Source organism: Pinus tabuliformis, chromosome 9, assembly GCF_031772625.1.
Source record: "Pinus tabuliformis cultivar Carrire ecotype Pingquan chromosome 9, CPIR1, whole genome shotgun sequence".
NCBI classification, from domain to species: domain Eukaryota; kingdom Viridiplantae; phylum Streptophyta; class Pinopsida; order Pinales; family Pinaceae; genus Pinus; species Pinus tabuliformis.
In genome coordinates, this window is record NC_142307.1 from 281,413,469 (window position 1) to 281,485,557 (window position 72,089).

The window sequence follows — 72,089 nt, forward strand, 5'->3', positions numbered from 1 at the left end:
GCAAAACAGGCATAAAACAGGAAAATGAAACCATGAAAATGAAGAGCTAAGGTTTAGCTCCTACCTGGTCCAAACGGCGCCGAAAATCGTCCGCAGAATCCTCCGGAATCAGCTGGTGAAAATCGAGGGGAAAGAGGCTCCTCCAAAGCTCCAACAAGCAAAATGCAAATGAAATGGTAAAATGAGAGGTAAAACCCTTTTTTATTTGCTTTCTTACGTAATTCAAGGTAAATATTGTAAGTTAATCTCATTTTCAAGTAAATATTACCCATTTCTAACTAGTTTGTTGCAGCAAATTGAAAAATGCAGTGCTATCAATGAAAAAGAGAAGCTAATTATGGTAAAAATCAAAAGTAAACCATATAATCGAGCAGTTTTAGCAATGTTCATGCTCGTTAAAAAATAAACGCAAGTTTCGAACAGTTTTTTGTGTAGAGTTCATGCTCGTTAAAAAATAAACATAAATTGTGAGCAATCTTTCCCTAACAGTTCAAGCTCACCCAGAAAAAATGAACCGGTAAACAACCTCGAGAAATGTAACCTTTGAAAGCCATACTAAAAGCCCTTGGTTTATATGCCATCACCTCCATCCGTTCATTTGGCCAATCGTTCACCTCCATATGTTTGTTTACCCATTTTGAGGAACAGCTGCGAAGAGTGATTTCACTTAGCCATCCTTGTGACACTGCCGTGATTGGAGAATTCCAACCTGTACCTGGAATCTGCTGCTATCCCTGTTCATCACTCGTTCCTCAAAAGACGAGTCTTCTTTGAGCTCTTTTCACTGACTCGTAAAATATGAAAAGTTTGCCGAGTTTTGGCCTTCCAGCTCGTTAAAAGGACCGGAAGAGCTATCCCTCCTCTAGATTTTAATCTTTTTTCGACCTGAGGGATTATTACACAAAAAGATCGAGCGCTTGTTTTGTTCGGCTCGTTAAAGAAATCGAAAATTCATCCCTTCTGTATTGTTTTATACTTTTTCGGACTTAAGGGATTAGTGACGAAAAAGGAATTTTGGAGTTAACTTTTCGTACCTTTTCAGACTCTCTAAAAATGAAAAGGACCGAGTTTTCTTTGTCGTTAGACTCGTTAAAATGATTAAATAGTGACAAACTTGTCTTTAGACGAGAACGAGTTTCCCTATCGCTAGGCTCGTTAAAACATAGCGATGGGCTTGCCCGAAGGGCAGGTTATAGAACAAGCATATGTTATCCTCCTCAAGCTTGACAAAAATAAAGAGGTACTGGTCAGCAATGACTGGGGAAAAATTGGGAGAACCTCACAGCATTAATGGTAGCAAGTCGCTCTTGAACATGACACTTTGTCCTCCGTATCACATCGGGTTGGGTTGTTTCATTCATCGGTCTCATAACCATGGTCCTCGCCACACCATCCGCAATTGGGGTAATGCTACCAATCCATCACATCAGTGTCGTTATATGTTCAAGAGATGTGGTTCTGTAAAGAGTCAACCGTGTTCCACCCACTGCCATACATTATCCTTCATCCACTTCATGACCGCCACCCTGAATCATACATCACAGTTTGTTTTCACCTCATCACAATCACTAGCTCCGTTCTGTGTCACTGATGTGGGATTCATTAAGGCCCTCCTTTGATGGATCGCTCCTTGTCGACATCAGCTCATTATCCAAGGAGTTGATCTAGGAACACCCCCCTCAGTACTTTGAAGCTTGCATGCCTCAATGGCAAGTTTCTCACTTCCGGCGACAGGTATACATCAATGACCTTCGACCAGAAGATTTTGCATGGTGGTCGACGCCAAGTCCTTTATTCCCACCATGTGGATTGTACTGCCGTACCTTGAGGGTCATCATCCTTATCGGTGACTCCTCTCGCGCTTGTTAACGGTTTACATCATTGACCGGTAATCAAGCGATGTCTTTCCATGTTCGACTTCAAGAAATTCTCACATGGATCGACTTGTACATCGAGTGAAGATCGGAAGAGATTGAAGACCCCGGATCTAGTTTCATCCATCCGGGCTGCGATATATATTCAGGACATAAAGACATTTGATATGTACATCATTACAGCAGATGATCATCCTTCTCAAAGGATGATAATGTCGGCAGAGAATTATCAGTCTACAATCAGACGATCGTCTGTTCTATGTACCAAAATGTATTTATAAAGCTGAGCATGGGAATGCCCGCCTCAGCTAGATCATGAAAAATGTATGAAAAATAATGTATTGTATTGTATCTTATTACAGGACACTTCTCAGCAGATTGAATGAACTTCGGATCCTCTCAATAAAGCATTTCACCCGATAAACGACCTCATACTTTAGGGGGCATCTGTTATAGACAATTTTGTGCCTTACAGCAACAAGCATGAATTGTCAATAATCCAAGGGATCCAAAGTTCCCTAAACATGATGTTCCTACCCCTAGAGGAACAAGGTCAGCAAACCAACAGCTCTCAGATCAGTTCTCCACCTGAAAACACTCAAAAACAAGCAATCTTGAAATCAAAGCAGGTGCTCCACTAGGGTTCTGCGCTGAAACTCAGTTGCTCCATGGTGTACCTGCGTTGCAAAGCAAGTGGGACAAAGGCCACCTGCGCTGAGCGAGAAAGGACAAGTGGCACAGTGAGTCATTGCTTTGGAATCTTCCAAAAATGACACTTGGATCAGGTATTTCGCCTTGTGATGAGTCAGAGGCTTTGTTTCTCCAAGTGGAAGCAAGGTTCACCAAGTGGACTCAAGAACTGAAGATCAACTAAAGATTAACTGAAGAGAGAGAGGACACAAGGCAGCTACACATCAGTTGCAAGCTGACTCATCCTTTCTCAATTCATCTATATATTGAGCTCTCTCCTATGAGCTCAGGAGGCTGGAATTTTGTGCAAAGTAATGATATGCTGTTGGTTTCATCATTGAGTTATTGGGTGATTGTTTGAGAGAGGTGAAGAAGAGCAATTCTTTCTGCTGGGAGGTGTTGCTGGGTTGGAGCCTTCAATGGTTGTAATACTCTCAGAACCTTTATTTCTTCATTAATAAAAGCTATTGAGGTTCTTCTATGTGCTCTTGTTTCAATTATATATTGTGATGATTGCATGTTTGGTTTACACTAATCCATGAACCAGTTATGATTGCATGCCTCTTGTAGTTTCCTTCTTTGTTATTTTGCAGGATCTCCTTGTAGCTGGGCGAGCAGAAGAACAAAGAGCTAGGAGCAAGCGGCCAAAGAGAAGAGTTGGATTCGACATTAAGCGCAAGGCAACGGTTAGTGCTTTCTCCATTCTCTTTTGCTTTCATAAAGAAGGAAACCTTAAGTAGTTTGTTTTACAGTTGTTGCTAAGGAACTGTCACCCTTAGAGTGGGATAGGGTCATCCGAGTCGGATACTTTTCCCTACAACAAGTAGGTAGGATCTTATGATGATATTATGAGGCAACCATATGCCTTACTGAAGTACGAGGAACATTTTCATAAAATTCTATAAAATGACTATACTAGTAAAGCCATGAGAGCCAAAGAATAGGTCATTGATTTGGAATAGCATTTACATATTCATGGATTTGAAAAAGAACTAGAAGATATGTGTGGTTGGTTATATGTGGTAGCAATCTATGGGCCGAAGGAAATTTTTAAGCAATATGTTGGCAAGTTAGTTAGTTGGAAAATGAAGTTACGTGCCTTAAAATTTTGTGATGAAGGGTATAGAGAAAGAGATTTTGTAACCCTTCCACGTCTAGATTTCACTAAGGTGATGTCAACTATGCATGGACAAAGATATGTTTTGGTAAGTGGAGATCAGTATCGTCAAGGATATGAGGACAATGGAAGCTATGATAGAGAATTCTTTTTGGAAATGAATATGGAGAAGAAATGGTACGAACCATAAAAAAAATTGTAAGTAGAAATAAAGCAAGATATGAGTGAGCATGATATGCACCAACAAAGGACAGAGCTAGATATTGAGATTGACAAGTTATGGAAACTTATGAAGAAGGTGCCTAAGGAGAGGTATAATTGAATAAAGTAAGGAATCAACAACAAAGTAAAGTTAGCTGAAAATGATTTTGTAGACAAGGTAATTGGATAGTAAAGAAAAGTGTGGGATCTTGGAAGACTACAAATAGTAATGGAACAACAAGACATAAAAACAACTGGAAAACAATAGAATCAAGAGTGGGATCCAGGTGGAAGAAGAAAGTTGAAGAATTATGACTATGAGGCCATACAATTTTCTACCTCAGGAGTCTAATGTAGAATCAAACCCCTTAGCAACCATTTTTCCCAGACCCATGGGGGTCACGAAATTTTCCCAAGGGGAGAAATTCTCTCAAATAAAATTTATGTATAAATTTAAAAATAGGCAATTTTCATGTAGTTACAAGTGTCCAAATTCAAGGAAGAATCTAGTTTGTTATGAAGTTTTGCTGAATTGGCATTCTTGGGCATGTGACACATTGTAAAATAGTCAAACAACTAGGTTAAGATATTTTGTTTCTCTTCTAGAATTAAACACTTGTATGTGTAACCCCATAAGCTAATAAATATTTTTTTATTTATGTTGGTAGAACTATGGTGTAGGGAAGAGGATAGCATAGAAAGGAAAAAAGAGCTAGAAGGCCAGAGGTAGAGAAGAGAAAGGGCCAGGGCTGAGTATGACCATATTAGATACCAAACCAAGAATTTCTATGTAATTGAAGTTGATTTATTAAAAGAAATTTTATATGCATATGTTATTGTGAATATGTTTTTTTGTTGTTATGAATTTCTTGGTTGAATATAAATGGTAAACTAATTGAGTATGTGATTATATAATCTAGAAATTTTATGAAATTCCTGTAATGGAATATGAGTGCACATGTTCGATAATTGAGTGATCTCTAGCAGTCAACAATTACAAAAATATGTGATTCATGTCAAAAGGTTTTAAAACAGTCTTGAGGGAATCGAATTATGGATTCAATTTGGGTAAAAATTGTCAAAGATTGCGTTGAATTACTAGAAGGGTGTGATGTAAGAGGTGCAACACCAATGTGTACACCCAGAAAATGATTGTGAACAAGGTATGATCAAACAATACTGAGAAATCACCATCAATGTGTAGTTTAAACAACCCATGTTGATTAAGCTCATATTGACAGAGTATATGTCCACGCTAGAGAACAAAGATGAATGAGTCCTCGTAACTGGTGTGAAACATTGTTTAGTGATTTTTATAGTCAGTGTGGGAATATATTTATCATTATAGAAAGTTATGCATTGTTAATTGAAGATCTGATTAAAGATTTGGAGGAAATATGATAAAAAAATGTTATTACATATGAGTATGAACAAGTTGCAATAGAGACTAGGAAGAGAAGGGGATTTTGGAATTAAATATTGTTAAAAATAGGTAATTACTCCCTCATGTTGATTAATCTAGAGAAAGAGTGTGAGTTAGTTTGATTTCAATCTAGATTTAGAGAAGCCAAGTTAATGTGAGTTTGTGTGGTTTAATTAGTCCAAGTGAGCTTCAGTTAAGTTTCTAGTTAGATAGAATAAATAAATCATATTGGGTTCAATTGTAATGGAATCAAGTTTCTGGTTAATAGAGTAATCGACCAACAACTCACTATTTTTGTGTGTGAATTTTGTGTTTTCCTCCTCTATCTTTCCAACATATTGGTATCAAAGGCAAGGAAAGGTTATAAGATATGAGGAGTTAGAAAGAGGTGAGAAACCTACATATACGCCACCGTACTAAGAGAAGAGAGCCAAGAGGAGTAGTAAGAAAAAGACAACTATATTTTTTTTAGGAGTAGTAAGAAAAAGACAACTGTATTTTTTTTAAAGTCGTGCGAAACGATCATAAGATCATAAGCCAAAGATAGTGTGTCGATCTGCCTTATCATCACACTTCATAAGCGCAAGCAGGTGCATCCAAGTGTTGGAAACTTACTCCACAATTTTCTTTGAAAACCAACGCAGGCACCTTCAATGAAAAGTGCGTCGACCCTAACTTAAAAATAACAACCGTTCAAAAAAGTCAATGAAAGCTCACGTGAACATGTATAAACTTTTTCTTATGTATTCAAAAGAGATTCATAAGTATGAGAACTTATAGTAATTTGAGGAGACAATTTTTTAAAGCTTGTTATGGTATATTGAAAAGTGCTCTAAAATATATTTTGGGAGAGCTTTGTAAAGTGACTTTTGTTCTATACAAAAAATAATAATTCAAGAATTTTTTTTAAGGAAATTCAAAAAAAGGAATGGATTCAACGAGATTCCATTCGTAACCTCCATCATTCACAAGGAAGAACTATGATATGTGGGCTATTAAGATGGAGACTATGTTACATGCTCAAGACTTTTGGGATTACATTAAGACTGAATATGCTAAACATGCAGATCATGTAGTAGAACAAACCCTAAAAAATGCACAAAATGACCAATTGAGTTTAAACAAAAAGAAGAATGTGTATGCATTACAACTTATCCAACAAGCAGTGGATGAATCTATATTTTAGAAAATCATGACCACGACTTCGAGAAAGACAACGTGGGAGATATTGGCGACGAGCTATCAAGGTATGGCCAAAGTAAATAGTGTTAAGTTGTGGAATATTAGGAGAGAATTTGAAAGCCTGCAAATGAAAGAAACAAAGAATATCAATTCATCCATGAATCAAGTTTAGACCATTGTAAACCAGTTAAAAATATACGGTGATGAGATTCAAATAGTGATTGAAAAGGTCTTCAATTTTTTGTCTACTAAATTTGATGTTGTAGTAGCAGCTATTGAAGAAGCCAAGGATTTGGTAATGTTGTTAGTTGATGAATTGATGAGATCACTTCTATCCCATGAGGCAAGGATAAACATAAAAAAGGATTCCTCGATATAAACTTCTTTTAAAATCCAGGTTTTTATCTCAAGAGATAGAGGTCGAGGTAGAGGTAGATCGAGAGGCAAAGGTCGAGACAAAAGGAATGGTGGTCAGAGAGATGGCAAAGAAGATCAAGAACAAGAAAGTGGAACTAATAGAAAAATATTCCATAGCAATCAAAGGTGAGGTGTTATTATTGTAATAAATTTGGTCACTCTGCACGTGATTGCAAGAAAATGATAGTTGATCAAGGAAAGCAGAGAGAAAATTTAACTACATAAAATAATGACTCCATGTTCCTAGATTGTAATACAATGCATGAACCCTTTGATAATGTTTGGTTATTAGACAATGGTTTCACTAACCAAATGATTGACAACGAAAAATGGTTGCAAATATGGATGAGTTGGTTAATCCAGAGGTAAAATTAGGGACTGGAAAGACTGTGGATGTAGATGGAAAGGAGTGGTCAACATATTGACGAAGTGAGGGGAGCCGAAGACAAATTTAGAGGTATACTATGTTCCAAGTCTAAAACATAATTTGATAAATGTTGGTCAATTAAAGAAAAAAGAATACAAAGTTATTTTTGAGGGGCAATATATGTTGAATTTTGTAGCTTGGGAGGTACTCCAAGCCCTAGAGTTCAGGGTTTGGAGGACAAAGTGCCACAAGGGCAGCTTGTGGGCTTAGAACTCAAGTGTGGGGTTTTGGCACCCATCGTGTTTTTGGGGAAAAACCATGATGGATTCACGGCATGTGATGGATGAGGATGATAGTGCTCGGAAATATGATTCCAACGCATTGAAAATCGTCTAAATCCAAGTTGTCGTTAAAGAGATATGAATTTTTGAAGTTGACATAATAAATATTGGTTGTCAAGTAGGCTAATTTGATGTAAAAGACAGCCAATGGACGTGTGACTTCAAGGTTAGACGTTGATCCTTCATATTTGTATAAATATGAAGTGATATGGAGTCATTTACGCATCCATATTGTGGCAATACATCTCTAAGAGAGCTCTGAAATTTGGAGAGACCTAGCCACAGTAGAAGAGGACTTGGGACATCATGTAAGGAGGCAAAGGAACAACGTGTAAGGAGGAAAAGGAACATCGTGAAGGGCCTGTGTTTTAGTCTGAGTTGCAAGGCATAATTTCAGACTATTTGCTGGATTGTTTTATGGGCTAAAGCATATCCGAAAGGGTTGTTTCAAGTGTGGTCTAAATACAGAAAGGCTAGACAGTGAAGGCCGCAGGGCTAAGAGGCAAAACATAGTTGTGTTAAGGGCTCTTTGGGGTGATTTGAGGGAGGCCATAAGCCTACAACAACTCTTGTGCTAGGCCGCAAGCCATAGCCATCATCCAGGTTGTTTCTAAGGGAAACGTTGAAGGGTTAAGCCTAGATTTGGGGCAACGTAGGTGTGAAGAGTCTCTCCTTGGAAAACCACAACCTTAACAGACTTATATTGCTGACTGTGTGTGGGTGGAGGACAACATTGTGTGCCCTAACCAGTGGTACAATGACAACAAGAGCAAGAAGTGGACAACAACGTTTTGAAGAGGTGTATTGGGTCAAGAAGTGACCAGTTTGGATTAGATTATAGTGCAGCCTGTTCGAGCCAATTGGAGGACATTATGAGGTGATGTAATGTCTTCCTAGGTGCAGATCCAACAATGACGAGATTGGGTGTCATAGAGCTAGTTGGAGGGCAGTGTGTTGGTTACCCAAAGTATCCCTAGACGAGCTATCCTGAAGGACAAAGAGCAGTTGAAGGTTAGGTGAAGGATAGTGCCGAAGTGCAACACTTTGATGGACTAAATTTGTTGCTAGCGTGGAAGGATGGAGCTCTAGAATTAGGCCTACCCAGAGAGAAATTGATGAGCTTGTGTTATTGTAGCAGACGTGACTTTCAGCAATGCTAGGAGGCAACCCTCTTGGAGTCTTGATGTGTAGATGCCTTGATGGACTAAGGCACTACTAGCGAACATTACGGGAGCAAAGGACCAACATGACAAGATACGGCATAGAAGTTGCGCAACGAAGTTTGTCATTGTATCTTGTGTACCATAGGTTGTTGTATTATTCAAAATTTGGTTTAATATAACGAAGATTGGGATTGTACATATTGTACAATTTTGTTTAAATATGTGTATATTGTGCATATGTGATTTATTGCTTTATATTTCCACTGTGCAAAGTAGTTTTATGGTTGAGATTCTTGGTTTGGTAGCATTAGTGATTTTAAGACTCTACCTTAGACCCAAGGTCATGGAAATTCAACATGGTATCAAAGCGTGTTTGAGCTACTTTGGAAGTAAGTAAATCAGAGTTGTGCACAACGAAGTATAGTGTGAGAGGGAGTTGGTCACATTGTGAGTGAAGGGTTCACTACAATGTTGAAGTTGAAGGCAGGTATCTGATATGAGGACAGGTTGGAGGGGTTGTCCAACTATAGTCCATGGAAGGAAAGGATCAAGTTGATATTATAGGTCAACAAGATCTGGGATTTTGCCGAGAAAGAGATCAAGAAGCCAACCGACCCTAAGGAGCTGGAAATATGGGAAGATTTGGATGCGAGGGCGATATTGATCATTCTTGATGGTGTGAGGGATGCCCTAATACCTCATTTTTCTGGAAAGAACACCGCACATGAGATATGGATGTCTCTTCAGAATTTGTTCTAGAATAAGAACAAGAATCGGGCATTGGTATTGGAGGATAAGTTGAAGTCCACCAAGATGTTAAAAAGTGAAAGCGTGACCTCGTATTTGACGAGATTGTCTCAGGTCAAAGATGAGCTTGCTGCCATCGATGTGACTATCTCATATGGAGATATGGTAAGGATTGCCTTGAAAGGGTTCACTGAGGAATGGAAACCCTTCATCAAAGGGATCGTTTCCAGGGAGAAGCTGCCAGACTGTGATATACTGTGGGATGACTTCATTCAGGAAGAGTAATGAGACGAGGATCTTCAGTTGAAGTAGAAAGCTTCAGATGATGACGTGGCACTTGCATCACGAATGAAGGGTAAGAAAAAGAAGGACTTGAGTAAAATCAAGTGTTTCAACTGTGGCGAGATGGGTCATTTTTTGTCGAGATGTCCGAATAAGAAGAAGGTAGATGATGAGAAAAGGAAAGGGAAGCAGGCTGCCCTTATTGCCAAAAAGCAAAGATGGATGATCTCGCTAGAAGATTGGAAGACGAAGAGGAGGATTTTTCTATGATTTCTCATTTCTCGCAGAGTACTATCAAAGAGGATGGATGTTACATGGACAGTGGTGCGATGAAGCATATGACAAGGTCACAAGATATTTTTGAGACTCTAGTTGGATGGGACTCGAAGTTGCACATGGTGTTGGGCGACAAGAGTCAATTGGAGATCCGAGGATCGGGTGTTATGCCATTCAGAATGGAGACATGATGTATGATGTGGGTCCAGGATATACTCTTTGTACTATGACTCAGACATAATGTGCTCTCCATCTCGATGATGGAGAAGAAGGGGTTTTAGGTCTTGTTCCAGGATGGAAAGGCAAGGCTCAGGCTCAGAGGCCCTAAGTCCGATGGGATTGTACTCAGAGTTAGAGAGCATGGTCTCTACAAGTTGATTGCCAAGCCTAAGGATCACGGAAAGAAGCAGGGACAAGTGCAGGTTCCAAAGAAGCAGGAGCAAGTGCAAGTGCAGGTGCAGGCTTTAGAGGAGAAGGCACAAGTTCTCAAGAAGAAGGTACACTTTTCTTAGAAGGTCCACGCTCCAGAGACTCAAAAGGAGTCTAGTTCGAGAGGGAGCTTGCAGATTTAGAGGGAGACTCTTGAACCCAAGAAGAGCACATGGTTAGTGGTGAGCAAGGGTGCTCCAACAACTGCCAAGAAGGAATCATGGAAAGAATGGAAGACATTATAGTATAAGAAGAAGAAGCAGGTTTCTTCTGGAAGTGACAACGACACTTCCGAGAAGGGCGTAGTTCACCGTACAGGGATTGTTGCGATTGTGAGTGCCAAGAGTTGGGCAAGTGTTGCGAGAAGTGATGATGATAACGAGATACTTCCTAGTCTTGGAAGTAACTCCCTCGCTAAGAGCGAGTGTTGAATTGTGTAGCTTGGGAGGTACTCCAAGCCCTAGGGTTTAGGGTTTGGAGAACAAAGCGCCACAAGGGCAACTTGTGGGCTTGGAATCCAAGTGTAGAGTTTTGGCACCCATCGTGTTTTTGGTGCAAACCCATGATGGATTCATGGCATGTGATGGATGAGGATGATAGTGCTTGGAAAAACGATTCCAACGCATAGAAAACGTTCGAATCCAAGTTGTCGTTAGAGAGATATGAATTTTTGAAGTTGACATAATAAATATTGGTTGTGAAGTAGGCCGACTTGATGTAAAAGAGAGCCAATGGATGTGTCACTTCAAGGTTAGACGTTGAGCCTTCATATGTGTATAAATATGAAGTCATATGGAGTCATTTAGGCATCCATCTTGTGGCAATACATCTCTAAGAGAGCTCTAAAATTTGGAGAGATCTAGCCGTAGTAGAAGAGGACTTGGGACAACATGTAAGGAGGCAAAGGAACATCGTGAAGGGCCTATGTTTGAGGCTGAGTTGCTGGACATAATTTCGGACTGTTTGTTGGATTGTTTTAGGGGCTAAAGCAGATCTGAAAGGGTTGTTTCAAGTGTAGCCTAAGTACAGAAAGGCTAGGCAGTGAAGGCCGCAGGGTTAAGAGGAAAAATAGAGCTATGTTAAGGGCTATTTGGGGTGATTTGACGGAGGTCGTAAGCCTACAGCAGTTGTTGTGTTAGGATGCAAGCCATAGCCAATAGCTAGGTTGTTTCTAAGGGCAACATTGAAGGGTTAAGCCTAGATTTGGGGCAGCGTAGGTGTGAAGAGTCTCTCCTTGGAGGACAACAACCTTAACAAACTTATATTGTTGATTGTGTGTGGGTGGAGGACAACATTGTGTGCCCTAACCTGTGGTACAATGATAGCAAGTGCAAGAAGTGGACAACAATGTTTTGAAGAGGTGTATTAGGTCAAGAAGTGACCAATTTAGATCAGATTATAGTGCAACTTATTGGAGCCAATTGGAGGACATTCTGAGGTGATGTAATGACTTCCTAGGTGCATATCCGATAATGACAAGATTGGGTGTCATAGAGTTGGTTGGAGGGTAGTGTTGGCTACCCAAAGTAGCCCTAGACAAGTTATCTTGAAGGACAAAGAGCAGTTGAAGGTTGGGTGAAGGATAGTGCCGAAGTGAAACACTTTGATGGACTAAAGTTGTTTCTAGCGTGGCAGATTGGAGCTCGGGAATTAGGCCTAACCAAAGATGAATTGATGAGCCTGTGTTCATTGTAGCAAATGTGACTTGTAGCTGTAATAGGAGGCAGCCCTCTTGGAGTCTCGATGTGTATATGCCTTGATGGACTAAGGCACTACTAGTGAGCAGTACGAGAGCAAAGGACCGACAGGACAAGATACAACATAGAAGTTGCGCAACGAAGTTTGTCATTGTATCTTGTATACCATAGACTGTTGTATTATTCAAAATTTGGTTTAATATAACGAATATTGGGATTGTACATATTGTACAATTTCGTTTAAAACTGTGTAATTGTGCATATGTGATTTACTGCTTTATATTTTCGCTTATGCAAAGTAGTTTTATGGTTGAGATTATTTGTTTGGTAGTGTCAGTGATTTTAAGACTCTAACCTAGACCCAAGGTCATGGAAATTCAACAGTATACAAAGCAAAGAAGCTACTAGAGTTGGTTCATATAGACTTGTGTGGACCCATGCAGACATAGTCGATTGGTGGAAGTTACTACTTCCTCACATTTATTGATGATTTTAGCAGAAATATGTGGATTTATTATTTGAAATAGAATTCTGAGACATTTGAAAAGTTCCAAGAATTCAAATCCCTAGTAGAAAATCAAAGTGATCATCAGATCAAAGTATTAAGATCAGATCGTGGTGGAGAGAAAGAATAAAATGATTATGAACATGGAAAGGAGCAGGCTAAAATGAATAAATTTGTCAAATGAGTACTCGGAAGAAGTAGTTACATGCGTTGTTTATGTGATAAATATATCTCCTACAAAAAGCGTGATGAATAAAGTTCCGTAAGAAGTATGGTCAGCTATGCCTTGTAGTGTATATTATTTTAAAATGTTTGGATGCATATCATATGCACATGTACCTAAAGATATAAGAGGTAAGTTAGATGACAAAAGTGAAAAGTGTATATTTACTAGGTATAGTGAGCATTCAAAAGCATATAAATTATATAACCATGTCACCAAAAAGACTATAATCAACAAATATGTGGTTTTCAAAGAACAAGAGTCATGGAATGGGAGTGTAGACAGAACTATTGATGCAACAATACCACTCAAAGAAGATGTAGCGAAAATGAGTAGCAAGGATGAAAATAAATGACACCAATCAGAGACACGCCAACAAGGGCTCCATGATATTCTGGACCATCGAGCACATCAATAGATCAAAATACTCCCAGCTATCAATCAAGTAATGATAAGAGAAAAATGAGAAGTTTGCAGGATCTTTATGATGATTAAGATATCAATTTGAATTTCACATTACTGTCATTTCAACCCTCATCATTTGAAGAAGCTATCAAAGACAAGAATTGGGTGAAAGATATGGATGAAAAAATAGATTCTATAGAGAAAAATGATACTTGGGATTTGGTAAGTTACGTAAAGATAAAAATCCGATTGGTGTGAAATGGGTCTACAAGACGAAGTTGAATGAAAAAGGAGGGATTAACATATTTAAAGCAAGGCTTGTAGCAAAAGGGTTCTCGCAACAACTAAGAATAGAAACTTTTGCTCCTATAACCCAACTTGGATGTGATCAGACCAGTCTTGGCAATAACAACTCAGAATAAGTGGAAAGTGTATTAGATGGATGTCAAATCAACCTTCTTAAATGGAATTCTAGAAAGAGGAAATCTATGTGTAGCAACGCCCAAGTTATGAAGTTGAAGGTCATGAATACAAAGTTTATAGATTAAAAAAACGCTTTATGGTCAAACAAGCTCCAAGAGCCTGGTATAGTAGGATTAACAATTATATGAACAAGAATGGATTTGGTAGAAGTAGCAGTGAACCAACCTTATACACAAAGGTAAACCAACATGGGAAATTTTTGATTGTCTATTTGTATGGAGATGATATGATTTATACAAGCAATCTTCAGCTAGAGCAATTTAGAGTAGAAATGAAGAGATATTTTGAAATAACACATCTTAGTCTTATGCAGTATTTTCTTGTCATAGAAGTTGAGAAATTAGAGAAAGGGATTTTTATTTTTCAAGATAAATAAGCAAAAGAATTGTTGAAATGATTTAGAATGGAAAGTTGTAAACCTGCATACAAAGTTAAGAATGATGAGGGACCATATGTAAATCCAACTCTATTCAAAAAATCGGTTGGCGGTCTTATATATCACATAGCTACAAGACCAAATATTATGCATGGAGTTAGTTTGATTTCTAGATTTATGAGTCACCAAAAGACTCACATTGGAATGTCGGCAAAATGATTTTGAGATACATAGAAGGAACTACAAATTGTGGGATAATGTGTGCAAGCACAAAAAATAAAAGTTTGGTTGGACGTACTGACAATGATTTTGCAAGAAGTTTGGATGTAGGAAAAGCACTTTCGGTTATGTGTTTCATCTTTGGTTCAGGAGTAATCTCATGGGAATCTAAGAAGCAACCTATTGTGACATTTTCATCAACAAAAGCAGAATATGTACCAACGACAACAATAACCTATCAAGCAATATGGTTACAAAGAGTTTTGGATGGAATTTAGCATAAATATGAAGGATCAACAACAATCTATTGTGCAACACCTCAAACATTGCACTATCAAAGCATACACCTCAAACATTGCACTATCAAAGCATAATGTCTTCGATGAAAAGATAAAACATATAGATACAAGCTACCATTTTATAAGAGAACTTGTCACCAATTGAGAAGTTTATTTAGAACTTTGTAAATTAAGCGCTCTGTTGGCTGATATATTTAATAAGCCATTAGCAAAAGATGTATTGAGTTTCATAGAGGAAACTTAGGTGTTGTAAGCTTAGTTGAGACTTAGACCAACATGTATGTGTAAGTTAAGATGAGTTATGTCTTAGTTTAGCGGTCATAATCAAGGAGGAGTTTAAAAAATAGGGAATTACTCCTGCATGTAGATTAATCTAGAGAAAGAGTCTGAGTTAGTTTGGGTTCAGTTTAGATTTAGAGAAGTCAAGTAAGTGTGAGTTTGCATGATGTAGTTAGTCCAAGTGAGATTCAGTGAAGTCGCTAGTTAGATAAAATAAATACATCACATTGGGTTCGATTGTAATTGAATCAAGTTTTTGGTTAATAGAGTAATTAAGTACCAGCTGCGAATTTTATGTTTTGTTCCTTTGCCTTTCCAACAAATCCTAAGTTCATATGGCTAGTTCGAGATTGAGGTGGAGCGTTAAAAAAAGTTGAAGGTGTTTACTACTAGTTGAACCCATAGTTACCAAATTGGACCAAAATGTGCTAAAGAATTTGAAAATTTGCCTATTTAGTCAATAATACGTTAAATTCGATTCGTACGGTTGAAATATATTAAGAGGTTGCATTCCATTTTCCCGAAATATTAGCGGTCCATCCATTATCGATAGATAAATCTAAATATATTAAGAGGTCACATTCCATTTTCCCGAAATGTTAGCGGTGCATCCATTACCGATAGATAAATCTAAATATATTAAGAGGTCGCATTCCATTTCCCGAAATGTTAGCGGTCCATCCATCACCAATAGGTAGATCTAAATATACTAAAATCGGTTGACGATTTGAAATGGGAACAAAATTTCAAACAACAATAGAATTGATCTAATTATAGGAAAAAGTGAGGATAATTTAACTAATATTATTGGAGCGAAAATTGTTTGCATGCAATCCCCAACACCAGACATCGTAATTGTTTGCATGCAATCCCCAACACCAGACATCATAATTGTCCATTAGTGTGCTTCACAAAACAAACAAGTTCAATATATATTTGACAACGTACTTTTCTGCAATATTACTGGGCTTTTAATTTTTGAACTTTTTTATTTTATCAAGTTTTCATAGACATCAAATGTATTATTAATATATATATATATATATATAGATATAAATTTAATTTAATTAATGTTATTATTAATATATATATAAAGATATTATATGTGCCCTAAAACTGTTTTTGCTTAGCTAAGAGCTCGTTTTCCTTGGACGTAAGGAAACAAGTTAACAGCCCAAGACCCAGAGGCATCTGGCAGGAGTGTAACCCTGCTCCCTTACGGATCACCAGCGGGTTATTCCAGGTGACGTGGTTTTCCTTGATAACAGTGATGCGTCAACCAACATTTGAGGATAGTAGCCAGAGATGACTGTCCTCACTGTTGGTTTGACAACTGAGTTTGATAAATTTTTCCACCTTTTGAAAAAAAAAAGGAAGATATTATATATAAAAATAATTTAATTAATTTATTATATATTTGTAGAAAAAGCAAAACATTTAATATTTTATTTAAAAAATAAATAAAAAATTTATTTGTTAATTATTAATTAATTAAAATTAGTGGTACGGTTACGAATAATAGGTAGGTTTGATTAACGTTGAGGCTGCTTATTTCCCTGAAAAGATATAACTTTAAACAGATTTATACTTATTAAAAACAAGTACAGTTCTATCCCGTTAACAAATGAACAACAATTCTATCCAATTAACTATAGCAAATGTTTCAAGTTGCACGATAAGGGGAAAAAATATCATTTTATTCCCAGGATTAAAACGAATCAAAATTTTCTAATATTTTGACTCAAAATAACATATTTCAATATTTATATCGTGTGTATTCCCCAAAATTTTCCCTATTGAATTTTAGAGTCTAATTTTTTCAATATTGAATCGATTCCGAATTTGAATTTTAACTTGAACTTGGTTTACTCTGCTTGGTAACTATAGTTGAAGCGGGAAACTAGAGCAATCAAAGTTGCAGTTGCCTTGGAAGCGGATTGGGGGGACGCGGCAGCTGAGCGGTGGAGTGCAGGGACGTGTAGCCAAAGGAGAAAGTCTGATGAAGCTGCAGCCAACCAGAGCGCAAGAAGGAGGGAGACTAGTGGAGCTGTAGCCAATGCATGCTAGCCTTTTGCGGAGTTTACATGCGACTCTCAAGACTCGTAGATTAGGTCGTTTCGACACTTGGCTTTCGGAAATGCATGCTATCTTGCTCTAAATTCTCAAGGGTGGCATGAGGAATGTTATGCATGCTAGCCTTTTGCGGAGTTTACATGCGACTCTCAAGACTCGTAGATTAGGTCGTTTCGACACTTGGCTTTCGGAAATGCATGCTATCTTGCTCTAAATTCTCAAGGGTGGCATGAGGAATTTTTTTTCGATGGTCGGAATCTCTGTAAGCTTTAGGCGTTTTAGCTCTCCTTGTCATGGGTAGATTAACTCTTCAGAGCCTGAGGACCCTCAGCTCCTCTGAAGTCCGCCATTTTTAGACTTTTCAACTTCCCCTGTCATATTCCAAGTCCGTTTCAAACAAAAGGATGGTATGATTATCGTTGTTCTTATCTGCGCGGCAAGGCATACTCTGTCCTGTCCCTTAGGTGTCTCTGTTTCCTGAACATCTTCAGTTCGTTTTTCTATAGCCTTCGTTGTCTCCTTCCAAAATCTCTTTTACGGCTCTGTGTGGGAGAAGTTTCTTTGGTTATGGCTCACTATCAAGAATGGTAGGACGATTATCATTCTCAATCTCTTTTTCGGCTCTGTACGGGAGAAGTTTCTTGGGTTATGGCTCAAGCCTGTAGCTTGCTCCTACACTTTCCGCTCAGCTAGCCTGCGGCTCCAGGTCAGTACCTAATGCTATGATGTTCATATGCGTTTTTAGTTAAAAAGGAATTTCTAAAGAATGGTAATTAGCAGCTGAATTTCGTTAAGATTTTAGGTAAGTTTCTATGGGTCTATGAAAGCTTGGAGTTGTTATTCTGATTTTAGAAGAAAGGAAGTTAAAGAATGGATGTAGAGTAGTTTGTCCTGTTTTTGCCTCAAGGATTACAGAAAGTCTGTAGTTTTTTCCCATGTCTGTGGAAGCGAGACGATCATGGGTATCGTTACAAAAGCCTCAGAAATATTTCGTCATCTCAAAACCTTGCTCAGACTTTCGGTTTAAGATTGGCCACTGGTGGTGTGTCTGTCAATTAGTCTGTTGTTGTATTGTCTGCCCAGAGGAATCATCCTGAAAGTCTTAGCTAGCTGAATCCTTCTGATCCCTGCAACTTAGGCCCATTCGCACTCTTGCCTGAATCCCCATGGAATTTTCCGGGACGGTTTTTTTTTCGGGTTGCTGGCTTTTGCCTTCAAAAGTACAAGCCTTAAATCCTTCTCTGACTAAGAATTTCGGGCAAAGGAAAGATTAGTACTTTCTCTGGTTTCTCAAAATTTCTGCGGGGACAGATCAGATATCTGATTTAAGCCAAGCCGTCATAATTCAAAAAATCCTTATGGTTGTCAGAATCCTGTCAATGACATAGACCATCCTCTTAATAGGAAATCCGATCGAGGGTCTTATAATTAATTTCCTTAAAGTTCAAATTAGGGGTATCTTGATCCCGAGGCTTCACGGGTCAGTACTGTAGCCAGAATTTCGAAGACCAAGGTTTTCTCTCTCTGGGCTTTTTGTTCAACCCCATCTGTCACTTCCTGTCAGTCCACCCTGGGCCATATCTTCCCTGGATTTTTCGTGATCCCCTCGTTTTCAGAAGTAGGTGGAGGAATTAAGAATGACTGACACTTCTAATCTGGAGACGATGATTCAAGCAACTATACAGGCGAAATCAGCACATAAGTTTGCCAAAGTGGATAGTGAGTGGCAATCCACGCTGGAGGAGATGCTGATTCACCCCTCGGTCCCACAAAATGAGAAGAAAGGTCTGTTAAAAGATAACCCTTATAGACCTATCCATTAGCCCGGAAATGACTTCTCCCAAAAGACCTCGCAAGAGGACTGTCTTAAGGGAAATAATAAACCTGTTAAGACTATTCGCTCTCCCACTGCTATTAGAATAGAAAATAGTCATTTGACAGATCGTATTGAAAGTCTCCAAACTAAGGCCTTAGTCGGTAGATGGCATTTCCCGGAACTAGAAGACTCGAAGATGAGGTGCTGGCTTGAGCAGCAATGGAAGCCGTTAATTGGATATGTTCCAATTATAGCCAGGTTACTGAAAGAATGGTACTGCTTTCACTTTCTAAACTCAAATGACTTGGAAATCATTCTAAAACATCAATGGGTTTACAAAAGAAGCTTCTTGGCTTTACACAGATGGTATATGGGCTATAATCCATTGAAAAACATTCCATCTAATAACTTAATTTGGGTCAAGCTTCCCGGATTACCATTAGAATTGTGGTCAAAGGAAACTCTAGCTGAAATTGGCAATGCAATCGGAAGATGTGTATATGTGGATCCTTGGGTTTTAGGTGAGAAAGACAAACGAGTAGCATGGATATTAATAGACAAACCATTCAGAGGAGGGTTCCCGGCTCATATAGACATTCAGTGGAGGGATTCAAAAATCAGGCAAAGGCTCGATTTCTGGGGATTCCCTTTAGATGTACAGCTTGCCACCGCACTGGGCATCTAATAAAGAATTGTCCAAGACGCCTGTCAAATAGCCGAAAACAGCACAACCATCATCGCTTTGTAGCAAAGCCTTACAAAGTCACATCTCCTTGCAGGGAGTCAGAGCGATCTTCATTCTCAAAGAACTTGTCTCTCTCAGGATCAGAAGTCCACCCGGATCTCCTGCCAAAGACCATCGGCTCCCATCTCTTCCAGATGAATCAAATGCTCCCCGCGGGCCTATATCCCCATCCATGCCCCCTTTGGAGCCAGCCTCGGACCACGTCACTCCTTTTAATACAAATATCCCGGAGCCTATATCCCCTTCTATGCCTCCTTTGGAGCCCATCTCGGATCATGAGATCCCATGCCCGCGCCCGATTCCGCATCCTCTTAAAGGGCCCAGTAATGAAAGTCAGTTCATCCAATCCTCGACTCCTTCTCCAAATAATAAAAAATTTCAATAGAAAGAGGAAAAGAGAATATGGTTACTCCTACACCTGCAAACTCGCCTACATCTTCGCCCTCGAATTCAGTAGGCAGCGATTTGGATTTCCTGCTAAATAAAAAATCGCTTCAGCTCAGGGCGCTTACAATTCATAAACCCCAATCTCAATTGTCCCCTCAAATTAGTCCGAAGTCGGCTAGAAATATCACGGTGAGGAGAAAAACAAAAGGGGGGAGCAGGCACTTCAGGGGGAGAGGTGAGGGCAGTGGGGTCCGAAATTTATCTCTTGTAGCAGTCCCAATCATAGACATGACTGAAGACAGGCCTCTTAGAGCAAGCAAGGCCGGAAAATCTCCAATATGAATTTCTCCATCTCCATGAATATAAGAGGCTTGGGGGCAGGACCCAAGTTTTTGGCCCTAAAAATTTTCTTCCATTCAGTAAGTCCCAAAATTATTCTAATACAGGAAATAATGCATGATTCCTCTGTTGCTATTTCTTACTTCAGGAAGATGTTTCCTTCATGGCACATCTCTGCCATCGAAGCGACTGGTCTCTCGGGAGGGTTAGTAGTCTTATGGGATCCATCCTGGATCAAGGCAAAAACATATAGATGCTTGGCAGGAATTCTGATCTCGGAAAAAATGAGAGGACACAATTTTCCTATTAATATCCTCAATATATATGCCCCCTACAAGAACAGAATGCTATTCTGGGAGAATATTTTGGATTCTGAAATTTTTGATGTGGAAAATTTATTGATTGCAGGGGATTTAAACCTCACTTTAAGCATGGATGAGATATGGGGCAGTAAAAGGAAGAAATCACAAGAAGGGAGAAATCACAAGAAGTTCGTTTGCTGGAACAATACAGGGTAAAAATTGCAAAGAAGAAGTCAGACCTCACCTTCATCCATCTCTGACTTCTTCAATAATTCTCATCCTGATGATGAACCACAGAGGCTGGTTCGAAACGTCGATGCACTAAAACAACAGATGCGATGAATCCGGAAGACACAACCACACTAAACACAAATCGCAGAAGTCTCAAATCCATAATTTTCGACCTATACGGAAGGGAGAAATCACAAGAAGTTCGTTTGCTGGAACAATACAGGGTAAAAATTGCAAAGAAGAAGTCAGACCTCACCTTCATCCATCTCTGACTTCTTCAATAATTCTCATCCTGATGATGAACCACAGAGGCTGGTTCGAAACGTTGATGCACTAAAACAACAGATGCGATGAATCCGGAAGACACAACCACACTAAACACAAATCGCAGAAGTCTCAAATCCATAATTTTCGACCTATACGGAAGGGAGAAATCACAAGAAGTTCGTTTGCTGGAACAATACAGGGTAAAAATTGCAAAGAAGAAGTCAGACCTCACCTTCATCCATCTCTGACTTCTTCAATAATTCTCATCCTGATGATGAACCACAGAGGCTGGTTCGAAACGTCGATGCACTAAAACAACAGATGCGATGAATCCGGAAGACACAACCACACTAAACACAAATCGCAGAAGTCTCAAATCCATAATTTTCGACCTATACGGAAGGGAGAAATCACAAGAAGTTCGTTTGCTGGAACAATACAGGGTAAAAATTGCAAAGAAGAAGTCAGACCTCACCTTCATCCATCTCTGACTTCTTCAATAATTCTCATCCTGATGATGAACCACAGAGGCTGGTTCGAAACGTCGATGCACTAAAACAACAGATGCGATGAATCCGGAAGACACAACCACACTAAACACAAATCGCAGAAGTCTCAAATCCATAATTTTCGACCTATACGGAAGGGAGAAATCACAAGAAGTTCGTTTGCTGGAACAATACAGGGTAAAAATTGCAAAGAAGAAGTCAGACCTCACCTTCATCCATCTCTGGCTTCTTCAATAATTCTCATCCTGATGATGAACCACAGAGGCTGGTTCGAAACGTCGATGCACTAAAACAACAGATGCGATGAATCCGGAAGACACAACCACACTAAACACAAATCGCAGAAGTCTCAAATCCATAAGGATCCTCTTGCCGAAAGGATTAAAAATGAATTACTTAAAAGAAATTTTGTTGACATCCTCCCTCCTCGAATGATCCCGACATGGGAAAATGGCAGAATTGAGGGAGCTTATGTTGCTAAAAGGCTGGACAGGTTCCTTATTCATGCTAGTGTGATTGATTGTATGGGTATGCCATTCTCATCAATTGTAAACATCTTCATCTCAAATCATAGGCCAATCATTTTAGGCTGGAAGGAAAAAAGTTTCAGGAAAGGATACTCATTCAAGTTTAATAGCTCTTTTCTGGAGGATCCGGGCTTTAATGACCTCATCAAAAAAACATGGAACGAGCTGGCAAATAATAGTCCTTCCACGCTCTTGATGACATTTAGGGACAAAATGGTTTATATGCGGAAGGTGGAGAAAAAATGGCAATATGAGAAAAGGAAAGCCAACAGAAAAGAGCTCAGGAGCATTCAAAGGGCTTTAGACATGGCGTCGGAGGTGATGGCTACTCATCATTTATCTCTTGAGTCGAGATGTCTTATAAAGGAGTTGCAAAAAAAGAAAATAAAAATTCTAGAGCAAGAGGAATCTTTTTGGCATTTGAAAAGTAGAGCGATATAGATAAAAGAAGGGGATAAGAATACAAAGTTCTTTCACAACTTTGCAAATGCCAGGCGTGAAAAAAATTCCATATGGAAGATAAGAGATGGAAGTGGTCAGTTCATTTATTCCCAGCAGGATATATCAAATGAGGCAGTAAGTTTTTGTTGGTAAACAATACCAAAGATCTGAAGAATGTAGGTTTCAGGATATTCTATGGGGCATTGAAGTTTTTCCAAAGATGTTTGATGAGGAAACTAATGATAAAAAATTTCAACAAATCTCTGAGGAGCTGCTTGAGATTAGGAAATCATTTAAAAGAGATAAATGTCCAGGGCCAGATGGCTGGACAATTGAGTTTTTTACTCATTTCTTCGACCTTTTCAAAGGGGATTTGTTAAGGATGATGGAGGGTTCAAGAATGGCGGGCAGTATCAATACAAAGGTTGCTTCCACCAACATAGCTCTCATCCCGAAGAAAGATGAAGCGAAGTCTTTTATGGACTTCTGGCCAATCTCCCTGTGCAATATTACTTACAAAATTATTGCAAAAATAATTGAAGAGAGAATAAAAGGAACATTATCCAAACACTTATCATCAGAGCAGCATGCTTTGCAGCTTTTCTTAAAGGGAGGAACATACAGGATGCGGTGGCAAGTACTCAGGAAGGATTATTTGCTATTCAGGCAAAAAAAAGAGATGCAGTCATTCTTAAGATTGACCTCCAAAAGGCATACCACTGCCTCAATTGGGGATTCCTAAGGTGCTTATTGGCAAAGATTGGCTTAAAAGCTGGTATGACAAACTGGATAATGGCATGTGTTGAGATGGTGAATTTTTCGGTGATCATAAATGGGATTCCCTCTCCTTTCTTCTCTGCCTCCAGAGGTCTCCGTCAAGGATGCCCCTTATCACCACTTTTATTCATTCTGGCGATGAATACTCTCAGCCTTCATATCAATAAGGCTGTAGAGGAATCCAGATGTTTTCCGCTTAAAATTTGTAGGAGCATTTCGATTTCCCATAATCTTTTTGTTGATGACATTATAATGTTCGGAATGTTGTGCAGACTTACATGGTTATGTTACTATGAGATTTTAAAAAACTTTCAATGGGCAACAGGCCTTCAAATAAATTACGAAAAGTCTGACTTTTTCCACAATGATTCGTGCCAGGATGAGGTTGAATGGTTATCGGCTCTGTTTGGAATCAAAGCCCAATCTATTAGTCTAGGATTAAGATATTTGGGCTTTCAGTTAAAAGCCGCTGGTTACAAAAAGGCGGACTGGGGATGGATATTAGACAGGTATTACAAGAAGATTTCTGCCTGGCAAAACAGGTACCTCTCTCTTGCATCTACAAAAATTTCTGAAAATTTTTTGCCCAAATTCCGGCTATTTTGCTCTTCGGGCAGTTCCTCCACGTCGGTAGACGACTCATTGTTCTATTGCCGATGACTTATATAAAAAGCAAACATAAATCAAGGGAAAAAGTGGAAAACGCAATCCTGCTAAGTTGAGTAGCAGCTCTGTTATAAATCAGCGTTTCGCGTATTGAAAACTGTGGTGAATGGGGTGGGGTGCCTTTACCATTGACCTGAAGATGATCATATTCAAGAAATCGACTGGTAAGTTAAATCGTTTGATAAACCCTGTTATTCATAGAGATCTACAGTGTTCAAATGTTTTGCTAGGCTCGGATTTTGAACCACAGCGGACTCATCATTCCGCATTTGTAACTTCAACTAACGGAACTTTTGGGTACTTGCACCTGAGTATTTCCTGTATGGGATGGGATTGTTGATGAGAAAACGAGTTTTATGCATTTGGGGTACCGTTGCTTGAGATGATCTGTGGTCGAAGAAGACCAATTGATGCTTCTTCGCCGAACATTCAAACCCTTAATGGAGTTTGGAAACATTCACGAACTAGTAGATCCACTGCTTCCAGGTCAATATGGTGTTCACCTGATGCAAAGAACAGTGTTAACTGCTTCAATCTGTATAGATGGAACTAATCTGTTATGTAATTAGGACTACACAGCAGAGGGTTTTCCTGGGTTAGTGTAACTTTTTTTTGTTATTCTGGAAAAGTGGAAACAAAAAAACATTTCATTTTAGAATGTGAAGTCTTCAAAGACAACAGGGAAAGTTATGCAGATATGCTGGCAGCTAGCTCTTGGGATAACTTATTTGGTGAGGGTTTGTCGATAAGCGCATTTATTGTGAAGCTTCACAGAAAAATGGCCTAATACATCAACCAGAGAAAAAACCGTAAGCTATCTTGCATTTATTGTGAAGCTTTAAAAAAAAGCTACATCAACCGGATGGAAAAACAATTTGTCCCATAAACTATCTTTATCTTCATAAACATTAAAATAATATATTCTTTTCTTTTCTTTTTTTGTAAGTCTCTGTAGATCTACATCATAAAATATGTTAGTGGTAGAAATTAAGGGCATTGTTGAACCTAGGTGTAACTTCTACCGCCCACAATATGTACAAACACAAAATGAATTCACTGCTGTCATATTTCTTTGTCATTTCTCATCTGGTAGTTAGAGTCGTCAATACAGACAATGAATGAACCGAGACTTTTAAATGAAGCTCATTTTTAGTTTCGATGTAGCTGTATTTTTGTGGTTTTCCAGGCAAAAAAAACACTCTGATTAGATAATGATGAAATGAACAGATCTTCATATTACTCTGTTATCTGTTGCTGTGATTACTCTCTTTTTTGTGTTGCTGTTTCAGTTTCTTGCATGGATAATTTGTTGTTTCAGTTTCTTGCATGGATAACTTAGGCAAAATACATGTCTCCCCTCGTTTATTGAGAGCACTCTATAACAGTGGAAATTTCTATTGGGCCAGCGTCATCCGGCAATGGGATGGGGCCATACCCATCTGGAAATCCGCGGATGAATTGCAACTCAGTGGAGACATGAAGGTGCAGTGGGAAGGGGTTTTATCAGCACTGCATGGCCACGGGTGCAGTGGGAAGGGGTTTTATAAGCACTGCATGGCCACGGGATTTTCCGCTCGGCAGACAAAGACATGCTTATTTGGGGTGGTATGGATGGCTCTCAACAGGGGCGGGTAAAATATATTTATTTACAGTTCCTATACGCTGGGGCAGAGATTCCTGGCGAAATTTTTCCTCCATCTCTGTGGAAATCGGGATGCCCCACCAAGATTATCATTTTTGTTTGGCTGGTATTTTACAATAAGAATCCTACATGGGAGAACTTGCAAAAGCGCAACTGGCACGGGCCAGCCATATGTCCGCTGTGCAGAGAGGGCTGTGAAAATAATTTTCATTTATTCCTCGGTTGCAAACAGGTGCGGCCAATCTGGCAGAGTCTTGTTGAACTTTTTGGCTTCCCTTTCGGCAATTATCCATCCATCTCTGAAGCTATTAAAATATGGGGCTCCATGAAGAAAGAATGGAGAGCCATTCCTTTATTGGCATTATGGGGCATCTGGAAATGGAGGAATGACTAAAATTTTTAGCTCAAAGGGGGATACCAGCTCTTATGTTACGGATTCTATTATTACCCTGTACTATGCCCTCGAGATTCATGGGAAGACCAGCTACAATCAAGGATGGAATTATGAGTTTTCCACTGACAGAAATGAGGTTTGGAGCACATCCTGTTCATCATCTGTTTTGTCATCTCCATGTGCATATTTCGATGGTGCTGCCCAACAGGGGATTTGTGCATGTGGAGTTGTCATCAGTATAGAAAACGCACAAGTCATTGAAATACGCTGGAATGCAGGCCCCAGAACAAACAATAGAGCTGAAGCTATGGCATTAGCGGGTCTCCTCTCAATCTGCAAATTCCTTGAAATCCCAAAACTGCAAATATTCAGAGACTCCAAGGTAATAACGGAACATGTTATGTCAAAGCAACAAGTAAAAACATTCACCTTGCCGGATGGCTGGATAGGATTGCAGTTTTATGGAGAAGCGGGAGGGACTATCATATATCACATATAGACAAGCAAAAAAACAAGAAGGCTGATGCCTTATCAAAATTGGGTCTGAATTTGCCTCAGGGTTCAGGGAGAATGCAGATAATAGTGGACAGCAACACCTACCAGATCCAGGACTTCAAGATTCAAAGCATATGGTGAAAAATGGGAGAAATTTTGGTTAATTTTCGGTACATATTATGCATGCCTGACAGTTTCAACAATATAGGTATTTCTTCTTTTATACAACCTTTTCTCTGCAGGTTTTTTGAATCTTTTTTGAGCTTTATTTCATCTGGGATCCTCTTAGCCTTCCCCCTGCTTCCGATCTGAGATCTTTTATGTTATGGAACTGGCTTTGACTGCTTCTGCGTGGAGATACGATGTCTTTTCCCCATTTTGCTATCTACTGGCTGTAGGGATCATCATGGATTGGAATTACAGTGTTTTTTAATCTATTTTTGAGCTCATTTTCAATTGAGTTCCACACAGACTCCCCTATGTATCTGAGTGATTATTATTCGAGTGATTATTATTCTGGAACCTCATTGTCTGATTCTGTGTGGGGATGGCGACATTATCTATCCATTATCATCTACAGGCTGTTGCACGTTTATTTGTATGGAGCAGCTGTTTATGTAATCATCATGCATTATAATACAAATATTGAGTTTTTTCGTACTGAAAAACTTAGGGATGTGTTTCAGCCCCTGCTTCCGACAAAGAGGGCTTTCCTATTTATATCTAATATAAATAATTACCCCCTTAAACCAAGACGATCACAGTTTTGAGTACTCACTTGGAAAATTTCGAAGATTTCATCTGAGCAAGACACTTGATGGAGCTTTCCACGATCAATTCAGTTGCTTCTCTGATCACATCGTGCATTGTTTCCTTCAACTGACAGCGTTCGTTAAACTGCTTTACAAGTTTAGCCAAAAATATCATTTCGCGGAGAAGACGCAGGCACTCAGTTTTGTTGGTACTAACATCATCCACTCTTTCCAAGATAGATGCCACCACAACAAGACCTGTAGTAGCCAAGTGCACCATTCCCATGCCCTGGAGGATACCGCTAGCAATTGTCTTGGTCGCGTGCCTAGGAACAAACAAAAGTAAAGAAGAAATTAGATTAACATGATACTAGCATGAATTTAAATAAAACTATTGAATGTGAAATTATGGAGGAATTTTAATTCGCACAACGAAATTTGCTGCCTCGGACAGGAATTCCTTTAATTTAATGAAGCTTTTTGAAGTTGTGGGCAGATATTGTTGAGCTGTCTTTGTCTTTTTGTGTGACGATTTAGTCCCCTCCTGAAACAAAAAGGAAACAAATGAAAATCATGCTCTTAGCTAATATTTCAACAGGTTGTCCCTCTACTGTTACAATATGAAGGATATGTTCGTGTAAGATAGCTATACAAGTCACCTTCATGTGCTCTAAAAGATTAGATATGTGCTCAATGAGAGCGTCAAGATCCACATCATCCACATTTCCTTCCTCAATTGCAGATGAGGAAATACCAACTGATGGAATCTCCATTACTGCAGGAACATCAGAAGAAGCTGTCCCTTCTACAGGAGGAAGGGCATCAGAAGCTGTCCCTTCTACAGGAGGAAGGGCATCAGGGTCGTTTCCCCTTAAAAAGGGGCACAGGCAGGAGAAGAATCGGGAGCAGCTGCAGCATTTATTTGCCATTGTTATGATACAAAGCTAGGGTAACAAAAGCTCTACTGTAACTTCCCAATTGGAAATACCAGAGAAATTTGAAATATAGGAGCCACGAACGATGGATTTCAATACTTCCCACTGAATTTGCTCAAACTCATCACTTAATACTGAGCAATATCCCACTGAGATCTTTTTTGTTATGGAACTGGCTTTGACTGCTTCTGCGTGGAGATACGATGTCTTTTACCTTTTTGCTATCCACTGGCTGTTTTGAATGAAGCCGCTGTAGGGATCATTATGGATTGGAATCACAGTGTTTTTGAATCTTTTTGAGCTCATTTTCAATTGAATTCCACACAGACTACCCTATATAGCCGAGTGATTATTATTCTGGAACCTCTTTGTCCGATTCTGTGTGGGGATGGCGACATTATCTATCCATTGTCATCTACAAGCTGTTGCATGTTTATTTGTATGTCATCTACAGACTGTTGCATGTTTATTTGTAAGGAGCAGCTGTATATGTAATCATCATGCTTTCTAATACAAATATTCAGTTTTTTCGTGCTGAAAAATATCCCACTGATAAATAGAAAATTTGTATGTCATGTTTAGTTGTCTGCAGCTCACTGGTCCTACCTTATATAATTTTTTATGTTATGCTCAGCTGTTTGCAACTTACTGATCGTACTTTATAGATATTTTTTATGTGATGATTAGTTGTCTGCAACTCACTGGTCCCACACGAAAACGAAAGTCCAAATCAATTTGCAGACTGCTTTTCTAAAATTTTGGTTTACATCATACTGATTCTATATAAATTAATGTCACACTCTCCGTATTATACACTTTATAAATTACTATGTTTTTTATCATGAATTAAATAAATTATTGTATTGAGTTTAAAGGGAAAATCATGATGCTTCGGTAATAGTGTTCACCTTTATAAATTAATCTTTTATTAATTAAATAAATTATTATATTGACTTTATAGGAAAAATCCGGATGCTTTATTTTACAATATTATGAGCATGAAGAGGATGAAATATAAATTTAAAATTAATATATTTAAATTTAAAAGAAAATTACCATATTTTATTTCAAAAAATTTAGAAGATGGGGAGGTATACATTTTATGGTTTATATATACGTATGGTGGTTAAGGTGGTTAAGGAATGATTTCAATTCAAGGGATAGTTCTTAGTATTATTTCAATATTAAGATAATTTAGATTATTATTAACTATTATTTATATCTTAATTATCTATACCTATTTAGTATGATAATTTTGTATCTATTGATTTGCTTGAGATGTAAATATTTGACATATTTGAATGTGAAACTAAGTTTGTTGTCTTAAATTTTTACGCCGTAAGGCGTTTCCCTTTGAAAAAGACTACCCTGATTGCCACTCTCCACCATTTTTCACCGTTGATCTTTGTGTTAGACGATTGAGGCATTATTCACCGTCCACGTGAGTTTTGCTGGTTACCGTTTTTCATTGGTTATACAGTCTAACGCCTTTTGTTGGGGCTTAACTTCTTGTTTATTTTTAAATTTGAGTTTCCTGAAAATCGGAGGAATCCTCGACAAATTGCACGCCAATAAACTGAAAACAAATGAATTTGAAAAGATGGGGACCGGAGTCGATCACGAGCCTATGACTACAATACGGAAGATTCGCAGCAATTCATCTGAGCCGTGAAAAGATGGGAACCAGAGTCGATCACGAGTCTATGACTGCAATACGGAAGATTCGCAGCAATTCATCTGAGCGGTTCAGAGATCTATTTAAGCCACCCAATGTTCTCCTTCAATTCCCCCCTTCATTTCATTAACATCGTTAGCTTGTTTATGCCCCTCTGTATTACATTTTATTCTGCAAGTACCTGTTTTTTTTCTTTCAACATACATCGCCTCCTTTCCTATTGCATTCGCTCTTCTCCCCATATTCAACATATCTGGTATTCTTTAGAGCCAATCTTCTTTGGTTCTTCTGAAATTGTCGGAGTTTTATAATTGGAACATAATTATCTTGTTTTGATGCCTTTGATGTGCATATACTTCAGTGTATCGGGATGATAATTTTTTGGTATATGTATTGCAGAGTCATCCATAATGGTGCTGGCTGAGAATCGACTCGTGACAGAGCAGGGCCATCGATTTGACTGCCTTCTGTTTGGTGAGCATCACACTTCTTTCTTTGGCTTTTAAGTTTTTCCCTTTTCAATGGTATTAAGCTAAAGCTGTATGTATTCGTTTCTGATTCCAATCCGCTGTTCTAGATCTGGATGACACATTATATCCCTTAAGCTCTGAACTAGCTGCAGCATGCACCAACAACATCAGAGGTAATCTTGTAGCTAATCTGCCCCTAAAAAATTGTTTAATTTCAGTGTTCTTTTTAAGGAAATGTTAATCTTTAGATTCTAATCTAAACCAGAGTCTGAAATGCAACCCGGAAAGCTTGGAGTTGCATATTTAGATTGCCACCGAATAATTTCTTGGAATTTACGTGAGCTTGTTATATGCATCTCCAACTTTGCAACTTGAAGGTGATCAGACCCAGATTGACTATGGGCTTAGTGTTCATATTCAACACGCCCAATATATTGTCTGTAACTAACGCACTGTTGCACACACAGAGTTGGATCACCCCACCCCTACTGGGGTTGTAGATGCAATTAAGACTTCTCTTAAGCCATTGAGGTAACTTTTGAGGTTTGAATTGTGTGTGTGATCCGTTGTTGTGTGACAGATTATGTGAATCAAAAACTGGGAGTTGAAAAGAGCAGAGTCCCTGACTTGAGCAAGACAGCTGTATAAAACTTATGGGACAACCATGGCCAGACTCAGGGTAAGCATTCAATCCCTATTGTTTCATGTAATTCAACATGGTATTTCAACTTTTAAGGTTGAAATGACTGATTTTTAGCATTGGGAGTCTTCTGTAGCTGATTGCTGAGGAATTCCTTGCATATTTTGACAGTATTCTTTGTTCTACGCAGGCAGTGGGCTATGAATTTGACTATGACAATTACCACAGGTATCTAAGAAATCTTGTATCATCTTCTGGTTGGTAAATTTACAGCTATCTAACGTTTCAACTTTCGACAAAATCAGAGAAAATGCCAGTGATTGGACTTTCATTGTTTAGACTGTTTGGAATACCATTGATTGCTTTTGGCCTTACACGCTATCCTGTTTCACTCACTGGAAACAAACATTTCTTATACAGTTTTGTTCACGGAAGATTGCCATATGAGAATCTTAAACCAGATCCTATGCTGAAGAACTTGTTATGAAGCATGCCTCACAGGAAAATTGTAAGATCCAAAATCAGAGAAAATGCCAGTGATTTGACTTTCATTGTTCAGACTGTTTGGAATACCATTGATTGCTTTTGGCCTTACAGGCTATCCTGTTTCACTCACTGGAAACAAACATTTCTTATACAGTTTTGTTCACGGAAGATTTCCATATGAGAATCTTAAACCAGATCCTATGCTGAAGAACTTCCTCAGAGGAAAATTGTAAGATCATATGGATCCCTTCAAATTATTTTTACGATGATATTAAATGAAGTCCTAGGTTTTGTTTGGAAACTTATTAACGTGCTCGTTAACCGCTTGTAATTCTGTTATGCAAAAACAGATATTTACAAACACTGACAAAGTTCATGCTGCAAAGGTCCTTAACAGGTTGGGATTGGAAGATTGCTTTGAAGGCATAATATGCTTTGAGACACTTAATCCTCTTTCAAATATTACTGAAAGCAATAATGAATGGAATATGCCCGCTAATAACTCTACAATCCCGAAGACATCCATAATTTGCAAGCCCTCAAAAGATGCCATGGAGCAGGCTCTTCGCCTTGCAATCGCTGATCCACAAAAAAGGTATGGTAACAAAGATTTTGATGGCCATTTTCCTTCAGCTACCCATTTTTTCATGAAAAGATTGACTCATCCAGGTACCGTAAAAAGTTTATACCAAATCCCCCTTAGTAAACAAAGAATGATAGCTAACACCTCTGCTTTTGCCCCAGTATTGGAGAGTTCTAAGGATGTGGTTCAACTGGTAATGGGAAAATTTGGTCTCCATAGGTTTTCAATTTGACTTTGAAGGAGGTTAGGAACCCTTTACCTTCACAGATAGGAAAAGAGTATCGGAGAGTCCCTAGAATGTGGTCCAACTGTTACTGTGGAAATTCGGTCTCCATAGGTTTTCAATTTGACTGTGAAGGAGGGCATAAAGAAAAAGAACCTTTTACCCTGAGAAATAAGAAATCACAAATAATAAAGGAGAGTAATAAAGGAGAGTATTGGAGAGTCCTGAGATGTATTCCAACTGTTAGATGGGGAAATTTAATTTCTATAAATATTGTGATTGGATCCCTAACAAGATTATGTATACCTGACAACTACTCGAAACACAATTTCTTCCCTAAACGAAAAATAATTAATAATAGAGAAAAAGACCTGTGCCATTCTTAAAACCATTCGCAACGAACCCTACGCATAAGAGATAACAATGGAAATGGAGCCGAATCTTAATCATAAGATTCATAAAATCATTGGTAACCTTTGATAGCCATTCGAGATACTTCGTGTAAAAAGTCACCTATTTAAATCCCCATTAATTGACCAACACCCATGAATTAATCAGCTGAAGGAATGATGCCAGAAAACTGTCTCGACACTGGCGGCAACCCTGTATGGTGGAAAATAGTGTGAAGATCACGGTTACAAGAGTGAAAACCATATAAATACCTTCGTTTCTTTTTTATTTTTTTTAATTATAAAGAATTGTGTAGTTTTATTGAAAATAAATTTAAAATTTAAAATAATTGTTGGTATTTTAAATATAAACCTTTAAAAGGTGGAAAATTTTATCAAACTCAGTTGTCAAACCAACAGTGAGAACAATCATCTGTGGGTGCAATCTGCGATTTGAGGCATCACTGTTATCAAGTAAAACCAAGCCACTTGACCCATCACTGTTATCAAGGAAAATCATCCCACCTGTAATAACCGGCTTGTGGTCCTTAAGGGAGCATGCTATCACTCCTACCAAATGCCTCTTGGTCTTGGGCGCTCCTTAAGTCGAGAAAGAGGAGCTCTTAGCCAAACAAAAACAGTTTTATGGCATAGTCTAGATCACCAAAATGTTATTGTTAAGATATAATTGTTAATTAAAAATATACATTAATAAATAAAATAAATTTAAAATAAAAAATTATTAATATTACATTGCATTTATTTGTAACAAAAGTGAGAATTTTTATAAATCTATTCCAAACACTTAAATTCTATAAGTTGGAGTCGGTGATAAAACTTATTTTTTATTGTTTATATCTTGATACACTACAAAGATACCCTACAGAAATATAAATAACTCCTCAAAAAATTTAAACAAAAATAAAACTTACCACACTAAACAATAAAAACAATATATTATATTGATTCGAAACACAGTAATAAGAAAAAATTTATTAACAGCAATTTATTAACTCAATTAAAAGCATAAGCTTCACCCAATTATACACGTGTTCTCATCGAGTCACCTTTTTTTCTTTATGAATAAGGAATTTTACTTATTTATGGATTTTATTTCATGTAATACTCGGAGGGATAGATCACATGAATCACCACTGGACTCATTTTTATGATATTTAAAAAAAATATTATATTATTTATTTAATTTAGTTTATTGTTACATATATAAAATAGCTATGGTAGATTTTCAAAAAGCTAAATTTATTTGTATATTTAATCAATTCAAAAAATAAATTTTGTCAATAAAAAAATATTTTTAATGACTTGAAAAAACCCAAAAATAAAATATTTGAAATTATATAATTTTCTTAACCATCTAATATTTTCAAAAACTAAGGGCCAAGTCGTTCCACTTAAAGAAGGCAATGGAAGCACCACTAGCATAGTTGATGCTAAGGTGCAGAACAAAATCGAGATGAAAGATAAAATTGATGTGGGAAATATTGTAGAAAAATAGGGTAGCTTTTGTGTAAATACTTTAGTTAATAAAATTAGGGACTTTTTTTTTAACACTTTGTTAATTTTTGAAGATAAAATAGTTCATAAAAAGTTGTTTTTATTTTTAAATTTATAATTGGTTTGGTAAAATATAATAATTAATAAAAAATAATATTATTTTTTAGAAGATTATAATATTTTTTTTAAATAACTAATAATAAGTAGAAGTGTTTTTGAGTGAAGTACAATATTTTTTAAAAATAATTTATAGCTTTTCACTAATGTTATATATAATATTTTTTAAAGTAATTTATTGAATTTCATTAATCATATATAATATATTAATGTCATAATTATAATTATGACAGGAATTAGCTATATATATATAAATTTAGGTTTATATATTTATTTAAGATCTATGTATGAAAATATTTTTATAATATTTATGGATTTTTATAATATTTATTAAAAACAATTAGATTAGTTCGACTTTACCAGGCTTTGCTCGACTCACCCAACATTGTCAGCCAGTACGACTAGGTCACATACGAAACTCTAGTGATATTAGTTTTAATGTACATTGAGTATTTCTACTGATTTCCTACATTCTTAAGGTCAGATCCCCTATTAGACATTAATCGATATTGGTTTTAATAGACATATTGATTTCTTATTGATCTTAATAGACATTAATCTTCCTCATCAAAATGACAATCCTTTCCAACTGAACCAAACCAAGTTAATTAAATGAATATTAGTCAAAATTGTCCAGCCATCTTGGGTTGCGCCACTTGTAGGGTTTTCATATCTCTCCGCGTCTTACTACAACAATCACCTAGTATTCTGATCAGGTTCCAGTGTTAAGAAAACTCCAGGCTCTCTTTTTTAGTTGCGGTATCATGTGGATGAAAGGCTGCCATTTATACTGGTACCTAGCAGAAGTCCTTAGAAAGTCTAAAACTCCATGGAAAACAAGTATCTAAAACTTTAGCAGGTAGATTTTCATAGTTAAAAATATATGTGATGGGTGTTCACCCAAAAAATCGAACATGTCAACGCGATCACACAATATACCACCAGAGCTTTTCATCATCTAAAACCTTATTTGCTCGCCTAAAGAGTAAATCGTATTAAATGACTATAATTGATCACACAATTTGTTGTTGGGAAACAGATTAAATCTCACCGTGGAAACAGACATCAGTTAGGCATGTTAGTTTAGTTAACATATATCTCAATGGACAAATTAAAAGGCTCTTCAAGCAGCATATTGCCTCTTCAGAGAATTTTGCGGTGAAAGACAAGAGCGTAAGAAAAACACTATGTTATCAAAGAAAATCAATCTTATTATCTAATCAGAGTGAACCAGCCTAGACATTGCCAATTATCAGAAATTGAAAAAGCGAGCAATTATTATCTCATCATGAATGACAATCACAATTAATAAAGGAACATATAACATTTGACATGAATTTATTCAGAGATTTAACTTGAAGGAAGTGGTTAATGTCCACCAACCTGGAAGAAGCGCTGGAATACTCGAAGAGCTTGCCGGTGCTTGAAAAAATAATGAGCCCAAGTTCTGCATCACAGAGGACCGATAACTCGTGGGCTTTCTTGAGCAGACCACCCCTGCGTTTAGAAAAAGTGACTTGCCTGTTGGTGGTATTTTCGATCCTCTTGATCTCTATCTTTCCGCGCCCCATGCTGCCGATTTGCTTGATTCAGCTATACACTTTTAGGAGGCTGTAATAACTTTTCTTGGATGAATCAATCCGTGCACTATCTGCAACTTCTAATTGACGAGATCAAAGGACAATCCAGGGTTTCAAAATAAGGAAGGAAGAAAAGAGAAGAGGAATTATGGGCCTAGGCATAGACATAGGGGATCAGCTAGCCTCATGTCATGTGGGTTAATTACCCTGGGGAGAAAGAAGACGCGCACAGAAACAGCAACACCAGCAATGCCTTGTTGCCCACTGATCTACAAATCCCAATTCATAATGTCATCTGGTTCAAATTCTTTTCATAGAGTCTTCACCGTGGCTTTGACCTGTTCCTGACGTGTTCCAGTTTTAAATTTTCCAATTTTACTGTTACTTTTAATGCAGAACAGCGTTAATGGGCTTTGAACCAGTCCACCCTAGTCTCATTATCATGGCTTGCCAGAGGGGCCTTTGTGGGTAAGCTGAAAGAGGAAACGACAGTCCGTCAATTAGGGTTTGATGCCTGAAAAGGACTAGCCAAACCAATTAGGGTTGGTACTAGTTGCAAGTGAAATACTTGCATACTATTTTAGATACCCACATATTTTAGAGTCAGGAGAGTCAGGGATTCTGTCATCAAGTAAAGCAAGATACGAGTCAGGAGAGTCAGGGATTCTGTCATCAAGTAAAGCAAGATACGAGTCAGGAGAGTCAGGGATTCTGTCATCAAGTAAACCAAGGCAGGGGGATGCAGATCACGATGATCGTGTTTTTTCCCTCTATCTGAATTCAACCACCCCTCCCTTTCGATCTCCTACTCTTGGCTTGCCCACAATGGGTTTTACAGGGTTAAACAAGCAATTACTTTCCAATTCTGCTTAACCCAAATCAATTAAATGTAGCTCTCCAGATGAACTATGTCTTACCATCTCCGTCCCCGTCCTTTTCATTCAATTTCAATTTCACTGGAATTGAATACCGTTCAATCACGGATTTTTGCTTTTATCTGTACAGCATATTGTTTAACTTGGTAAATTTGTTTTGACCAGTTTATCCTTCATTCAACCAGAAAAACCCACTGAATATGAGAACCAGAAATGTACCTGGACACTTAATTCCTTCCCAGCTTGCTTGTGAGAATAGAATGTCATATCAGCTGTCTCCTCATTATTCATTCATGGAAAACTGCTGTCCTCGTCAACTTTGAAGGGCATAACTCACTACTATTTGGAGGTCTTATACAATATACTCCATCCATCTATTTGTGGAGGAAAAGAAGTTAGAGTATTAATGCAACTTTACTTTCTTTGATGAACATTCCTGCAATCCAAAGCAACAAAAGAATGCAAGTAATGTTGTATATCCATTACGTCATCAGTATACTATTAATATGAAGTTACATCATGTTTTATAATGTATGGTGGAAAATAGTGTGAAGATCACGGTTACAAGAGTGAAAATCATATAAATACCTTCGTTTCTTTTTTATTTTTTTTAATTATAAAGAATTGTGTAGTTTTATTGAAAATAAATTTAAAATTTAAAATAATTGTTGGTATTTTAAATATAAACCTTTAAAAGGTGGAAAATTTTATCAAATTCAGTTGTCAAACCAACAGTGAGAACAACCATCTGTGGGTGCAATCTGTGATTTGAGGCATCACTGTTATCAAGGAAAACCAAGCCACTTGACCCATCACTGTTATCAAGGAAAATCATCCCACGTGTAATAACCCCCTGGTGGTCCTTAAGGGAGCATGCTATCACTCCTGCCAAATGCCTCTTGGTCTTGGGCAGTTAATCCGCTCCTTAAGTCGAGAAAGAGGAGCTCTTAGCCAAACAAAAACAGTTTTATGGCATAGTCTAGATCACCAAAATGTTATTGTTAAGATATAATTGTTAATTAAAAATATACATTAATAAATAAAATAAATTTAAAATAAAAAATTATTAATATTACATTGCATTTATTTGTAACAAAAGTGAGAATTTTTATAAATCTATTCCAAACACTTAAATTCTATAAGTTGGAGTCGGTGATAAAACTTATTTTTTATTGTTTATATCTTGATACACTACAAAGATACCCTACAGAAATATAAATAACTCCTCAAAAAATTTAAACAAAAATAAAACTTACCACACTAAACAATAAAAACAATATATTATATTGATTCGAAACACAATAATAAGAAAAAATTTATTAACTCAATTAAAAGCATAAGCTTCACCCAATTATACACGTGTTCTCATCGAGTCACCTTTTTTTCTTTATGAATAAGGAATTTTACTTATTTATGGATTTTATTTCATGTAATACTCGGAGGGATAGATCACATGAATCACCACTGGACTCATTTTTATGATATTTAAAAAAAATATTATATTATTTATTTAATTTAGTTTATTGTTACATATATAAAATAGCTATGGTAGATTTTCAAAAAGCTAAATTTATTTGTATATTTAATCAATTCAAAAAATAAATTTTGTCAATAAAAAAATATTTTTAATGACTTGAAAAAACCCAAAAATAAAATATTTGAAATTATATAATTTTCTTAACCATCTAATATTTTGAAAAACTAAGGGCCAAGTCGTTCCACTTAAAGAAGGCAATGGAAGCACCACTAGCATAGTTGATGCTCAGGTGCAGAACAAAATCGAGATGAAAGATAAAATTGATGTGGGAAATATAGAAAAATAGGGTAGCTTTTGTGTAAATACTTTAGTTAATAAAATTAGGGACCTTTTTTTTAACACTTTGTTAAGTTTTGAAGATAAAATAATTCATAAAAAGTTGTTTTTATTTTTAAATTTATAATTGGTTTGGTAAAATATAATAATTAATAAAAAATAATATTATTTTTTAGAAGATTATACTATTTTTTTTTTAAATAACTAATAATAAGTAGAAGTGTTTTTAGTGAAGTACAATATTTTTTAAAAATAATTTATAGCTTTTTACTAATGTTATATATAATATTTTTTAAAGTAATTTATTGAATTTCATTAATCATATATAATATATTAATGTCATAATTATAATTATGACAGGAATTAGCTATATATATATATATTTAGGTTTATATATTTATTTAAGATCTATGTATGGAAATATTTTTATAATATTTATGGATTTTTATAATATTTATTAAAAACAATTAGATTAGTTCGACTTTACAAGGCTTTTATCTAAATTTTTGAATGGTTGGTGGTTGAGAGGAGGGGTTCCAAATGGTGTTATTATTGGGTATTACTTAATACCTATATTGTTAATATATATTAAATTATATAGATACATATAGTTTTTTTAAAGTGGTTTTGTTTGTAATTTTTAATAGAGTTTGTTTATTTTGAATGTTATTTAGGCATGTGATGATATGGAATTATCTCCTCTATGGTTTAAGATATTTATTCCTTTCTTTATGTTATTGATAAGACTTGGTTCTATTAATTCACCTATTTTTGACTTTCAACATTTTCTCTAAAAAATATGCACTTCTTGTATAGGGTTTTTTGGCTCTCATTAAGACTTATTATCCCTAATTTATTTATTTATATATATAGAGAGAGAGTGTGTTTTCCAAATCAAATTTGTCACGAGTGTTACATGGACATTATTTAGATTTGCATGGTGACTCTATTTTTTTTTTAAAGTTAATATTTGAGTATCATTTTAAATTTTAAATACAAATGATAATATGTATATTTTACAATTTTGTATAGTAAGCTATTAAATCATAAATTGGATTCTATTGCTTGCTTTTCTTCTTCTAATTTTAAAAATCTAATCTATTTAATAATAGTTTGAACACAAATTAAAACATGTAATTCTTTAAATTTTCTATATCAAAGTGTTAAATCATAAATAATGTTTAGATAATTAATTTATTCACTACCATCATCTATTGTAAGTTGTTGAAACTTAGTAATATTAGAAGTTCCATATTCTTTTTTCATAGGTGAAAATGCTGTAACACTCTCCTCCCACACTTACTTAAGCTTATGGGTCCAACAAAGTAAATATGTGAGGAAGAGTTATTGTGTGTTGGAAATATTGTTATTGATGACAAAGGAGCACTAGGCAAAGGAGGAGTACACGAACAACAAGCAAAGGCACAGCACAAGAACAACAAGAAAATGAGCAACAAAGAAAGGGGCATGCTCTTCTCACAAGCATGATGTTCTATGACAACCTAATGTCCTTGTCAACTCCCTCTCATCTTCCTTGTCACGTTTTCTAGGACTTGTGTATCCAACAAGAAAAAGGGGCAGAGGAGCAAAAAAATACCTTGATGGCATGCTGATGGCTTTATGCTTGGATAATGTTGCATGAATTGTTTAATGAAGAATTTGTGATGTGAAATTGTTGATTAAACTTAATTGTTGTGATGCAAAGGCAAGACTCCAAGGAAAAGGAAAATATGCTGCAAAGGTTGTTGTGATGCGTTAATGATCCTATAACCAGATCCTATGCTAAAGAACTTGTTATGAAGCATGCCTCAGAGGAAAATTGTAAGATCATATGGATCCCTTCAAATTCTTTTTACGATGATATTAAATGAAGTCCTAGGTTTTGTTTGGAAACTTATTAGCGTGCTCGTTAACCGCTTGTAATTCTATTATGCAAAAACAGATATTTACAAACAGTGACAAAGTTCATGCTGCAAAGGTCCTTAACAGGCTGGGATTGGAGGATTGCTTTGAAGGCATAATATGCTTTGAGACACTTAATCCTTTTTCAAATATTACTGAAAGCAATAATGAATGGAATATGCCCGCTAATAACTCTACAATCCCGAAGACATCCATAATTTGCAAGCCCTCAAAAGATGCCATGGAGCAGGCTCTTTGCCTTGCAATCGCTGATCCACAGAAAAAGGGTATGGTAACAAAGATTTTGATGGCCATTTTCCTTCAGCTACCCATTTTTTCATGAAAAGACTGATTCATCCAGGTATCGTAAAAAGTTTATACCAAATCCCCCTTAGTAAACAAAGAATGATAGCTAACACCTCTGCTTTTGCCCCAGTGTGAGGGTACAGGGGTATCCTATAGCGATACGTTTTCTAAAAATGACCATTCTGGCTAAAATCCCCAGGGTGAATGACCTAGTTGTCTTTTGAGAAGTTATGTTGCAGTGGTATTTTCACAAGAAAAAGATGCATGTTGCTCTGATCATGTCCCACATACTGCACAATTATCAACTTGTCTCTGAAAACAATCCTTTTTCAACGAGGAGGATCTACAAAGAGAATATTGTATTCAGTCCCAAAACATAAATCTGAAGGTGTGTGACAGAGATGTTTGTTAGTCTGATCACATGTGTGACAGAGATGTTTGTTAGTCTGATCACATCCCACATACTGATCAATTATACATCTGTTCCCGAACAACCCCTTTTCAGTGGAGAGGAGCTACAAAGGGACTGTTGTACGCAATTGTAATCTAGACTCAAACCAATCTGGCAACCTGCAATTCGACATCATCAATTTTTATTTACCTTATGCATATCATTTCAACAACATCTATTGTAAGAGTTTCTATTTAATCTATTATGTTTCCGTGCAGATTTTCTTTGATGACAGACCCAGGAAGCGTGCAGGCCTCCATACCGTATTGGTAAAGACCATATATGAATTTGACTATGACGATTACCACAGGTATCTAAGAAATCTTGTATCATCTTCTGGTTGGTAAATTTACAGGTTTCTAACGTTTCAACTTTCCAAAAAATCAGAGAAAATGCCAGTGATTTGACTTTCATTGTTTAGACTGTTTGGAATACCATTGATTGCTTTTGGCCTTACACGCTATCCTGTTTCACTCACTGGAAACAAACATTTCTTATACAGTTTTGTTCACGGAAGATTTCCATACGAGAATCTTAAACCAGATCCTATGCTCAAGAACTTGTTATGAAGCATGCCTCAAAGGAAAATTGTAAGATCATATGGATCCCTTCAAATTCTTTTTACGATGATATTAAATGAAGTCCTAGGTTTTGTTTGGAAACTTATTAGCGTGCTCGTTAACCGCTTGTAATTTTGTTCTGCAAAAACAGATATTTACAAACAGTGACAAAGTTCATGCTGCAAAGGTCCTTAACAGGCTGGGATTGGAAGATTGCTTTGAAGGCATAATATGCTTTGAGACACTTAATCCTCTTTCAAATATTACTGAAAGCAATAATGAATGGAATATGCCCGCTAATAACTCTACAATCCCGAAGACATCCATAATTTGCAAGCCCTCAAAAGATGCCATGGAGCAGGCTCTTCGCCTTGCAATCGCTGATCCACAAAAAAAGGGTATGGTAACAAAGATTTTGATGGCCATTTTCCTTCAGCTACCCATTTTTTCATGAAAAGATTGACTCATCCAGGTACCGTAAAAAGTTTATACCAAATCCCCCTTAGTAAACAAAGAATGATAGCTAACACCTCTGCTTTTGCCCCAGTGTGAGGGTACAGGGGTATCCTATAGCGATACGTTTTCTAAAAATGACCATTCTGGCTAAAATCCCCCAGGGTGAATGACCTAGTTGTCTTTTGAGAAGTTATGTTGCAGTGGTATTTTCACAAGAAAAAGATGCATGTTGCTCTGATCATGTCCCACATACTGCACAATTATCAACTTGTCTCTGAAAACAGTCCTTTTTCAACGAGGAGGATCTACAAAGAGAATATTGTATTCAGTCCCAAAACATAAATCTGAAGGTGTGTGACAGAGATGTTTGTTAGTCTGATCACATCCCACATACTGATCAATTATACATCTGTTCCCGAACAACCCCTTTTCAGTGGAGAGGAGCTACAAAGGGACTGTTGTACGCAATTGTAATCTAGACTCAAACCAATCTCGCAACCTGCAATTCGACATCATCAATTTTTATTTACCTTATGCATATCATTTCAACAACATCTATTATAAGAGTTTCTATTTAATCCATTATGTTTCCGTGCAGATTTTCTTTGATGACAGTGCCAGGAAGCGTGCAGGCCTCCATACTGTATTGGTAAAGACCATATAATTGTAAATGGGATATAATGCTTCTGTAAAAATACATAATTGGTTGAATCTTCATCTAATTACGCCGTAAAGACTCCCCTGATTGCCACTCTCCACCGTTGATCTTTGTGTTAGAGATTGAAGTATTATTCACCGTCCACGTGAGTTTTGGTGTGTGTTACATGATTCAAATATTATCCACCGTCCACGGGAGTTTTGATTGGTTAGAGTAAAATCGTTTGACAGTGTAACGGTTTTTGTTGGGGCTTATAGCTGGTTAGGGTAAAATCTTTATACAGTATAACGACTTTTGTTGTGGCTTACCTTTTTGGCACTGTGTCAGAGCATGGACTCATTTACATTTACGTTGCCGGCGGAGATGATGAAGATCAAAATCCCTTGCACGACCCGCACTGGTTTACAATTTGTTTGTAGACCATTACAATTCCCGACATGAACCGAGGACAGGATGAATGCTTTGGTGCTTTCATCAGCGACTTTTTTTTCGTTATTAGCCCTGATCTAATCAGGTGGAGTGTGGAAGTTTATGATCCAGAAACAAGGGAAAGGAAAAGGGAAAGGCCCACTGGCATGTCTGGTTGTTTCTTCTTGCAGCAAGGAGTGATGGAATGTGATTCCAATGAAAACGTGTGGAGGGCACTGGGTTCTCTTGCTAAAACCCTTGAAAGGATTTAGTGTTATGGGAAGATTTTTGTTTACGGTAATGTCTAGAGTAATGTTAAAGTTTGCTATATCTATGAGCTGCTTATAAGAACTGCAGCAGGAAAGCAAACAGAAATGATTGGGATGTACAAAGTATTGAGATTTGAAATTAAGTAACAATGATTACCATATTGTCGTTTGAATAATGTAGTAAGAAATTTCACTTACTTGTTATCCTTGAAGGAACGTTGGTAATAGATTTCGTGAGTTGAATAGCGGTAGTAAGAAATTTGACATTAATGTTATACTTGAATAAACATTGGTAATAAATTTTAGAGAGTTCCTGCATTAAAAATGATGTTATTTTTGGATGAGTTTAGAGCTGCACAAATGTTGGTTGGTTGTTAAAAATTTCAAAAGTTTTATGGCATCCCAGAATATTCCAGAATAATTTTACAGAGATTGTAATTCAAAACTTTTTTTTAGGTAAATTGTGTGTGGTTATTGCTTATTAAATATTTCTATGGCATTCGAGAGGACAATTTTACGGAGATCGAAGCTCAAAATATTTTATTAAATATTTCATTTATTTTTTCGAGGTGAATTATGTGTTATTATTTTTTATTAAATATTTCATTTGTTTCATGGTATTCCAGAATACGAATTATGGACCCTTAATTTGTTGCAGTTTTTCGTTTCATTTTGTCAATTTTACTTCACCAAAATTATACCATTTTGTCAATTTTACTTCACCAAAATTATACACACTTTTATCAAATCAGAATATTTAAGCCTTCATTTAACGAGTTCTACTCTCACTATCCCATGAGTCGTGAGATTCGGTAGTTTTGATATTCAAGTTTTTTCATAATTAAAGTTTATATGTTTAGCATAATGTTAGATTTTATATTTAGTCTTGTCATGATTTTAGCCCACAACTACTCAATATGCTATATGTTTTGGATTTTCAAAACAATACTATATGTTTTGGATTTTCAAAACAATACTTTCGTTTTATGTTTTGACTAGATCATGAACTAAGATCATGTAAGACATTTTAGGATTAATGTAAGAATGTTTAGTTTTTTTCTCATGGAAAAAAAATAAAAAGTTTCATATAGTTAAGAATTATGTTTGCATTTTTTTAATACTAGAGAATTTAAAATGATGTTGTTTATTAATTAGGTGAACAAAGTATTACTATAATACAACCTCTAATAATTATAATGTGTTATGATACATTTAAATAAGCTAACATTATATGAAAGACATTTATTAATGTAGTTATGTTAGTTAACTAAAATAAGTTAAAATTTGTAAGTAGTTATCATCATGAAAAATTGAGATAGCCAAAAAAAAATTATAGTGTAATTAAATTATGTTAGGAAAATTATTTTAAATTGAAATTATTAGAATATATTAAAAAATGTTTCTTTATAATAAATTAAATTTCTAATAAAGTATTACAATATATTAAAAGGAAATAAATATGTATTACAACAAATTACAACGTAGTTGAAGAAATTGAAGGCATGTTGAATCATATTAAATAATTTCTTAAATTCAAAAAATTTAATGTAGCTATGATTTTCATATGGTCAATAATAGAAATAATAAATTACAGATTATTATAAAAATAATAGAATGAGTTCCATGTATTGATCCACCCTTCATTGTACAATTATAAATGAGTAGTTGTTAGTGTTGACAACTAGCAAAACCACATTATTAAATGTGGTTGATATGCATAGTAAGCTACAACTTAATATATACTATATTATAAACTTATAATAATATTATAAGCTCACAAAATTAGAAAATGCAACATATTGTTCATATTATAAACCCAAAGGGTTATAAAGCACAACCAAATTAATAAATGTGATTAATACACACTCGTAAGCTATACCAATCACATACATAAACATATTAGTAAATGTAGTTGAAATTACCCAATAGACATTAACTGTATAGATTTAACATCCGTATTAATATTGATAATGATAGATAGATATAAATAAAAGTAATATTATAAAAATAAGAGTTATATTATATTATACTATTAAACCCTATCATTATTATAAATTCAGGGTACTAATATTATTAACTCTTTGGAATTTATTGTGAGTATTAAAATGTTTAGATATTTGTTTTCAGATATTCTAATATGATCCCACATCCATGGTACTAATATTATTAACTCTTTGGAATTTATTGTGAGTATTAAAATGTTTAGATATTTGTTTTCAGATATTCTAATATGATGATCCCACTGCAGTAGAGAGAGGTGCAAATGTTCTAAAATAAAAAATATTTGTGCCATTTAGACTTGTGAGTATTAAAATGTTTAGATATTTGTTTTCAGGTATTCTAAGATGATCCCACTGCAACAGAGTGAGGTACAAATGTTGGATAATTCCTAAAACAAAAAATACTTGTGCCATTTAGACTTATTTTGAAGTTGAAAATTCTTCAGAGAAAGAAGAATTTCTATCTCGTAGTTGTTTAAACATTGGGACATAAATAGAAAATGATCTCTAAAACACTAAAGCATGGCACCGATATTACTGGTCCATTTCAAATTGACATTGAAAAAATAACATATTACTTTTTAGTACTTGGCAAAACTAACCCATAGAACTTGCTAGAATCCCTACAAACATATGATAAAATATTCAACATCAGATCTATGAACATCAGTCACTCCAACAAGAGGTATCTGTTTTTTTTTTCAAATTTCCATTCGAGATTGTGCAATATATCCATCCTTTTTCATTCACTTATTAGCCTCTCAACTTTGAACTTTGTTTTCTGATTCAGTAGTGTATCCATTCTTTTTCTCAATATACTTTATATTCTTCCGTGCAACAAATTCTGCAAGTGCATAGACGTGTAGATTCATGTGTTGAATCCAGAAAAGTTCAATTTATTAATGCGGATTAAGTTCTATTTTGTTGCAATTTTGATGTAATTCAGGAACAAGTGACGCAAAGAGGAAGAGCCACGAGGATCAACTAACATAGCAGGATGTTTCCACTTCCGGTGGTAAATGGTCTTCTATGCAAATTCCTTTGCCTAACCTTGATGGGAATATCTCTTCTCCATGTACTGATATTCAGTATACTTTACAGCGTCCCATGCAACAAATTCTGCAAATGCCTAGACCTATAGATTCATGTGTTGGCTGCAGAAAAGTTGTTCAGTTTATTAATGTGGACTAAGATCCTTTTTATTGCAATTATGATGTAATACAGGAACAAATGATCGAAAGCGGAAGAGCCTCGAGGATCAACCAACAGAGCAAGATGTTTCCATTTCTGGTGGTAAATTGTCTTCTATGCAAATTCCTCTACCTAACCTTGATGGGAATATCTCTTCTCCAGGTATTGGTATTCAGTCTACTTTGCAGTGTCCCATGCAACAAATTCTACAAGTAACTAGGCCTGTAGATTCATGTGTTGGCTGCAAAAAAGTTGTTCAGTTTATTAACGTGGACTAAGATCATTTTTATTGCAATTAGAAGTAATACAGGAACAAATGACCGAAAGCGGAAGAGCCCTCAGGATCAACCAACAGTGTAGGATGTTTCCATTTCTGGTGGTAAATTGTCTTCTATGCAAATTCCTCTACCCAACCTTGATAGAAATATCTCTTCTCCAGGTATTGGTGTTCAGTCTACTTTACAGTCTACGATGCAACAAATTCTGCAAATGCCTAGACCTGTAGATTCATGTGTTGGCTCCATCTCTTCTATCTCCTTAACAGATGTGCCTGTGATATGACCCCTTATGATGCCTCATCAATTAAGAACTGTTTATGGGTATCAGTTGCTCACTTTCGTACTTGAATGGCCGGTTTCATATGGTATTCCTTTGGATATCTTGGAAAATCTGGGAACATCACCTATTCCATCACTTGATACAATATCTGAGTCATTGTCACCCAGTAACAATCCAATTTCGTCGATTGTGATCCCAAATATGAAATTCTATGATGTCTTATATTTTGACCAATAGTTTAAGGAGAGAATTTTGATTTTGATTTTTGGTGTGATTGCTCTTTTGGAGTATCTTTTTTTCTCTTCAAGAATCAACTATTTTTACAATGTTGTTAGTCCCTTTACAATGTTACAAGTCTTTCCCCTTTCTGTTGTAAAGACTATAGTATTGTATTTTTGTTTTTTGATTAATTAGTTACAAAAAATGATGATATACCATTGTTTAAATTAAAGTTTTCTGGAAATCACATATTGTATTTCACATTATACCTTATGTTTAAGTCTGAGACTTTATTTAACCTCTTCCCAAGATAGATATCCAATTCTTCAACCCATATATCTTATGTTATAAGTTACATTTTGATTAACATTTTTTCACAAATAAACTAATGCTAGCATTAGTTTACTAACATTAAATGTTTCCATGAGTATCCCTTGAACTTGATCTTTCTTTGCACCATTTTAAACTTTCCACGACCTTGTAAGTTTTATGACTTCTAGACTTTGTTTTATAACATGAAAATGTTTGACAAGTGTTAGAAAATCCGAAAGAAAAAAATATTTTTGCCTATAAATATTGGTGCAAATTTAAGAATATTTCTATAATTCTCGTCGTTTACAACATTTAGAAAAAGTGAATAGATATGTTGATATTTAGGTCATTGACGTAATGCACACACTACATAGATAATGGATTTTTTGCACTTTATGCCTTACGACGTTTCTTTTGCAACATCTGGTGCAAATGCTAGTTCTATCTTTGGAAATTGAATTAGTTGAGGCAATTTAGATTATTATTAACTATTATTTATATCTTAATTATCTATACCTATTTAGTATGATAATTTTGTATCTATTGATTTGCTTGAGATGTAAATATTTGACATATTTGAATGTGAAACTAAGCTTGTTGCCTAAAATTTTTCTATCTTTGGAAATTGAATTAGTTGAGGCAATTCATAACAAGTAAATTCAAATGGTAATTGATGGTTTAAACATTGGGTAAAACTACATTGTGGATATGTCAATTATTTGTCCCATTCTATAAATGGATCAAATGCCTCCAAGGAACTTCGTGTGCTTTGTGAACATCATACCCCATTTTGTCTCTATCTCTTTATATCTATCTAGAGCACATATTCCCATCGATATCATCCATGGGGTCTAAGAAAACAAACGAAGTGATCTCTTCCTCTTCTTCTTGTATTAAACCACAACAAAGCCAAAGTTTAAGGTGTATTTCATCCAACTTCTATGAGCCACAACATAGTTGTGACATGTTGCACATTGTGTTGTCATTGATGACAACAAGATGTCATTGATGTTAAAGGGGATGTCTGATACAACATCAACATCATTCACAATGCCTAAGAACGTAGTATGACATCTAGATCTCTTACAGGTTCTCAATAAGTGAAGTTAACAATGCCTAAAGTTATTTGAGTTTTTGATGCAATTAATGTACCTTAATGATCCTATAAACAACATTATTGTTCAAGTCTCATTGATACCTTTCCAACTGTATATCTTGCTCTGTAAAACTCTTCCCAGATGAGAATTTATGACCATTTGAAAATCAACGCTAATTGAAGGCCCAAACTATAGGGCAAAAACCCAAAATATTAATACATTAAAGAGTGTGCACATTTGGGGCACATCCATCGTCTATTGACCCAATCAACGACGAATCTCAACAAAACATGCATGACATTTAACCACATTAAAGATCATGCATCTTTCACAGATCATACACACTTGACATCAGAAGTAGAGATTGAAAGGTGGATGATACAACAATTTGCACAACAATTAACAAGCCACTAACCCGCCACTATGGTACCACAAAGTGACACATGACGAGCCCAGAGTGGATCAGATTGATGATCGGGTAGACACATGACAATCCAGGAGTGGCTCATGTTGATGACTGGACTAACACATGGAAAACACATGGCGAGCTAGGGGTGGGTCACATTGATGATTGTGTAGACACATGGAAAGTTAAAGTGGATCATGTTGATGACTAGATTTACACATGGTAGAAACATGGTGAATTAGGAGTGGCTCATGTTGATGACTGGGCAGACACATGGCGATTCCGAAATAACCCATGCTGGTGAGGAGGCAGACAAATGGCAAGCCTAGAGTGGTGTATTCATATGACTAGATTGACATGTAATGACTTAGCAACATGACAAGTGGCACATGCAGATTGGCTTGACATGATGATTTGGAAACCCTGACACATGTAAAAACATTACAGGTTTCCTATATACATGGCACAACATGTCATTTGATGATGTCAGCATGCTAACATGGCATCACCTGGATCTGCCATGTGGCATGGACAAATGGCACATTTTGGTTGCTAAAAAGGTCAAAAAGTGGGTGACATGTAGCACCCCTCATGGGTTACCATGTGGCATGATGATGTTATGTTGATGTCATCATGTGAATGACTAGGTACCCATAGGGACCCAGTCATAGAGCTCGGTCACATGGGACCAAGGCGTTGAGTTTAAGAAGTTGAATTGAAGTGTTGAAGAAAGCATGGTCACATGGTAGGACCAACCCTAGTCATATGGAAAAAGAAACAATTATATGGCATAGAGTTAAGGTCACATGGTAAGGTCAAGCCCAGTTATATGGCAGAAGGAACGGTTGTATGACATATCATAGAGTTAAAGACACATGGTAGGGGCCTAGCCCTCCGTTATATGACTCACATTTTAATGGGCGTCGACCCTAATGTACAAGCCAAATCCATAGGCATTTTGGTCAGCCATCCACAAGCCTGGGACTACAAACCACTATAAATATGTGCCCAAGCTACTTATTTCTATAACAATTGATCAATCAAATTATTGGTAGCTCACTGAAGTCTCAATATCGATGAAGCGAATTTTTTGAAATTTTGTTTGATTGCGGAGTACAGTGATGAGGCTCAATGTTTTGTTTGTTATATTGTATGGTCATGATGCGAACTCATATCATTGACATTTGATATGGCTGCAATATAATACAAATATTGCCAACGATGATAACCACGATAGACTCCACATCGTCATCCATATATTGGCCTATATAATACACGTTGGCACACATGTTAAGGATGTGGTGTAACATATTGGCACGTGGGTCCATACCCCCACTCTTATTTCGAGTTGTAATCAATACAATGTTGAGTGAATTGGTTTACAAGCACTACAGGCAACTTGGTTAGTGATGTGCTGGTGTTGTATTAGTCGAGACCCTAGTTTGAGTCCTGGCAGTAGTCAGGGCAACGTAATTTTTTTATATCATATGAGATTCATTTTTTAGTATGATTAACATATCAACGCTAAACATTTTGTAGCACCAACGCCAAAATCTTTGCATTTTGCAGAAGCGTGCCTAGAAAGGGACATTTGTAGAGCGCTTAAGTTAATATATGGTTTAATTTTGTTTTTATGGTTTTTTGCACTTATTATTGGTCCAAATTGTATTATGAAAGAAGCAGGGTAATCAAGGCTTAGAGATGGATGCTTCTAGAGGCTTAAGAAGCTTTGTTGACAAATATTTGATGATTAGAATCTCTATTTTATGTTTTGAATGTATATGAGTAGGTTGCAACGGTTTTGAATACATGATGAGAATAGGTTTCGAGAAGGGGTATGTGTAACCAGATTGATGAATAAGTTGAAGTAAGTTTGGACAACATCATGACAGCTAGTGGCGGTGTTTGATAGTGGATTTTAGTGACAATTGTTGCATGTGTTGCAATGACAGAGATTGACAATGATCGTAGGTTATGTCTATAGATTTTGATTTTACTTATGATTTAATGATTATAAATGATGACAATAGATCCAATTTGAAAATTATATGAAAGAGAGGCCCTCAACGAGTTGAAGGAGGTGGGTGCCTCCACTAAGGTTGGATCCTCAATCAGGTTGGAGCCTAAAGCAAGTTGGAGCCAACTCATCATCGAGGTTGGTGCCTCAATTAAGTTGTAACCTACAGTGAGTAGTTGTTTGCATTCTTTCGAGGTTGGTGCCTCAATCAGGTTGTAACCTACTGCAAATGACAACTTTCATATCTTGGGGACGGTTTCCTCTAGCAAGTCATAGCCTGCAAATCTATGTAATGAATTGAAGATAAATAGAAATAAGTTTTTCGGTTTTCTCCCATATGGATTCCACATAAAATATTGCGTCTCTATATGATGTGATGACTTCTTGATGTGTTATTGATATGATGACAACTTGATGATATGATGCTTTTTGTTATGATCCATTATTATATGATTTCTTGATTATGAGAAAGTTGTGAAATGGTAAAATTGATCGCACACTTATTCACATCCCCCCCTCAGTGTGACCTTTGGGTCAACACGAAATTCACGATGCAGTCGCCCACATGGCTAGAGTGGTTGCTTTACTTGAGAAAACAAATGAAAATGAACAAGGATATGTAAGCCTATGATCTCATCTCAATCTTATTTCTTTATTCTATACTTTTATTTATCATTATCATCTGTATATAGGCCTTGGTGTTTACAAAGTATAATGTGGAATTGAATGGTGATAGTAGGAAAACCTTAAATCTGCCTAAGATATATTGTTTTAGGGATTAATTTTCCTTTGCTACATATAATGTGATCATTTTCCACCTTTTATACACCAATCAACTTATGAAAATGGCATATTTGGTGTACATCAATAATAATTACTAATGTGTTTGTGCTAGTTACTATAATTTTCTCGAACATCATCCAAAATTATGTTATGAAGATTTTTTTCTCAAATTTTTAATTCTATTAATTTAAACTTTGATAATGATTATGGGGATAAGTAAATTATTTTATGGATATTTTTTTTATTAAATTAAAATTTGATGATGAGGATGGTGATTATAATCCATAAGAACAACTTAAATATATGAGTTAAAAAATTAAATCATGTTATTTATTTTAATTTATCAATTATTTTTATGATTGAATTTTTTGACAATAAAATTTTGAAGTTTTATTTAGTTGTCGTAGGTTAGCAAGTTATTATTGGAAGTAATGCTTCCATTGTTTTAGGTTATTGTGAGTTGTCATTGTAAGCTCCAAGGTGTCAATCTAGAAGATGTTGTTTCCTATGTGTATGAGTCGTAGTTGTATCATGTCTGAGTCATAGATCCAATTTCTTAGGATCTAGATTTGTTGGAGTCAGTAATTTATATCCTATACATGTAACTGTTGTACTCAATAAAATATATTGTGTGATTTTTGTTATGTGCAATCACTCTCTCTCAATTTCTAATAAGGTATCAAAGCCTGTTCTGGCTTGATTCCCTTATAGGAAGGCGAGGAAAGATGTGAGAGTTGTGACAATAATTGATTGAATTAGTGTATCTTATTGTGTAATATTATTTTTTGTGGTCTTGTGTGTGTAGATCTATAGATTTTTTTGTTTTCATCTTCTTCCACCATTGCCGGATCTTGCCTACTTCCTACATCAAATTCTTTGTCGGTTCCTTTGAAATCTCCTCTGACATGTTAAAACGAACAAATGGCTTTGCCTATGGACCAGATCCATCTGTCTGGTGAATATCCACCTCACCATCAATGAGGCCCACCGTCGTTAGGATTTATTCAGGAAAAAAAAGATGCAGAACCAAAGTAATTTATTTAAGCTTCACCTGGGTGATACAACTAACGACTTGAGTGAGTAAGACATTACAGATCTGGCAAGACGAACCAATGGATTCTTTGGTTTTGATATTTCTGTTTATGTAAAGGATGTATTATTTGAACTTGTTTAGATCATCGATTTCCCATATGGTCGATAGAAAGATGGGTATCGCCATCATTTAGAGCAGGGCTATGGAGCATCAGATCATTGATTTCTCATATAATGCACAACAACTTTATGTTACAGGTATGGAACATTAATCTATTTTTAATGGTGGGATCTGACATCATTGTTTAATGTGTGCTACTATGTATGTAAAGGGTAATTAGCAATCTAATAGTGTGCTAGTGTGACCATCTACGTAAAGGGAAATCTTCATATAAGTTCGTGGCCTATTTGTTTCTAAAAGAAAAAATAGGGGGTTGTTGGTAGAATTTTTTATGGTGTAGTTTTATTAAATTATAATATGTTATCATATTGTGTAAGAATCAAATGATGCAAAACCACAAAGAATAAGCCAATTATTGAACAAACTAATGCGACTCGTCGTGCTTCGAGAGCATTAGTTACAGGAAGTTCTTAATAAGGTCAAGCTAGTGTGACCCATTTTGCTCCAGGAGCATTAGTACATGTTATTTTATACAAGTTCAAGTTGTAGAATTGTCTGTTGAAGACATTCTATACCCAAAATGGTATCCTAGATAACTGATGAAGGTTGTGGAGGGCCATGGATTCAACATATGGTGGTAGTTTCGTAGGATGGTTTAGTATAGAGATTAACTTGTTGCACTCCAGGAGGTTGAGAAGCATCAATTCTGCAAAGTATGTCAGCGATGGTCTGAAGCAGTTATGTCTTAAATGGATCAACTAGGAAGCTTGAAAGTGTGGTAAATAAAAGAGCGGAAACCATGAGATTTCAGAGTGGATATGATTGTTAATGATGACCATATCATAAAAATATGACATATATCAATATTGTTGTTATAGGTGTGTTTTCTATATTTGTTACATGTAAACATTAAGTGAAGGTATTGGAAGTAATGCTTCCATGTGTTATAGGTTTTTGTATGTCGTCATTGTGACCTCCAATGCGTCAATCTAGAAGTTATTGTTTCCTATGTGTATGAGTTGTATTTGTATCATTTCTGAGTCATAGATCCATTTTCTTAGGATCTATATTTGTCGGAGTTGGTATTTTACATCCTATATATATGTAACTGTTATGATCAATAAAATATATTGTGTGATCTATGTTGTGCGTAATCGCTCTCTCTCAATATCTAATAGTTATGGAGCTTGCTTATATTACAAATGTTTTTAGATTTACTTATAATGTCTATGTATACTTGTAAATTCCAAGCAAAAGTGTTTTTAATCTTTATTTTATTCATCACAATTTTTTATGTTTTCTTTATGTTAGACTATGAGTCCCTAGACAATCGCAAAGTTTGAGACCATATTGTCATGGTTGTTATCCTTATATTGATGAGGTGTTGTCATGATCTACTAGTGAGATCTAGATATAGATATATAAGATATAAAAGGCCAAATTCATGCATTATAAATTCATATTTTGAGATCAACATAGTCACTAACAGAATGACAAAATGCTCTTTTCATAATTTTTCTTCTCTTGTTTCACCCATGTTAATTCTTAACTTATGGCAATTCTTAACATGGTATCAAAGCAAGGTTAGAGTTTCATATGATGAAAGTATTGTGGTAATGAGAATCCTTAATGGAATAATGAAGAAGGTGACTCCAATGCCTGAGTCGGGTTTCTTCATCAACAATTTTTTTTTTTTACATTAGGAAGGTATTTTGCTTCAGTGAAATTATTTGCAAACTTGTTATAATATGATCTAGATTTGCTATTTTATGAAGCATGTTCAATTTATTCAAGATATGAAAGAAAATTTGTAGATCTAGAAAATAATTTGTATTGATTTCTTTCCTTCCATAAGAGATAGTGATCTCAAACTAAAATCAATCTAAGTTTTGGTTTTAAGCATTTCCTTTCATGAGAGAATTCATGTTTAGTATGTATTTGATCTAAGACATGTATATCCTCTATAATGAATTGAATGCATGAAGATGGGTTACACATTTTGGCAACCACATGGGTTGGGAGGGGGGAAAAAGCATCTCAATTGAGCAATATTTTAGTCCTCGGTTGAGCTATTTTAGGGCTTAAAAAATAACCCCTCGATCGAGCTCCTATGTAACCCACAGTTACATAGAAGATCGATAGGGCTATTTTTTTAAAATTCCCACCCAAAATATAATGGGGATTTTATGGTTGGAAGGGCTCGATCGAGCCCTTGTTTAACCATGTCAAGAGCTCAATCGAGGGTTTAACAACTCGATCGAGCCCTTGTTTAACCATGTTAAGAGCTAAATTGAAGGTTTGTTAAACCCTCAATAGAGCTATTTCAAATTTTACCTTAAGTGCTCGATCAAGTTGTTGAGGGCCTAAAAAAAATTAGCTCCCCTTCTATATATTTCTGTACAACACCCTTTCGTAGCCTAGCGGACTTAAGGCAGTGTTTGTCCTTAGGTGGAAAAGTTGATCATGTTGGATTCATGAAGGAATCCACTATCTAGTGGCATATGAGTTTGACATTTTCAAATTCATATGATATTTTTCATCTAATTTCTTTTAAACATTATGCTTGAATTCTGTTTGGATAGTTTCAAAGGGGTTGAACAAAAAATCAATAACATAAACTATACAAAATGAAAAAGAATCAATAAATACCACCATATTCATTTACGAGTTCTCTTCAAAAGATTACTCTTGGTTTTTGAATTTACGTAGACAGTAGAAAAAAATCTTATGTGAACGCATGTGTCTGAAAAATGCAATTCAAATATTAATTCGCCAACTTTGAAAAATAATAAAAACCATAATTTTGCATAAAAAATATGCATAACTTAGTTTTTTCTATGTAGATTATACTCGTTTTAAAAATTATACATTTTAGACTAAGTTATTACATGTGGACATACCTGTTAAGATGTGCACAAATTAGAAAGGACAAACATTTTGTTTAATGGAAAACTGACAAATTATATGATACTAATTTTATTTGCAAAAAATATCATTAGGACAACAAAATTCTCCAAAAAATTGTCTTTTACTAGGAATCAAAGTACACAAAGCTTATATTAATTGTAAAGTATGCAATTTGATAAAAGAGAAAATTTTTGAAATTTCATCACCACATTTGGCCCAAAAGTGTAACCCATTGTCATGCATTCACCCAATGGTATTTATTGTTTTTCGGTCTGTTAGTGTTACACATAGTCCACCACATGGATTTGATTCGTAGGGATTCATGGTTCATGAGGTTTGGTTGCATAACCATAGATAATATATTGATAGGGAGAAATAGTAGTTGTTTGTGTGATTATTAACAAATACATTTTTAAGTAAAAGAGATTTGATCCTTCAACAGTAAGATCGATCAATAGACCTCATCCACATATTTTCTCAAGCAAGTTTCCACAATGTATATCCCACACTCAAATCTAGATACAATATGATTTGTAGTAATGGTTATCCATCATACATAGGCTTCTACATTTGTTCTCATTTAAGTAATCAAATTTTATATTATAAAAAAATAGGTCTTACAATTTGTAGATCAGGGCTTTTCCAGGGCAATCTACCCATATCTAGGATGATTACAATGAAATACATGCATTCAATCAAATTTAAATAGAGGAAATAGTGTTTGACTTGAAATGGTTTTGTACTTCATGTTGGTGTTTTCTCCCTTTTGCACAATCTAGTCACCAATCCATGCAGTTTGACCTTCAGTAATGGTGATGTGCACAACTATTTTCTTTGATCTAGGTTTACAAGACAAATGAGCAAGACCATTTTTTTTTAACTCATGGAGATTGAGCCAAATTTTGAATCCCACGCGATGTTTGTATTGAAGGTACACATGTAATCAATGGTAGTATGTGCATGGTAGTTTAGATATGAATATTTCAACGCTTGCAAATCAAATCAAATCAAAGCTCACTAATCAGATCCATCCATTATTATAAAAATTCAGCTTGGATAAACTCGTAAATTTCTCCCTCTAAGAAGAATTTGTATACCATATTTGAACACAATGCTACATACTTTGCTCTCATATCATCACTATCTCCATCATTGCTTGACCTCATTTTGTTAGGCATATAATGGGAATTTGCAAGCCTTCTCAAAGTGACAAGTAAATAGCTTGAGCAATCACCAACCATGCCAAAAGCTCCAAGAAACCAATGCGGACTAGATCTTGTAGGATTTTAATATTTCTTGTTGGTACTATTATTGTTATTCCCCCACGGAACAATTCAATTATAGGTAAAAAAATGTTGCAGGGACTCTATGGAGCACCATGGGAAATTCGATCTAAATTGTTTCAAACTCTTTCATGTTATTGATGATGTGATTTCTTATATTGCAGTCGTTAACTTTATCGCAAAGGGTTTTGATGCAAGAGCATATATTTACAAAATATAGAAGTTTAGTGAAACAATCATGCTAGTAATATATACAAGAAACATAAGAGTAGACATATTGAGAAGCAATTCTATGAAAAGGGTCAATTCTTGTGCACGATTTATTTCATTAGTTAAAGAAAAGTGCATAGAGTTGAAGATCAAAATGACAAAGTTAAAGTGCATATGCTAGCCTATTATTGTATTTATTATCTCTTCAAATGAGGAGTTCTAGTCCTTGTAGCTTCTACTTCCACTTTTAGTGGATATTGGTCAAGAGTTACGATAATCCTCAACTTAATATATGTTTCACTTTGGAGACTGGCCATATAATATGGTGTATGAGAAGAGAGGTTCTAAAGAAGAAGACAATTAATTTGAATCATTAATTTGTTTAAAGAATAATAAGAAAAAGATTTGTTGTAGAGTGACTTGCGTGAAATTGAATAAGGAGGTCAAGTGAATCAATACATTCTAATCACACTTTAGGGTGCACGATTAGTTGTAACAGACACCCTAAAAAGTCATAAAATGAAGCAAGCATGGAAAGTAAACATAAAATCAATTGAGATTGAGATGGAAGAACCAAGTGCAAGCGAGTATAAGCGAGTATGAGAAAATTGGATAAATGAGGAAAGTGTCTACAAAACACATCTCAAGAAGTCAAGGATTTGCAAAAGAAAAACCATGAATTGCAAGATTAAATTAAAGTATGTGAATGGATCTTACATAACAAAAATATAATAACTGATCAAATGGATGATAATTGTAATCAACAAATAATATTTAAAGTGATCTACAAATGAAGGATCAATTGATTGGGGCACTTAAAATAAAACCAAGAGAAAAGCAAGATCAACTTGATGATATGCTTGATGCGAAATCTACAACAAATGTAAATGCAATTTGTGATATAGAAGATCTTAACCAAATAGTTAATTATCTTATTAGACAAATGAATTCACCTAGAAAGTTGATCAATGTTGTGACACATTAGAGCTACTAGAGAAAATCAATGCACTATGTAATACACAAGACTTTATCCAAACTTTTGACGTAAAAAGTGATACAAATGAAATAATGAAAAATGTTGATGCAACTTGTGATACTTAAGACATAATATAGGTCATTGATGCTAAGTGTGATACAAAAGAATTGATGCAATCAATGAATGAAACACATAATAACAACAACAAAAATGGAAAAAGGAATTATGAAAAAGAAAAAGAACAACATCAAGAGCTTTCGAAGAAGGTTGTCAAACCTTGGGAAGAAATATCATTCAACAAAAATAATTATGGATTGGGATACAACAAAGAAAACTGATTTCATATTCTAAATTATTCCAAACCAATTTAGTTTGTGAGTGTAGGATTTCTTGAAGAAGTTAATATTGTCGATCAAATGTGCCAACATTGTCAAAGATACAGTCACATGGAGAGTCAATTTTTTTATCTCCATCGTTGTCTTCATTGTGGGAAGATAAAACACTTATAAAAAAATGTTGAAAGAAGAAGCAAGCTTAAATACATTCAATTATGGATGGATAAATTCATGGACATGGAATCTACAAGTGAAGCAACTACATCATTCTTACCACCTAGTCAAGACAGAAGTAAAGACACATAAAATTGAAGAGTCAAAGATGATACTCTCCACACCTAAAGTGGGGGAAAAAATCCTAAAAGAAGCTCTCCTACACTTTAAGGGAGAGACTAAATTGAAGAAGTCAAAATTGGCTAGTAGTATACCCAAAACCACCACATTATTCCAAGCATATTGGTTAGTGGTCATTTAGAAACCATCACATTATTCAAAGCAGTCTGGTTACTAGTAAACCATAAACCACAAATTTTTACTGGTTGGTGATATTTGCATGATTAAAGTGCTATATGATATTATCCGGATGGACTAGACATAGAAATTCACATTGAAAGGGTTCTTCCAATCATAGTGAAATATTATTGCAAATAAGAAGACCTCATCAAATAAAGTTTAACACAAATAATTGTGAAGAGAGAATTGTGTAATAAGGTTTACTATCCCATTCTCTTTTTTTTGTGACATGCCTTTCGTTTGTCCTCTTCAGAATGTATCGCCCCTATTATTAATTTTAACATGAGTGGAATTCCACCATAAATCTCCATGATGTGGTGGATTTGGATAGCACTTAAATTTCCATCCACGCCATTGGACAACTATTTTCTTAATAAACTCATTGCTTCCGCAAATGAGATGCTCCTCATACGATAGATTAATATTTTCATTGGGTGTGCTCTACACTTGTTTATGTCACATGCGGTAAGAAGCAACCTTACCTTATTTTCTTTCTTTATATCCTTTAACAAAAGTTGCCGAAGCTCATTTTTCACCCAATATGTTATTATAACACCCTCCTACCACATCTACCCAAGTAATCGACCAACCGGGGTAAACATGCAACGAGAGGCTACTATGATTGGATTCAACCTCCTATGTGACCTTCAGGAAATGGAATTGATAGAAACACAACATACAGACCTTCCACATCAGCTACGGGACCCCTGAGAACCATGCCAACACTTCAAGCAACTTTACCTTGGGTCCCACTAAAAGTTTTGATCACTTGACCTCTGGACGCTCTCATGCTATGGGCATGCTAGTGTCTAGGGACCATTTTGTCTAGTTTTGTGCCAGCGACCCTGGGATTTGGCCACTTTTTCAAGCCAAGATACCAGGTCACTGCCCAGAATGGAATGACATCTTCAAAGCAGTAAAATAACAGGGAAACAATGATGCAAACACAATTAGTTGAACAAGCCCTTAACCAGACCCCTACTAGCCATGACAACAATTTCGTCAAACATATCAAAAACTTGTAATCTACTGGTGTAAACAAAAAATTTAAGCATAGGGATCTCATACTTATCTGAGAATCACTAAGAACCAATGTTCACTCATGTCATTTTCTACATTATCATCTATTAGGTCATAGATACATTTTCCATTCATTTACAAGTAAAAACATGATGAGAGCCATACATAGCTATTGTCATAAAACATATACATAAACAACATAGTAACAAGAGAAATTCCACAAATACATCAACCATAGAATCCGCATATAAACCAATACATTTACATGTGAAAACCAAAGGGATGAATTTCTCATTAATGAATGTAGAAACCAACTGAGGATGGGACTACCATGTTCCACCCAACCAATATAGATCGGTTGAGCCAAATCTCTCATCAGCCAATCACCCCCGTGCCATATTCCAAGCATGAATGTGGGACTCATAATCAACCAAAAATAACCAAACAAGCATGGATGATATCGGAGTTCTCCACCTACACCATGAGGAATTTGAATGCCTCCTAATCTCTCAATCTTTACCAAAATCCACGGTCTGATCAAGGGATCACTAGGCCCTACACCGAGACCCATTCTCTAAGCTTTACCATACATCCCATCCTGGGACTACTAGGCCCAATGGAGAGAAATCCACCTCTTGGATTTACCGTATATCCCACCATTCACCAACAAGGATTCCTAGACCCACTGAGGCACACAATTTTAGCTTTACCGCAACCCACATTCTGGCTCAGGGGTTACTAAGCGAGTGGATTTACCATGATCCATAGTTCGATTCAGGGACCACTAGGCCATGTGTTTTTCATTTCAGAGATCCACCTCACTCAGCTTCGAATCCATCCGACAATCCAACTCAACTGAAGTATGAGAGCCCATCTCATCAAGGCTATCCGGAAATGGAAAGGCTAGGATGAAAACACTTTCATACCTAGAAAAACCCATGCCATGGTAGAAAACAACCACATACAACACCATGCATGCCAAATATAGCAAGAAAAATATACATGCAAATTGATACCTACAAAGAATCTTGTTGTAGCTGCTTGATCCTACCTTCCCCTACTTGATCTTTGCTTCCTCTTGCCTTCTTTTCCTTTCTAGCTCCAACGACAAAGTACTCTAAGAAAACTCTAAGTGTCCAACAAAACTAAACTAACCAAGCTTGCCCACTAATTCTCATAAGCCTTTATATCAATGAGGCCTCTATTTTCTTTGTTTTCCATTATTTTCCTTCATTTTCCTCCTCACATGCAACTTTTGACCTTTCACCTCCCTTTTCTCCTAATTTCCATTATTTTCATTAAAAAAATGCCAATTAATGCCTCATGCCTTTCCAAAGCCTTTTCCATTGCCTTTGCCAATTTCCTTAGCCATAATAATTGAATGAAAACCCACTAGGATGTTTTTCCCACCATTCAGTTTGGAATACGTGTCCCATCAACCATGGTTTTACATATTTTAGATGGATTTTTAACCAGGGATCTTACAAAACCCTCCCCCTTGGGGGAACACCGTCCTCGGTGTTAAATGACACCTATAACCAACAAGGTTGTTGAAAACAAAACATACTGCCCATGGAGATTTATAACATAGCTTGTTGCAGTATTTACAATGACCATATTCTAAAACATGACAACATACCATTTATTGGAGCTTTATAGCATAGCTCATTACAATATTTACAATAATAACCACATATATAGCCATATGAATTTTCTTCACCCAACAACTAATCATACTGTCTTTGGAGCTTTATAAATCCAGATCGATACAATATTTACAATAATACACACATATGCACATTTTCTCAACCAAAAAATAAAAGGATATGATGCCTGCATCCGCAATAAAGGAATCCAAAGGCTCACACATCCACCCTCAAAGTAATACCAGGATTCTCCTTCTTCCCAGGAAGTCTAGAATCCACTGCAAGGTTAAATTTGCATCCAATGTCTAGCGATATAATCTTGCGCCACTTTTCCTCTAAGTGAACAACTACCGGCTCATTGTTCTAGGGCACACTCCCAATGTGAATTTGGTTCCATCTGGAAATGCTAACAACCAAAACAAATATATCCACGACCTTCCATTCTTTGTTACACAGTCCCTCGGGCAATTTGGTGACCCCCTTCCATGCAGTCGCACACCTTCCAAGTTCCGTCAGAACCCCCATTTCAGGAAGTCCATCCCTCAATAAGGCTTCCTTGCATCGGAAGGTCAAACAACAAGGGCATATACCTACCTCAAAACCATCATACCGGTCATAGCATGCTCATGGAAATCAATGGATTGGGTACCAGTGTCCCACAATGGCCCTGCTCCTGAAGTACTTTACCAACATACTACTATCTATTCCAATTTATTTCACTAATGCTACTAATTCTTGTAGTCAGTTTCAACCAACCAACCGGGAATTTTTGTGCTTCCTGTACCAAGCACATAACTTCCATTAGATTTAAAAAAAATTGAAATAAATTCACATCATACCTCATTGGTAGCTCCTCAATAAGGTACACTTGCAATCCTATTTACTTCCTGTCACAACAAGTCAAACTAATGGTTTGATCAAAACATCATGTTAGTTCAAAATGCACCCATCATAATCAAAATCATAGATGATATGTACACATCATAAACCAGAATCATAGATCACATGTAGTCATCATAGACTAGAATCATAAATCACATGCATAATACAAATGAAATAAAATGTTGATACTTATCCTTTAATCAATCCTTAGCTTCTCCCTTTTTCCTTATTCCGTACACACACCAGATCAGTTTCCACACTCGTCAAACACCTAGTGCCTTCTCCTCAACCATGTACACATACACATAGTATGCATCACACATATACAACCACACATGACATACGACACCATGCAATACATGCACCTACACCTGACATAAAACACATACACCTACACCCAGTGTACAACACAACACAATACATACTCCTACATCCGGTGTACACCACAACACAATACATACACTTACACCGAATGTACAACACCACACAATACATATACCTACACCTGGCGTACAACACAACAAAATACATGAACTACACAGAGTACAACACAACGAGTACACATGTCACGATACCACAACTACATGATGCACATACACGCAGTACCACATGTGCAACATGTAAACAATACCACCTATACACAAAACCACTTGCACAACATGTACACAACATCACATATACACGAAACCACCTACACAATGTGTACACATTGCCACATGTACACGACACCACCTGTACAACGTTTACATAATACTAGGCGTACACAACACCACATGCACGACATGTACACAACACCACATGTACAACATGTACACGACACCACATGCTCACAACACCACTTGTACAATCATGCACACAACACCATATGTACATAACACCACATGTACAACATGCACACAACACCATATGTACATAGCATTGCATATACAACATGTACCTAGTACCCTATGTACACAACGCTGCATATCCAACATGCGCACAACACCATATGCACACAACACCACATATCCTTCGTCCACACGGTACAATATGTACACATCACTGCATATCCAACATGTACATAGCACCATCTATACCCAGCATTGCATATGCAATATTCACACAACGTTATCTGTACCACCATGTACATAACATTGCATAAACAAAATATACACACACTATACATACACAACACCACATGCGCACAACATCACATATGCAACATGTACAACATATACAACATATGCACAATAGTAGCATCCCACATCCAAAACCACACTGTCTCTACCAAGCAACCTTGCTTCCAGTGTCTTATCCATGCTTGTTCCAACATGCCACAAACCACACTGCTTTCATTTCATTGATGTATCCCTCAGAGTTACCTGTCATATCATAAAGATAGGCATAATACAAGCATACAATATCAATTCATATCCACATGATACTAACCTCGTATATTTTTCATGATTAATCTCCCCACTTGATTCCCCATAAGACCAGGAACCTCGTCATGCCACTCACCTGCATAAGCAATCATTCCTCCACAAGAATGATCCTTGACAACCCTGTCGGACAGTGACATAGATACATAGATACATAGATACATATACATAAACATTAACATAAAAAAATAAAGATCTAGTTAGAGAACAACATACATACATACATATGTACATATAAACATTAGCATAATCATGATCATAATATAATTACCAGATAGCATAAGGTCAAGGTTAAGAGAACTCCCTTTGTCTGTGCACACCATGCACAACATTGAGAACAATCGTTCCCAACATAGCCAAGGCATATGACTCCTCAAATACATTCACCTTACCTTTTCCAGTTACCTTTCTCATGTTTGTACTACCACTGTCCATTTACCACAATGGACCCAACCGACCCAACTGATTGTCATAGTCTTACCTTTCGCTACGCATACTCATGCATCGAGCTTCATCCGTGTCTTACATTTCCTGTTGGGTAACACACAACTCTCCCTGAGCTCCATTAACTTTCCTCCTTCCCAACCAATTCCCAATACACTCAAAACATAAAAGGCAAGCCAAGAAACAAACAAGAAGAAAACCATGGAAAACCAACAACAATACGACACCACAAACAAAGTGGTATGGCCATACACTAGACATAAACAAAGATTTCAATCAAGCACGAACAAAGTACAAGGAATCGAAATCACAAGACCCTCAACAGACACCATGACTCAACCCCCATAGTTCCTAGGGAAATCTCAACCTGAGCCTTCTTCAAGATTTCATGGCAGTCTCTTTGCCATGCAATCCCCTACACCATATTGCCATGAACGCATAACTATCAGTGTATAAATAAACATAACAACACACTAGTTACCTTACCTTTTTGTGCCAAGCATGTTGCCTTGTAGCTAATCACATATGTGCCATGTCTCAAGGGACTCCAATTCCCTTGACATATCCACTTGTAACTAGAGACTAGCTAATATACATGTCAAATATAAGTTCATGAATCTAGCACATATCCACATAATGCCAAACAATATTAAGGTTAAGAAGACTTCTTGTATGCAAAGCACTCATTCATTTGGAATTAAGTTTACAAACATATCTAAAGGAATTCTTGTCCAATTCCTTTCTTTTAACCTTTTACCTTGTTGCAATCGAAGCTTACTATGTACTGTCACATCACCCAACTGTTAGTTATATAAACACATCAATTGTTACATTGTCATGCTAATACCAAGCATGTTTCCTACAACTGTTTACACATGTCAACCACATGTTCCAAATATCAAGACAATCATATCTATCAATTTGAAATCAATTTTTACCAAGACTACCAATAATGTCATAATCCATAGTCATTAGACATAATTCTACAATTGTCAAGTACATATCAACTGTCTCAATACATATGTGTTAGTACGACCATCTTAAAACAAATACAATTTAAACACATACTCATATTATGCATTTCATCAGACATCCAACCAACTTGCAAACATACCATGTTAAATAAATCAACTAGATAACATAATCAAACACTCAAACATCAAATAGACGACATAATCAAACAGTCAGGCACCAAGTATATGACATAAGCAACCTTGTACCTTAACGCATATTAGGGGAGGCTATCTTGTCTACACAATCAATCTAGTTAGTATGATATAAATTTACAACACATCAGCTCAAACAAAAATAAGACCATAATATCCATAACAATAACTAACATGTTCACACCATAAACTCATAAAAAATTATAATTCATAGATAGTAATCGCATTTGCAAATTCAGTCTAGATTAGTGCGACATAATATCACATCATATTAAATCATACCTGAGTGTCATAACCCTAACCATCTACATAGGCCAATCCAATTTTAGCATGATACATATAACATCAAGATTTGAATGTAATAACCCAAATTGTCAAGTTACTATCATGTAAAAACAACATGTTATATGCCATGCTCATCAAAAACATATAACATAATCATCAAGCTAACTATCATATAACAACAACAAGTTAACCTATAGCATACTCAACAACAACATATAACATTCAACATAATCATAACAAGTTAACCTATAAGATACTCATCATTAACATATAACATAACTACCAAGTTATCTAACATAAAACAACAATAACAATGCATACAACCACAAATTACTATCATTCATGACTACCGACACATGTTCATATACTACGCTAATCATCTAGCATATATCATGTATGTAACAATCCATTAACTAACATACCTGTTACACAACATTTTGTCACTGTCCTCGTACTCCCCGTTCCATGACCTTGGAGGACCTCTATAGTGAACCCTACATGCTTTCCCTTCATGAAGAAACTCCCATTGTGTCCCTCTTCATGAGCAGAACAATTCCCTTTTGCATCATTTCCCAAAAATCTTTTGTTTTTCCCAGTTTACAAGATCGACGCTAATGACCCTTGTTCTCCTCGCGCCGATATGTAGGGATTAGAACTGTCCCTAGCGCCGACCGGAGCAACTAAGCCTTGTTCCAGTCACACCGATCCTCTTTTGGAAAGTTTTTAAATAAGGAGCTGAACCTTCTAGCTCTAGAAGCTTCGTAACGGAAGTCTAGTAAATGGTTGAGCCTGATGGAGTCGAGGATGTCAGTTTGGGCTCCTTTCCCCTATAAGGATGGAACTACCTCAAGAGATAAGACCTTCTCCCATGAGAAAAGGAACCACCTCCCATCCATTCATGCTATATAAACCTCCATTTTTCCCAAGCACAAACTACTGTTAGTGTTGGTGTGCTAGTGCTAATTAAGTTTGGAGTAAACAACAAGCTATTAATAGTTGTAGCTCTCTAGTTGCGTGTGAGGGAGAAGTTTGAATTTGGTTTAGTGTGAAGACTAAAGGGAAGAGCCTTAAAACTACCATTATTGAGGCCATCATGGCATGTTATAGGAAGTTTGTGCGAATCCGGATTTGACGGAGGAGAATAGCAACATCAAGACAATAGTTGTAATCTCTTCTTGATTTAATATATATGAAACTATCGATTGATTTCCTACATAATATGTCATCTCGCATGTTTATGGCTTAATGTTTCTTGACTTTTTAAGTAGGTTGAATTACAATTTGTCTATTATCACGGTTGTTGTTTTCTGTTGTTTACTTGTTTCAGATGTTCGAAGAAGGAAACAAGAGATAGTTAGAGCAAGCGAGCAAGATCATCATCAAACGAGATAAGCGTACTAAGAGGTAGTCCCTCTTAATTGGTTCTAACCTAAGGAAATACTCCCCAGTATGGTCGCCAATTTGTGGTGAAGTAAAATTATGAGTGCAGACACAAACAATTCCTCTAGCCCGATAATGGGTCTAGCCAGTCAAGGATTTCCCTCGGATGGGAATCCTGGTCCTTTTCTTTCTTTTGGAAACGCTAGTGCTCCTTATATGGTGACGTTGTCCCTTCTTGGGTTAACCATTGGTCTACCTATCTGGTTGTTTTTGACCTCGGTGGTCCAAAGTGTCCCAACTCCTGCCCCACCATCTCCTTCATTCGAATCATGTTAGGGTCCCACCCTAACCCCCTTATTTATGTCATGGGATCACGTCATAGTCAAGAGTCAATAAAGCCCATATTAATATTTGTAAGTGGTTAACCTGCAATTAATGACGGGACCACAGTTAGTTGCAAATGGGCCGTAGTATTAGATAGATGGTATTAATAAAACCCATGGTATTGGCCTGTGGTATTGCATGTATGAGTCATATATAAAGGATAGAGACTCCCTGCGAGGAGTATCGTGTCTTATTTTGTAATCGAGCTCTGCTCTATTGGAGGTTGCCCCCTCGAAGAGGCAAGTGAACATTACTCTCTGAATAATAAAATCATTGCTATTCTGTGTTCTGGGTATCTTTTCTTCGCATATTCTGTACTTGGGTATCATTTTGCAGGTTAAGAGCATAACAAGTGGTATCAGAGCACTTTCCAGGGCCGGTGGGATCTCCAATTCTTAGCAATTTTTTTTTTTGGCTAGAGACGTGTTCCGGCGTCTTTAAACCACGGGATCTGTCGTTGAGCGCATAAACCTGCGGATTTGGGGAGGCATGCACGCAGGAAATACAAGAGGTGGTCACGTCTGTTAGACTCCCTTGTAACCCCTGTGGGTACCCCTTCGAGTAGTAGCGCATTAGACAGAACCGCGCACGGACTATCTTCCATGTACCCTCTGGGTATATCGGAAGCCCCCTAGGCTCCCTTGAAACCTCGCCATAGATAAACCGTCGGCCGTCTTGTGGCTACAGTACACCGAGAACAACACTCGGAGAGATTACTCACCCGTACGATAGGGTAGTCGGGTTGTACGGCTAAGGGTACGGTCGATCCTCCTTAGTTAGAGCCCTGAAACATTGGGCCGAGTACTACTGCCAGACCCTTATGTATATTGCGATCTGTAGCACCTGACACTCCTCAAGACCATAGTTCCCTTTTCTATCGGGGGATCGCACATCATCTATTCCAGATCCGCTGGTGCAAAGGGGTGCAGCAGCAGCAGCCATCAGTCCCGCCGTCTCGAGTTCGCAGATCAGTCATTCCGATCTATTAGATCCAGCAGATCCGCAACAGCAGTCTGTTCCGCCGCCCAGAGCTATCCGATCCGCCATTCAGATCTCTCAGATCCACCAGATCGGAGTTGTTGTGAAGGGTTCCTATACCGAGGTATAATTTTCGCAGGACTTTTGGCTGCATGGACATTTTGAGGATTTGGCGACTGCAGTATTGATCAGGAAGGAGTAAAAGTCTGAGATCTTCCGGGGCGCTTATTGGTGATCTAGCCCATCAGAATCAGGACGACGAGCTGAGCACGGTGGTACCATTCAATTATTAGTGAAAATTTTTTAGGCGGTCCCAATTTTTTCATCAGGTTGGTGTATGGTAGAAACTAGAGCTCAAGCAATGGCCAATGAAAGAATGGACAAACTTGAAGAATCCATGCAATCCCTCAATAATCAGCTTACCGGACTATGTCTCCAGGTCCAACAATTAATCCCGAAGGGCAAGGAGCAAGCCCACGAGGAGGCGTATAATGGCAATGAATACAATGAGGGTGAGTCTAGCCACTCTCCTCATGTTTGGCACACCCACCCACCACCCAGTCAGCGACCTCCCAAGTTGGATATGCATAAATTTGACGGTTCTCACCCGTCCGCATGGATAGCACAAATGGAGCAGTATTTCAAACTGAATCGTATCTTAGATGATGCGACTAAGCTTATGTTGGGGAGCATGTACTTGGACAATGAACGGTGGCAATGGTGGGAATGGCATCAACGTTGCAATGGACCTTTTAGGACTTGGACCCAATTTACCAAAGCTCTTCGAGACCGCTTTGAACAGGAGGACTCTTTTTTGGGTCGTCTTACTAAGCTCCGACAGACGGGTACAGTGGATGAATATATTACAGCTTTTGAAGCCTTAGCCTTCCGCACTTGGGGTCTCTCAGATGTGTTCTACACGGAATGTTTTATCAGTGGTCTTAAAGAAGCCATCAAAGCTCAAGTCTTACTGCACCACCCTCCCACTTGGACAGAGGCTTGCAAGGTAGCCCGTAACGTGGAACGTGCATTAGCAGCCCAATACAGTCGCCCAAATTTCCCCGCTAAAGGTCGTCCCCCACAGGCTCACAACACGACTCAAACACTTAAGGTCCAAAAGGTGTCACCTGCGGAAATGGCCGAAAGAAGGAAGCAAGGACTATGTTACTACTGTGATGAAAAATACTCCCCAGGTCATAAATGCAAGGAGCCCAAATTTTTTCAAATAGATGCCACTGACTACAGCTCAACAGAGGAAGATCCACCACTTGAGGAACATGAGGCGCTAGAAGAAGACAACCAAAAGGAGAATGTCTCTGACGAACCAGTTATTTCGCTGCATGCGTTGGCAGGGATTTCTTCCCCTCAAACTCTCAAAATCAGGGGTTTTCTTAAACATCGCCCAGTAGTAGTCTTGATTGATAGTGGAAGTACCCATAATTTCATCCATCAAAAAGTCGCAGAAGCAGTGCATTGTTTTGTACGAGCAGTTTCTAACTTCCAAGTCCAAATTGCGGATGGGGGCACAATGAAATGTGAAGGCCGCTGTGAAAATGTCAAACTTCAAATGGGGGATTATCAGTTGAAAACCCACATGTTTTCCATACACATGGGGGGTTGCGACATTGTCCTCAGCGCTGAATGGCTCCGCACTCTTGGGCCAATCACAATGGATTTCCAAGAGTTATATATGAGTTTTAAGCAGAACAACTACACACATACCCTCCGTGGACTCCAGGCGGGAGCCCCCTCTATCATCAACTCGCATCGGATGGAAAAATTGTTAAAAAAGGGCAATCATGGAGTGGTAGCTCAATTTAATGCCATCCAGGTCGTCGAAACCAAGTCTCTGCCAATTCATCCTGAGATGCAACAGATTTTAAATAACCATCTTCCGGTCTTTGACAAGCCTCATGAGCTTCCACCCTCGCGAGGGGAACATGATCATAGCATCACCTTGGTTCCAGGGGCCCAACCCCAAAATTTGCGGCCATACAGATATCTGTTCACCCAAAAGAATGAAATAGAAAAAATAATCAAGGAAATTTTGGAAGCAGGTGTCATTTGTCCCAACATTAGTCCTTATTCATCCCCAGTGGTCATGGTGCTCAAGAAAGATGGGGAGTGGCAGATGTGTCCCGAATTCAGGGCCCTCAATAAGTTGACAGTCAAAGATAAATTTCCCATTCCGGTGGTTGACGATTTGCTGGATGAACTCAATGGGGCTCAATTCTTCACTAAGCTGGATCTTCGCTCAGGCTACCACCAAATTCGCATGAAGGAAGTCGACATTCCCAAGACTGCTTTCCGAACTCATGAAGGCCATTATGAGTTCCTGGTCATGCCATTTGGCCTTTGTAATGCCCCCTCTACTTTTCAGAGCCTTATGAATCACATTCTCAAACCATATCTCAGGAAATTTGTCCTTGTCTTCTTCGATGACATCCTCATCTATAGTGGCACTTGGGCTGCACATCTTCAGCATGTAGATCTACTCTTACACCTGCTCCGCAAGCATAAATTATTTGTCAAGATGTCCAAGTGTTCGTTTGGCATGGAAGAAGTTGAGTATTTGGGCCACATTGTGGGGCGTGAAGGTGTCAAGGTGGACCCCAAAAAGATCCAGGCAATGCAAGAATGGCCTCAACCTAAGACCTTGAAGAGCTTGAGAGGATTTTTGGGTCTCACAGGCTATTATCGTAAATTTGTCCGCAACTATGGCCGCATAGCGAAGCCCCTCACTCAACTCCTAAAGAAAAATTCCTTCTTCTGGAATGAGGAAGCACAACAGGCATTTACCGCTCTCAAAAACGCCATGTGTTCCACTCCAGTCTTAGCACTACCTGACTTCACC

At 36.7% G+C, this 72,089-nt stretch overlaps 2 protein-coding genes and 1 long non-coding RNA gene across 7 annotated transcripts; 2 read left to right on the plus strand and 1 right to left on the minus strand.

Annotated features, from left to right (window-relative positions):
* Positions 1-22,852: 22,852 nt before the first annotated feature.
* Positions 22,853-24,069, plus strand: LOC149148266 (uncharacterized). Its single transcript, XM_089442121.1, has 2 exons — positions 22,853-23,298; positions 23,682-24,069. The coding sequence occupies exons 1-2, from the start codon at positions 22,853-22,855 to the stop codon at positions 24,067-24,069; spliced, it is 834 nt and encodes a 277-aa protein (XP_089298247.1).
* Positions 23,863-31,906, plus strand: LOC149148267 (uncharacterized). 5 transcript variants are annotated; one of them, XR_016262534.1, is made up of 7 exons: positions 23,863-24,239; positions 25,482-26,814; positions 30,368-30,442; positions 30,546-30,611; positions 31,019-31,117; positions 31,269-31,306; positions 31,499-31,906. It is a non-coding gene; the product is annotated as an uncharacterized LOC149148267 (long non-coding RNA). The 5 variants fall into 5 exon arrangements; XR_016262532.1 differs by having other exon boundaries at positions 31,196-31,306; positions 31,499-31,903; XR_016262533.1 differs by having other exon boundaries at positions 23,864-24,239; positions 31,250-31,306; positions 31,499-31,902.
* LOC149148268 (uncharacterized) lies at positions 27,197-28,859 on the minus strand. The gene is made up of 3 exons (XM_089440368.1): positions 28,018-28,859; positions 27,789-27,902; positions 27,197-27,684 (listed from the first exon to the last, which is right to left on the minus strand). Exons 1-3 carry the CDS (start codon positions 28,285-28,287, stop codon positions 27,661-27,663), a joined length of 408 nt encoding a protein of 135 aa, XP_089296494.1. The 5' UTR covers positions 28,288-28,859; the 3' UTR covers positions 27,197-27,660.
* Positions 31,907-72,089: the final 40,183 nt, after the last annotated feature.

Excerpts from the sequence above, each read along its gene's own strand:
- LOC149148266 (XM_089442121.1), top strand. The coding sequence starts at position 22,853 with ATGTTTGATGAGGAAACTAATGATAAAAAATTTCAACAAATCTCTGAG. Across the intron at positions 23,299-23,681 it reads AAGGATTATTTGCTATTCAG|ACTTACATGGTTATGTTACT; the intron begins GCAAAAAAAAGA and ends AATGTTGTGCAG.
- LOC149148268 (XM_089440368.1), bottom strand. The coding sequence starts at position 28,287 with ATGGCAAATAAATGCTGCAGCTGCTCCCGATTCTTCTCCTGCCTGTGC. Across the intron at positions 27,903-28,017 it reads ATCTTTTAGAGCACATGAAG|GAGGGGACTAAATCGTCACA; the intron begins GTGACTTGTATA and ends TTTTTGTTTCAG. Across the intron at positions 27,685-27,788 it reads CCGAGGCAGCAAATTTCGTT|GCACGCGACCAAGACAATTG; the intron begins GTGCGAATTAAA and ends GTTTGTTCCTAG.